Source organism: Pleurodeles waltl, chromosome 12, assembly GCF_031143425.1.
Source record: "Pleurodeles waltl isolate 20211129_DDA chromosome 12, aPleWal1.hap1.20221129, whole genome shotgun sequence".
NCBI lineage: Eukaryota > Metazoa > Chordata > Amphibia > Caudata > Salamandridae > Pleurodeles > Pleurodeles waltl.
In genome coordinates this window covers 670666767-670738855 of record NC_090451.1, presented here as the reverse complement: position 1 = coordinate 670738855, position 72089 = coordinate 670666767, and the positions used below count along the sequence as shown (strand labels likewise).

The 72089-nt window shown below is 45.0% G+C and overlaps 1 protein-coding gene across 1 annotated transcript; it reads left to right on the top strand.

Annotated features, from left to right (window-relative positions):
- Nucleotides 1-32510: 32510 nt before the first annotated feature.
- Nucleotides 32511-65289, top strand: ECM1 (extracellular matrix protein 1). The gene is made up of 7 exons (XM_069218551.1): nucleotides 32511-32965; nucleotides 48213-48401; nucleotides 51066-51403; nucleotides 52958-53458; nucleotides 55527-55747; nucleotides 61234-61321; nucleotides 64027-65289. Exons 1-7 carry the CDS (start codon nucleotides 32896-32898, stop codon nucleotides 64180-64182), a joined length of 1563 nt encoding a protein of 520 aa, XP_069074652.1. The 5' UTR covers nucleotides 32511-32895; the 3' UTR covers nucleotides 64183-65289.
- The last annotated feature ends 6800 nt before the right edge of the window (nucleotides 65290-72089 follow it).

The following is a 72089-nucleotide window of genomic DNA, read 5'->3' as shown; positions in this document are numbered from 1 at the left end:
GAGGTGGATGGAACCAGGGTTTGGCAGGCAGGGTTCTCCGTTGCGTTTGCTATGGAGTACCCGGTCCACAGAACTTTAAATCTGGCCCTTAGTTCATTGAGTCATCATCCATGCAGATCAACAAAGCTGGCACTTGCTCTTTGTCTTTCGGTGCCAGGCAACTCCTCTCCCCTACGAGGTGGCACTTAGGCACTCCGAGGTGGTTTTGTCATAGGCGTTATCAGCAAGTGGCAGAACAGGGTGAAAATGAGGCCCTGTCAGTCCCACAACAGTCGATGATGGTAATGGCACAACCACATGGAAAGGAAACCGGTGGTACCAGATTGTGTTCTAAAATGGAAGGCAGAAACTTAGTAGTACAAATGTTAGAATGCAGAGTAAAAGAACCCTAGCGAAGATGAGTTCGTCATACATGGATATGGAACGATTGACAGATCTGCTACAGTGCACAGCATATGACACAAATGCACCTTACTCTCTGACAACATACTCTCACTTTGTTTGTTCTGTGCAAGCGAGTTCTCAGGTCTCCTTTGGTACTTTCATAAAAATCATAACAGGTTGCAAAATACAGAGTAAAAAAAAATCAGGAAAAGATGACAATGGACGTGGATAATGATGTAGTGCCTCCAAAGTTTGGTAAAGGAGTAGTGGGAAGAGGCATTTAAGGAGCAAATAAAGAGTGCTGCCAAAGAGTAAGGTACATTTGTTATATGCTGTCCACTGTAGTACAACTGTCAGGTGCCCAGTGTTCATGTAGAGCAACTCATCTACCCCAGATTTATTAGTCTGAACTATGGCTCTTGAGGTCATGATTTTTATAATGTGATAAACATGACTTTAATTAAGGTCCTGAACTCAAAGCAACCACAAATGTATGGAATGAACTACTTGCGAACAGTCCTAGGGAGCTCCGCTGTGGGCACTATATCATTATCCATCTACGTGGTACATTGCATTGTCTAATGGCCTTTGTGTGGCATCTGTTGTGCTCGTGTTCCTGAACCATCTGCGATTTGACAGTAGGAAATCCTAGTTAAATGTTGTTTTCCTGCATGTTCCTACATTTAAGGACATTAAATGACAAAGATTTGTGAATAAACACGGCATGGCGTTGCATCTGCCTTGTTTGTTCAAGATGGCAGTCCTTACGTTAGAGTTAAGGTCTGGACGAGAGAAGCTACGACTTGTCCCATCAGAAGCCCTTGCTTAATGGTTGTTCAAGTCCTAATGTACAAAGCCCCTTTGGTGGTCATCATCGCTGTGATAACACAAACCTGAAGGGTTTGAGGGTGCAAAATTAGCCCCTTTTCGAGAGTCAGATCATTCTTTCTGACTTATGGAAGAGCTTTTGTGACCCTTTCTGAATTGCATGTAGGTGAGGGCGTGGAAGAGGTGTTCCCCTTTTATTAACAGGTTGAAACCATATGTATAATTGGTTTGTGACCACACTTGCGATCGCGACTATTGATCATTTAGAAAACACAGATGAGGATGGTAACTGATTCACAAAGGGGAAGGTATCCTTGGCCAGTGTGCAAACCAAACATCCAGATTTGCGAATGGAAGTCATACAAGGAGCCATCTTGGGGTCCCGTACAGTGTGTAGATGCCTCTGTGTCGGGAGGTGCATCTCAATTCCTGTACTGGCCTTTTTTAAATATAAATAGACAAGCTGTATGAATTGTAGTGTTCTTGCAGGTACATTAACAGGTCCTTTAAAACACATGAAAATTTGTATTTCTAAATCATTGGTCAGGACTAGAAATGTCGTGTCCCAGTAAAGGAGAGCATTTGAATAACCGTAAGTCTATGGAGTGTAATCGCAAACATGTTGGGCTCAAAAATCTAATTCTCCGAAGAAGAATCTCTTTATACCCTAACATGCTTAATGTATATGTGATCTGATCACAGCATTAATGCCATACAAAGGGCACTTAAAAGATATGAAAGGGAACATAACATGACTGCAGGACCTTGAGAGAAAGCGAAAGCGGGGATGAGGTTACAGAGCAAAGTAAATATTAAAAAGTAATTAAATGTGATGTTGGTTACTGGTATAACACTTTAACAGCTTCAAAGCACTATGTGAAATATCAGAAGAAAGAACAAAAAACAGAAAAGTAAATTGTAGGGAAGGGGAAAATTGATGACCAATTCTGTGTCATTTTCTTTCATGGCGCAAAGGACCTGATTTATGAAAAGTTAGCGTCACCTTACGTCATTTTTTCTTGAGCCGTTTTTGCTTGAAATAATGACATAAAGGAGGTGCTAACTTTTCATAAATCAGGGCCAAATTGCTTTAAACTTGGTTAGAGAAGACGTGAAAATGAGCAAAACAGCAGAGGAAAGGGAAGAGGGCACATTATGTCATGCTGTGTTGGTTGCCAGCCGAGTACTGTCGCTGTATTGAGGTCCCTTCACAGTGCTCAGCAAGAGCAGGAGGGTCACAAAAGGAAAGAGAAGGTCAAGAACCAGAGAAGGTGTGTACATGGTGGAGAGATGAGGGGAACATGGTGCTATCAAGTTATTCCTTTATCTCACCTAAGATGCTCTAAAGCCGCATTATAGCACCTGGGGACACAGAAAGGAACACAAGGGTCCCTGAATTGAGATTGAGGATACTGGAAGCACTGACTGCAACAAAGGTAAAGCTGCAGGGCTGCGAGACTATATAGAAAGATGAAGTTGAGAAAAGTAGTACAGAAGACACTTTTATGCTTACGAATGAGCTACTTGCCTTCGGTAACAATACTGCTGGTTGAGTATCTATTTATATAGAGTATCTAATTTCCTCCTGTTGCTAGACTGGATCTGAAAACTTTGAATTGTTTATTTTCACCAATAGGTTTAGCTTTCCTAGCTAACTGGCTCCAACTCGACTCCTATTCCCACTCTGGATATATCAGTGAGCAATATAAGGCGCAATCCCCATGCATTAACATCAGTTCCTAGTTAGTCTAACCTCAGAGTTGGTACACTGCAATTTCTGTCAGACTCGCTGACTTTGTTTCAAACACTAACATTGGACCTAATTAAAAGTCTCATGAACAGGGAGGCAGCCAGGATTGATGAGGAATCTGCAGGTTGATGACACACCAGAAAGACTGTTACTGAATGTAAGCAATTTGTTCCTCTTATGCCTTCTGACTTCTACCTCAAGATTCTTCACTTTTGAATCAATGCCTAAATAGTAAAGACCATGTGGTAGGTCTTAGAAGAGGATCAAACCAGGAAGTACTACAGGACAGATGCTGTAAAATGACCATCTCGTGGTTTTCCAAGCCAAAGTAAAAATGCATGGTAAAGGTATGAACTGAGGCCCATTGCCCAACCTGTCACATGTTCATGACTGGAACATCCCTGGAATATGCTGAAGAAGCAGCCTTCACCCTTGTGAAATGGGTCTTGATTCCCTTCTGTGTTTACTTCTTGGCAACAACTTAGCAGATTTAGAATAGCCAAGGAAAGACATCATCAATCCAGTACTCGTGTGTCCTGTCATCATAAAAACTGAATGTCCAGAGAGGATCCATGTGGTCGACCTTCTCTTCTGCCTTGGTGGATTGAATAGGTAGGTAGAATGTTGGTATAGTGATGAAATGACAAATTTAAATTTGGCTGAAAACATTTGGCTGGAGAAAAACCTTAGCCTGGAGGACCAGTTTTCCCATACAAAATTTGGTAAAAGAAGGACAGCCAGACAGAGCCAGCAGTTCCCTGATGTGACGAGCCAGGGCAATGGCAATCGAGTACTCAGTCTTTAAAATAAGCACCTGCAAAGGCAACTCTACATGGGACCGAAGAGTGAACTCTTCAAGAACCTAAGCGCCAAATAAGGTCCCATTGAGGTATAACAAAAGGAGAACAAATGGATCAACCCCTTCAGAAAACCTATAAAGCCAAGCGACAAACAACAATAGCTGTGGATGTTAAAAGTGCCATAGTTCAGAGAAGTGCACGTTGAGAGGTCTACTACAACCTTGGCAAACCAGGAGATGGAACAGGGCTAATGCCCAGAAAAAAAAATATTTGATAGAAGGGTGAAAAGCTGACAAAATCCTATCCAGCACATCAGCAAGCAATTAGATTTCCGGGCTAAATCTTTAGGAATGACAATAGAGATTCTGGTGATTTGGATGTAGAACCTGCCCTCTGCAAGAGGAGGTCCACCCTCTGCTGAAATGGAAGAAATAGCACAGTGACAGGCAAAGCAGTTCAAAGCACAACATCCTCAGAAGCAAGTCTAGGACATGGTCCAGACTCAGATCTTGATAAACTTGAGGGGGGAATGGTACAAAATGCACAGTGAAGATGGAAATTCTACCTCAGATGGAACACATCAACTTTGGAAAGTGTGTTCTCAATAGTGGTAAATAGATTTATCTGTAGGGTAGATCAGTGGGCAAAGAAGGGGGCGTGGCCAAGCCACTGAACATAGCGGACGCGAGCTAGGAGAGCTCTGCGTGCCGCCCGGCTTATCCGGCATGAAACGTGGGCCAGCGGTGCCCAATTGGTGGGGGCTCTACACTGCTGTCGCGCTCCGGATCGCAGCAATCCCGGGCGCCAGTTCCTGGAGGCAGCGGGGGCGGCAACGAGCTGGGCCCACGTGGGTCCACAGCCTGCCGGGTTCTGGTGACCGGCGGCAGCGTCCTCGTAGCGGCGTGCGATCGAAGCACTGGGGGGCCCGTCCGTCGGGGCCTGCTTGCGGGGGGTGCCTGGGGGGCCGGCGCCCCCGTAGAACAGAGGAGGAGCATGGGAGGCGAGTGGTGAAGGGACTCAACCTCCCAGGCAGCGTGCCATGGCGCCGGAGAGTGGTGCGGGGCCTCCGGGCCACGTGGCTTGACTCGTGCAGTCTGCCCCTGACAGGAGCACTTATCCGGAATACCCAAGGTCTGGAGCTGGCGGCTGGAATCTTTGTGAAAAGTGGATGGAGGTAGGACGCAAGTGAATTACTGGTGGGGCTGCTCGTGCTGCTGCGCTGTGCCATTCTGGGGGCGTAGGCAAGCGTGGCCGGCCTTTCGGCGGACTGGTGCAGCACCTGCCCTGTGAACGCCGGTGGCGAGTTGGCGACGGAGTTTGTTTCTGGTTGCGGAGCTGGCGACGGAGAGACGATCCTTCCAGTTTCATGGTTCTGGGCAAATTGCGCCATCGTTGTGGCTGATTGGGAGGGAGTAGGAGCTGGCTTGGAGGACCTGCACTATTGCACAGCTGTCACATTTACTCTATTGCTCTCCTGGCCTGGTCCCCCGGAGCTGGTTGAGCACGCTGGTGAGCACCGACGGCGCCATTGGTGGTGAGTTACACGGAGTGCGAAGTGGTGCTAGTTTGGAGTGCAGATAGACTTTGGCTATGGCTGGGACGGGACGCCTTCGTTCTGGCACTGAAACCGGGAGAGCGCAGGATGCTGCGGCGCAGGACAGCCAAAAGCTGGACGCTGTGTTGGCTGCGGTGGAGCGCATTGGCAACTCGCTGGAGCGAGCTCGCACTTCACTAGAAGCCAAGATTGACAAGGTGGCCAGTGACCTTCTAATGCTGCACGCTGACCACCGCAACCTGGCGGTCAAGACAGGTATGATAGAGACGAGAGTGGATGAGCTAGCGCCAGTGACATCTCGCTTGGAGGCCATTTTGGGGGATTCCCTGGCGCGAGTGGCGGAGTTGGAGGGCCGTGTGAAGGACACGGAGGGCCGCATCCGGCGCAATAACATACGAGTAGTGGGCTTGCCGGAGGGTGCAGAGGGCCGGAATGCGGTGACTTACTCGGAGAACTGGCTTAGGGGGTTAGTGCCGGAGGGTGCTTTGACTCCCTTTTTTTTAGTGGAACGGGCTCATCGAATCCCCACGCAGCCCAGGCCTCCGGGAAGTGTCCCTCACCCCTTCATAATACGCTTGCTCCATTATGTGGATCGAGACATTATTCTCAAATCTGTGAAATAATTCTGTTCCCGGACTATACTATGGCGGTGCAGCGGGACAGGGCCTCCTACATGCCCTTGAAGCGCAGGCTTAGAGAGCTGCGCCTGGAGTACTCGCTATTATTTCCAGCCAAGCTCTGCATCACAGATGATAACAAAACTCACTTCTTCACCACTCCAGAGGCCGCGTGGGACTGGCTGGAGTCAACAGGCCGCGCCTCGGGCCGTGAAGTGGAAAGGCCCCCGCCTGCGTCAAAGAGCAAGCGTGGCCGGGTGAGGCGTGGACGGAGAAGGGGCGCTCTAACTCCCAAGGCCGCAGCACATGCCCCTGAACTGGAGCAGCTGATACAGGAGCGGCGTGAGGCGCTGCAGTCGGCAGCGGCGATCAGGTTTTCCCCGAGGGTGTCAGAATCGGAAACTGAAATTTCGCAGCCTCCCAGTGACCGCCCTGCAACGCCGGACCGGCTTTCGGAGTTGGGTTTCTTGGATTGCCCAACTGTGACTCCTGCCACTGCGGACGACCTCTTCTAGGCCCTGCTGAGACATATCTGGATGGCCATGACATACTGTGGCTCCTTGCTTGTTGTAAATGGTGGGCCTGGCCCACGAAGATGACATATAACTTTGTACGTGCTGCCCGATGGCCCAACTGCCAGGCAAGAGTTGCTATGTTGACAGACTGTGCGCTGTGGTTGTCTCAGATCACAGCTTAAAAGCCCTCCCTCCCCCCTTCTGTTATCCACTATAGCCGGGCTGGCTGTTTTAGTACTCGCCTGATTCCCTGTGTGATCTGGCCTACCCCACTCTCCTACTATTGGAGGATTAACATGTGTGATTGTGTTGTTGAATGTTCAAGTTGCTGGGTTTGGGCGGGGACCGGTTGTTCATCTGCTCTGATGGTATTGGTTTTGTTTATGTTGGAGGCACTACACGGGCGGTCGGACTGGGCGCGGGGTATCTGCCATGTTGCGTGCTGCATTGTGCTTAGGGGTGGGACGTGTGGAATGCGCGCATGCTAAGCTAAGGCCGCCATGACTTCATACACTGCGCATACTTGGAACGTGCACAATATACACTCAGTCCACCTCGCCTTCTTGCAGGAGACCCATTTAGCGCTAGCAGAACTCCCTTGCTTGCAGCGGCGTTAGAGAGGGCAATTATATGCAACAGTCCACTCCTCTTATGCTAGGGGAGCCCTGATCTGGATTAAGCCGGGTGTCCCCTTTTTTGCGGAGGATCAGATCATACACCCGCAAGGGAGATTTGCCCTGGTGCGTGGGCGACTTGCGGGCAGGGGCATAGTGCTGGGCTCTATATATGCCCCAAATGTAGATCAAACTTCCTTTCTGTACGGTCTGTCCCATCGCTTATCGGGTTGGAGTGACTACCCCTGGTTGCTTGGTGGAGACTTAAATAGTGTGCTAGATATTGATTTGGATCGTTCCTTTCCCCCATTGCCTACATCACCTACTGTGGCGGCTGCGCACGGGTTGGTCAACTGGGCCCAACACTGGCACCTGATAGATATATGGCAGCAGCGTAATCCTGCTGATAGAGTTTACTCGTATTACTCTGCCCTGCAATCCCTGCATGTACGTCTCGATAGAATACCCCGGCACTGGCGTTGCTGGGCACTCCCCGTGGCTCTATAGTTATGTCGGGTCCGAGCTGCGTGCGTGGCATGCAGCTGAGCTGTATACACTGGGCGACCTGTATGATGATGGTAAACTTCTATCGTTTCCTGTGCTGGTACAGGAGTCGGGTCTTCCTGCGGGGCAGTTTCTGCTGTATAATTCATTGCTGAGGTCTCTTGCGTTTAAGTGGGGTGACTTGTCTGTTGCTCCTCCCACGCATTTGTTGGTACAGTATATACAGGTGATGGGACAGGGACGACACCTAATTCGATGGTTCACTGAGGCGCTGTGTTTACACACAGCTCTTGAATGCGATTCGCTGCGTGCGGGTTGGGATGGAGATACGACTACTCCATTCACAAACGCACAATGGAAATCAGCTTTCTCAGGCCATGTTAATTACCACGTAACTCCAGATTCCGCTTGATTCAATTCTATATCATCCATAGGGCATACCTCACTCCAGCCCAAATAAATAGATATTTTGCTCGCCGCGACACGGCCTATCCCCGTTGCTCTCACATTGACGTGGACATGATTCATATGCTCTGGTCCTGTCCATCCTTGTGCCGCTTTGGGGGGGACAGTGGTAGGTTGCTTATCGCAGTGCGCGTCGCGACTGGTCCCGTTTACCTGGGGGACTTGTATACTGGGCCTCTTTCCCAGGGACACGTGGAATAAAGCTGCAGCACGATTTCTGGACCTAGGCCTGATAACGGCCAAGAGATTGATAACCCACCGGTGGAAGTCGTCCGACCCACCAGTTGAGCAGGCCTGGAGATATTCGTTTGAGTGTGGGCTAGTGCGGAGGGAGTGGCGTTGGCAAGGGAGGATGCACTGGGGCTGCGCAAGTATCCGTTGTCAGTCAGCTGGGAGGTGATGTTGGCATGCTTGCGAGGTTTGGGGCAGGGCTCGGATGTGGAGGAAGCAGTCTGACTGCCGCAACGAGCGCATACCTACTCCTGGTGTGGGAACGTGAGGAATTGTGTGCTGGGGATTGAGCAGCAGGCCTGACCTCGGCTTTTGGGCTGTGAGTGTAGTTTATGAAGGAGGCAGGGGTCTGTGGTGTGTGCACGTTTCCGCCCTCTACTGATGCGAACGGACAAAACGGGGGGGTCCCTGTGCCCCTGAGGATACGCTTCAGCCCCAGCCTGCTGCTCGTAGAGACAGTCCTCCAAAGTTCGTCTATGTTTTTATTGTTAATTGTGATTTATCTGAAGATATGCGCTTGAATGCATACTGTTGTACGTACACGATGATCTTCCGGAGTGGTTTAAAGTGACACTGTGGTACCTGCAGCTTTTCAAATTATCTATGAGACTCATGATTCCAGTGTATGGTCTTCTCTGACAGTGCTCGTAAATTAATTAATCCTGTTTTATGCGAGTTCTACAATGTTTGGTTGAACCATCTGCTTTAAGTATTCGCTGGTAATCGTTCCACTGTCTACCTTTGACAGTTGTGCTCATTCAGTCTACTAATAATTGCACAAATTTGTTATCCTGCTCTTGATGTACGTCTAAATGCTACAATATGTTGAAAATACCAATAAACAGATTTTCAAAAATATATATATACCAGTGGGCAAAGAAGGACTAAACCTCCTGTTGAAAACACCAAACATGATTGGCAAGATGATGCTGACGGAGATGGTCTGTCCACATGTGCTGGAAAGCCTTCAGATGGTCAATGGCCACCCAGACATTGAGTCAAAGGCAAAGCTTACATCTTCAGCAATTCGAAATCCAGGGAGCAAATGGGATACTTTTAAAAATCCACATGGGACACACAGCACTCTTTTAGATGTACCACATTGTTATCATATTATCCACTAGAACTGACTGCAGATGGAAGGTAAAAGCTCCTTGAGAACCCAAAACTCGAGCAGACTGGTGTGAGATTTCTGCTTCCTGAGAGACCACATGCCTCTGAGCTCTGATACATCAAGATGACGACCGTACTTAAGGTAAGATGCGTTGGTTATTATTGCGCAAGTTGCCAGTGAAGTGCAGAAGAACTCCAGAATTTCCTGTGGTCCATCTCCTGCCACTGCCACAGTTCTTGTGCTTCTTCCACGAAAACCAAATGTTGTCTGGCAGTTTCACCAAGGGCAGGGCACACTGGAAGCCGAGGCACACTGAAGTGCTGGCAATTGTGCCTTTGAGCATGGGGAAACAGCAGGAATCATGAGGCTAGCAGGCCGAAAGGCACAGGCTTGTCAGGGGTGAAAGAAGGCCTTTAGATCGAATTTTCAGAATCATTGCGTGAATGGTCCAAACTCACTGTGAAGCAGCACGGTCTTGAGTAAGTTAGCAGGCAACTCTGTCTCAAAGAAGAAGAGACATTGGAAAGGCTCACGGTACGGCACAGGATGGTTGAGTGAAAACCCCAGATCGACAAGCAGGGAGCATGTGGGTGCAAGTGGTCCACAACCAGCAGTGGTCCACCCTCCATCAGGAGCCAGTAGTCAAGGTACAGAAATACTGTATTTCCAAGTCCGAAAAGACATTGAGCAACCACTGACATCACCTTTGTGAAGACTCTGGGGCCCGATATTAGCACAGACAGAAGGACCATGAATGATGATGGATGGAGAGCACCAATAAACATGGAGACTCGTATTCAATGAGTGTGTGTTCAATGAGCTTGAGTTTGATACTCCTGTGTTCAATTAACAGATATTTGATAGGCTTGAGTTCAAAGAGCTTCCGTTGGGTAAATGTTTCCGATAGGTGTATCTTCAGTGGGCTTGAGTTCAGTAAACTAAAGTTCAATGAACAAGTGTTCACTGTGCTTGTTCAATGGCTTTACATTCAGTGGGCTTGTGTTCAATGTGTGTTTGATGGGTGTGTGTTCAATGGGCTTGAGTTCAATCAACTTGTGTTGAATAAGCTTGTGGTCATTGAAGCTTTCCATTTCAAGGTGTATGTAGTTCTTTCAGCCCAGGTTTTTCTGTTTGCATTCTGGATTTGTAATCCTGATTTCATGAGGACTTTTAGAAACTAAAACTCCCAGAATTCAAAGGGGAAAAAAAAACTGGACAGGACGAACTACGTAAGCAAGGAACAGGAAAACATCAATAGCTCTTTGAGGTTAGTGGTCAAAACACTTACCTCTTTCAGTAAAAACGCATCACACTGCACAAAAACCATGACCGAATTATGCCAGCACAAGGTTGGTGATAACTATGCAGTTATAAATGTGTAAAATACATATTTTCTTTTACCCCTAACCAGAGATTGTAAAGTCCAAAAATTGTTTCTGCTAAATTAGCCCTTCATTTTACCCAAAAAAAAAAAAACCATCTAATTCATATTATACTATAGATATTTGATGGAAGTGTTCTGCGTAGATTAGCTGTAGTATAAAAAGAATGAGATCCTTTTTAGAGTTGAGCGCACAAGCGCTCTAGCCTGCTGTAATCTCTCTATGAGCTTTCAATCACACCCACTGCACGCTCATCAGTTTCGTTGGTTCGTGGGCTTGCCTTTTAAAAATCGCTTGATTTTATTTGTGAAAGGCATGGATACATCGTGCCTTTTCTGGTGTTTAGCCCTCCTCGAGCACACTGGCCAAGTACTGAAAACACAGGAGGATCCCATGTTTTCAGCATGGTTTCTGGACTTCTGTTTCATTTTATTTCCTATGCAGCGCGATCTCGCTGCACATTTGCCGGTACGCTTGACTGTGAGCAAACTTCTGTTTCATTTTGTGTGCTACTTCACACTCATAGCGTGGCGCTTTAATTCGGCTCGCTTATGTAAAACAGTGTTACTTTTCATTTTCACTTTATGTGGCAATAAAAGTCCGGCTAGGACTTTCCAACGCTAATAGCTCTAAGTGGAGCAAATGTGAGACCCACTGCATTGCAAATGCTTGTTTGTAGGAGGGGATTTCCTTTTAAAAGGAAAGGGATCACAGATCTCACAATCCAAGGCCTCGGATATCAAACATATCCATCGGTTTTCACAGATCTCACAGGCTCAGGCAATAAAGCTCTTTTAGGCTGATATGTCACTATTAGTATGTAGTGGCTACAAGTGTATAAAAGAGTTAGTAACGAGAATCATGTAATGCCTCTGCATGAGTTATGAAATAGACTTCATGCCCTTAAGTGCCCTCTCTTACAACAGGAAATAGTGTCATGACATCAGCAAATGCCCGTACGTCAGCACAAGTTATCCCTTAAACATCAGCATTAAACAGTTTGCCCATCCACACAAATTGTTTCTAAAATAAATTGCTCATTTCAATTTCAGGAAATAAACTCATTCTGAACTAGAATCTAACATCTACTTTTTTTTTTGCTGAAAAAGCCCTGCATGTCATAAATACCCAGTTCATTTAAGTAAATAAAAATGTGTTCACCAAAACTCAACTTGTACTTTTCTGAAACTACAACTAATTTGTTGTCTAATACCAGCATGTAATTTTCAATAAAAACACTAATTATGTCCACAAATACCATTTGTTAATGCTATTGAGGATGAAGATGCTAACTGTTACCATCATGTCCTCAGGTTTAGTTTAATGTACACCATTTATGGAGCAGAGTGACACTTAAAAATGTTTCCTGGATCTCAGTTAAGAGGGTAGACACAGCAGGCAGTGGTCAACCTGATCTGTAATCAGACATGTTTTAATTTTTCGGTTAACTCTGAAAAGTGTGTCTAATTTATGATGAAAATAAAAGAAATTACAGGATTTGTAGACTAAGTAACAAATACATCTACACCATTTTTTCAAGCCTTCAAGTCTTGCCACAGAACAGCTGTGTCACTCGCAGATCTAAGGAGCCAACCAGGGAATTACCTGAATATTTTTGCTTTGTAGAAAGCTAAGGCCAGAAGCATGCTTGCTGTGAAACACAAAGGAAGTAGCTTTATTCATTTAATGATCTGATAAAGGGTTAAGTTGTCATTTTACTATTACTTTGGGGTTCTGGAACAACTGCAATTAGCTAAAATCCAAATGGATGTGAGGTAGGCCCCTTTTTTATTTATTATTTTGGTCGAGCGCAGAAGCGCTCCAGACCTGTAGCCACGCCCATTGCTTTCCTTCGTTCGTGGGCTTGCCTTTAAAAATTCCCTTGATTTCATTTGTCCAAGGCATGCATACGTCATGCCTTTTCCGGGGAGTACCAGGCAACTACTGTTAATATACACAGCGTCCATGTTTTACACATGATTTCTGGACTACTTCAAAGGCAGGTTGTTTGCTTTTTGGAGATCGGCCGTCTCTTGTCTGGGACCGTGAACCGAGGAGTGCACACATCAGCTCAATATAGCTTGTAGGAAGTTGGCTCTGTATATACTATCTCAAGTGATAGTGTGCACAGAGTCCAAGGGTTCCCCTTAGAGGTTGATAGTGGCAAAATTAGATCATTCTAATGCTCTATTTTGTGGCAGTGTGGTCGAGCAGTAGGCTTATCAGAGGGTAGTGTTAAGTATTTGTTTTACACACACAGGCAATAAATGAGGAACACACACTCAAAGTCTTAACTCCAGGCCAATAGTGTTTACATAGAAAAAAACCTTTTCTTAATTTATGTTAGAACCACAAGATTCACGATTTGAAGTAAATACATAAACTGCAAGGAACTCTACACAGGTAAGTAAGGAACTTTGAATTGGAGCAGTAACATACACAGTTTTAGTTAAAATGGCAGTAAGTTACTTTAAAAGTGGACACAGTGCAAAAATCAACAGTTCCTGGGGGAGATAAGTATTGGTTAGTTTTTCAGGTAAGTAAGACACTTACAAGTTCAAGTTCCTGGGCATAGGCAGCCCACCGTTGGGGGTTCAAGGCAATCCCAAAGTCACTGCACCAGCAAAACAGGGCCGGGCATGTGCAGAGGTCAAAAGGAGGGCCCAAAGCACATAGGCGCCTATGGAGAACAGGGGTGCTCTGGTTCCAGTCTGCCAACAGGTAAGTACCTGCATCTTCGGAGGGCAGACCAGGGGGGTTTTGTAGAGCACTGGGGATGACACAAGTAGGCACACAAAACACACCCTCAGCGGCACAGGGGCAGCCAGGTGCAGTGTGCTTAGCAGGCGTCAGGTTTTCAATAGGAATCAATGGAGGGACCCGGGGGTCACTCTAGCGGTGCAGGCAGGGCGGCTTCTCGGGCCAGCCACCGACTGGGCTAGGCAGAGGGTCGCCTGATGGTCACTCCTGCACCGGAGTTCAGTTCCTTCTGGTCCTGGGAGCTGCAGGTACAGTGCTTGGTCCAGGCGTCGGGATCTTTGTTCCAGGCAGTCGCAGTCAGGGGGAGCCTATGGATCCTCTCTGCATGCGTCACTGTTGGGGTCCAGGGGGGTGGTCTCAGGTTACTCACGAGGTTGCAGTCGCCTGGGAGTCCTCCCTGCAGTGTTGGTTCTCTGGCGCTCGAGCCTGGGGCATCAGGTGCAGAGTGTGAAGTCTCACGCTTCCGACGGGAAGAGTGAAGTCTTTGAAAGTTGCAAAGCTGTTGCTGTTTTTGAACAGTGCCGCTGTTCTCTGGAGTTTCTTGGTCCTTCCGGTTCAGGGCAGTCCTCTGAGGCTTCAGAGGTTGCTGGCCCCTCTCGGATGCGTCGCTGTGCAGGTTCTTTGAGTCTGGAGTCAGGCCGGTAGGGCTGTGGCCAAGTCAGTTGTCGTCTCCGTCGTCTCTGCAGGGCTTTCAGGTCGGCAGTCCTTCTTCTTTGTGTAGGTTGCAGGAATATGATTTCCTGGGTTCTGGGTCGCCCCTAAATACTAAATTTAGGGGGGTGTTTAGGTCAGGAGAGCAGTAGCCAATGGCTACTGTCCTGGAGCGTGGCTACACCCTCTTTGTGCCTCCTCCCTGAGGGGAGGAGGGCACATCCCTAATCCTATTGAGGGAATCCTCCAATTTCAAGATGGAGGATTTCTAAAGGAAAGGGTCACCTCAGCTTAGGGCACCTTAGGGGCAGTCCTGACTGGTGGGTGACTCCTCCTTGTTTTTCTCATCATCTCCTCCAGCCTTGCCCCCAAAAGTGGGGGAAGTGGCCAGAGGGGCGGGCATCTCCACTAGCTGGGATGCCCTAGGGTGCTGTAACAAAAGGCATGAGCCTTTGAGGCTCAGCACCAGGTGTTACAGTTCCTGCAGGGGGAGGAGAGAAGCACCTCCACCCAGTGCAGGCTTTGTTTCTGTCCTCAGAGAGCACAAAGGCTCTCACCCCAGGGGGGCAGAAACTCATCTCAATGGCAGGCTGGCACAGACCAGTCAGTCCTGCAGTAAAGGATTGGTTAAATACAGGGGCATCTTCTAATAATAAATCCAACACTGGCATCAGTGTGGGTTTATTATTCTGAGAAGTTTGATACCAAACTTCCCAGTAGTCAGTGTAGCCATTACGGAGCTGTGGAGTTCGTTTTTGACAAACTCCCAGACCATATATTTAATTTGGCCACACTGCACTTACAGTGTCTAAGAATGGACTTAGACAATGTAGGGCCATATTGCTCATGCAACTATGCCCTCGCCTGTGGTATAGTGCACCCTGCCTTAGGGCTGTAAGGCCTGCTAGAGGGGTGACTTACCTATGCCACAGGAAATGTTTTTGTGTGCATGGCATCCTGAGGGGGATGCCATGTCAACCTTGCCTTTTTCTCCCCACCAACACACACAATCTGCAATGGCAGTGTGCCTGTGTTAGGTGAGAGGTCCCTTCGGGTGGCACAACATATGCTGCAGCCCTTAGGGACCTTCCCTGGTCACAAGGCCCTTGGTACCATTGGTACCTTTTACAAGGGACTTATCTGTGTGTCAGGGGTGTGCCAATTGTGGAAACAATGGTACATTTTTAGTGAAAGAACACTTGTGCTGGGGCCTGGTTAGCAGGGTCCCAGCACACTTCTCAGTCAAGTCAGCATCAATATCATGCAAAAAGTGGGGGGTAACTGCAATAGGGAGCCATTTTCCTACATAGCTGCTATGGGACGTCCAGTGTTCGCAGAGCGAGAAGGGCAAAGTGGAAGGCTCTCGGCGGCTGCTTTGCAGTGGACTCTCGAGTACAATGTGGAAAGCATGCAGCTACCGACATATGCCAACTGCAATGGCATGTGATGGCGCTTTCAAGATTTACATAGCGCAATGGGCAGTAGCGGACCAAAAAGTCCAATTATGCATTTACAACACCAATAGTTCCAACTCTCACAAACGCAAGACCTACTACATTACAATTGCTTCTTCTAATAAACTTTTATTGTTCTCTATCCAGTAAGCTAGTGTAATTTGGCCAGTTCTTTCGACATATGTGGCCAGGGCGTGCAAATCCAAGCAAAAAGCCAGGCTGCCCCTTTCTGAACAATCTGAAGCCTTTTGAAAAGGTATTTTGGAAGGCACAGATATGTTTAAGTTCTGTAATTAACCTAGATGAAATCATGGCTTCCCAGTTATTGCCTTCATGACACAAGGCACACCCATTTAATGCTGTCATTGCTTTTATTTACATAAGTCTCCAATTTCACATGCCAGTGAATGCAAAATTGTGCTGAGGCATCTTTTGTTTCAATTTCACCCTGTGCCCTCCATTCACAGAATGCCTTTCAGTGAAGTATCCTGCTACACACCATATGCCACTTAATGCCCTGAGGTACCACAGCTCCGTCAAAACATAATATGTTGGTTATTACGCATGCGTGTGTGCGCGCGCTCGCTAGTTGGGTGGCTTAAGCATCTCTTGAGAAGTTTTACCAATTGGGGGACCGGTGATGAGGCAAAAAGTATCTAGTATTTCAGGCTAGCAACATCGTTTTTAAGAAGAGATGGGACATGGGCAGCTTTAAAGACACCAGGGAATGATCCTTGATTGCGGGACGTCGCATGTTAATAACTCTTGCTAATGTTATTCCTGCTCCGCCCTCGAAAGGGGAAAAGCTTCTCGACGCTCCCAAACTTAAATAATGCTTCAGCTCTTTCCAGAGACTCCGCAGGCGGTTCCCGGCCCTGAGGCAGTTTATTTTGTGCGCACACACCTAGGGTTGCCACCAAGAATCCACGTCGGGCATCCATCCATGGCACCCCGGCCCTGGCACGCCCGGACAAGAGCATCTCTTTCCCTCCATCACCCTACTTCATTATTACATCTGGATACTTAAGTTACCAGGGCTCGGTGGGGGTTCCACATACCTTACGTAAGTGCGTTCATTGTCGTTTTAGTTACAGTAAAAAATATTGCGCAACTTGTTAAAAAAATCTTAGGCCTTCGGGGGAGCGTTTCTCGGAACGCATGCAGGCCTCGGCCAAATGTCCCACGGCTCTTCCACTGGCGCCTTACTGCCCCAGCTGCTGGTCCGGGCAAACCATCGGGCGGGTCCATCGTGAGCTCACGTGCGAAGCTCAGAAGGCTGGTGCGCCTGCGCACTCCACAGACTCCAAGTACCACCAGCCCAGTCCTAACCAGTGCTGCCCCACACAGACTCTCCCCCTCGCGAGCCTCGCACAACAGCAAGCCTGCCAACTTTAATAACATTCCCACCTGTGAGCAGTGGTAGTAGGGCCTTCGAGTGGGCAGGGCACGGACTTTTTCCAAATATTTCCTCTTTCGTTGGATTAGCAGTAATTTAGCAATGACAAGCCGTGTATTATTTAAATCTGCAGTGGTTGACACATGTGCTTACCTGTATGTTGAAACAATTATAGGTGCTTGACACATTTGGCAGAGCACAGTAGTGCCCATATTCTTGGAACTGTCAATTAAAAATCCTGTCAACACACGAATCTACGAATCTAACTGAACTGTGGTATGCAATCACTCCCCCTCAATTGGAGGGTGTGTGTTGGGGCGGGTGAGACAAGGGGGCGGGAGAGGATCGTCTGTGGTCACTGGTGAGGGGCCTTTGCCAATATGGACCTAAATTTGGTCATCATTTTCGGCTGGGCTGCAGCCAGTAGTACAGAACGTCCTAGCAGAGGGAAGGAAGTGGGCCTGTGTTTTGTATCCCTAGCATTGATGGGCAAGGCATGGATAGAGGTGAGGCCTGGACCTGTTTGCTGCCTGACGTTGCATCGATGGACATCAGAGGGGCCACAGCCTCCCTGAGCTCCTAAAACAAAAAACATTGGTTACTGTTGCTGATGTCTTGGTGAGTTTGCTAAACAACCCCCTAGGACATAAGTTGTGTAGATAAATCAGAAAGGAGCACTTTCTGTAGGGGTTTCCAGCTCATGTTGTCTTATGCCATGTAATAGCTCCTCACCGGGTGAGTGAAGGGAGCCGATATTGTGCGACCCAGGGTGCTGCCTTGTGAGTTGGCAGGTGTGCATCAAGCCACCGGTGGCCTCGAGGGACGCGCCTCATGAAGCCACTCTTTCTCCACATACGTACCACATGCCTCGGTTGTAACCATGTAGTCTGACCTTCCCCTGTTCATGCATATCAACAGAATCGCTAAGAACACCTTCTACACTATGAAGACACCGAGACGCACCTTCCCTTACCTTGGGTACCAACAAAAGCGTTACGCTGTCCTCAGCTTAGCGATCGCAGAGATCAACTATGACAATAGCGTAAACCTCAGGTTCTACTGATTCCTGATCCGTAGACTCCTCTTAATCCAGAATGCCTCAGTCTGGAACCCCTGCACCCCAGAGAACGCTTGAGACCGGCCTTCCCGGCTCTTCACTGGCTACCTATAGCAAGCAATAAACGTTTAAGTCCCTTGCATCAGTCACTGATCCTCCCGGGAAAAAGACCCAATTTTTCTTACAGTTGAAGTTCAAACAATATTCACAAAATGGGTCACTCCGTTCCAGATTAACACTTAGGATCTCCATTTTCATTCGAAGAAGTAAAATTCTGGAGCTCCTCACGAAGCAAAATATAAATCATCCTGGAGCACCTGAAATTCAGTTGGGAGTGAAAACCTGGCTGCTTTGGACTTAACCTCTAGACTTCTGTTCCTAGTAATCAGCCTGAAATTGTATCTCACTCTTACCTACACTTAGCTAACACCACCCACCATGTTAACCTAGTTATGCCCAACTTTTGAGTAGTTACAGCAAGTAACCACTTCTAACCATGCAATCTTGATGTCCATGTTTTTGTAATAACCAGCCAGACCTCAGTAGCTATGCATGTGGTACTAACTTGCCAGGCATACTATATCTAAAGGAATCTGGTGCATTCTGCCAGCCAATGGAGACCAATATTGTCCACATCTGCAAATGCAAACCACTTATATATTCCGGTGATTAGTTATTTTTTTATAGCCATGAATCTATATCAAGCATAACAAGTCTGACTGGATCCTTGTTCTTTATGGGAGATCTCTGGCTCCAATCACTCATTGCACCGGCTGCTTCACCCGGAGAGGTACGATCCAAGCATGAACAACTTCATGCAGTCTCCATATGAATTTGTTATTCATAACTTTGAATTCAGAATATAAACTAATCAGAAACATAACAATGGTATCTGCAAAGTCAATCACAATGCCACCACTCTAGAAACTTTACACAGTGTACATATCTGTTAGAATTGGGGTCCTGGGTTGGCTAGGGTAGGCACCTAAGCAAGGCAGTAACCACCACTCTGGTCAGGGCACGTCAGTTACACACCAAAGATAACCTGTGCTCACCCCCGGTAGCTTGGCACAGAGCAGTCAGGCATATCCCTAATAGTCATGTGTAAAGAGTTTGTGCAACACACTCACACCAGTGCCACAATAAATACACCACAAGAAGAGACTCTACAACAGGTTATATAAAAATAAACCGTACTGCATAAAAATCAAAAGACCAAAGCCGACCTGAATCAGTAATATGGTGCCACGCAGGCACTTGTCCAACCACCATCATCATGAGTGCAACTATAAGGAAAAGCATTTCCATATCGCATATGTCCCATAAAACATTACCCACCCCCCCACTATATAGCAGGCAAATCCTACAAATATGCATGTCACCTCAATATGGTAGCGTGACATACCACGTCCAACGCCCTTTCCACAAAGGCCATTGTGCACCTGCGCTGCTCTCATGAGATGTACGGTATGGACAGTTCTCTCTTGGTCAGTGTAGGAGACCCTGTGCTCCTATTATGGTAAATGTGGTATGAACTGGTTCTGCAGGAACGCAAACTCTGCCCAGGATCCCCTTCCGGTCCTGCGAGCTGTGCTGAGACTGTGGCGGAAAGGAGGGCAACCTCACTGAGCCACTCCACGCATAATAAGCAAGTCTCCCCAGCAAAGGTAGGCCCCACAGGAGATGGGGGCACACACACACGACTCCCACTGTGGCAGGGAGACCTCTCTGTGTCCCTGCACGTAGGGCAGAACAATAGGCAGCTGCCTGCGTCCATGCGGGGCTGCTGCTGGTCTCTGCGGCTTCCTCTTCTGCCTCTCTTGCACTCATAGCACGTCCGGAGCCCTCCAGGTCCTATTGGACTGCTACCTTGGTCCCTGTGAGGCTGCTGCCCGCAGGCAGTGCATCGGTTCTGGCGAGGATGGCTGGTCTCCCCCTCAGGTAGGCGAGGCCACCCACGAACTGTAGTGCAACGGCCTCAAGGGATCCCCGGGCCCAACTCACCACTGGCTCTCCCCTGATGTAAAGGGAGGGGGCAGGCGGCTGCACGCTCTCCTACCCCCACATCGGAGAGAGAGCAGGTTCACGCTCCCACAGAAGCTGGGCTGCGGCGGTGATCCTTTGACACCAAAGTAGCCTGCTTGTGCCCCGGGGGCACCCGGGCAGTGGGTGCCTCGACTGCACATCCGGGACATGACCAGCAGGTGCTCTCCTCACTTCTACCAAACATGCGACGGCTGTGACAGGGAGAAGAGCAAGCACATGCTGTTCGCACTCAGGGGGGGAGCGAGCAACCTACACTCCCCTAAGAACTGTCAAAGCGCCTCATGGACAACACAATGCAGTGCTCACCACACGCTCCAGCACAAAGTATAGTGCTCCACAGGCGCTATGGTTGCAGGACCAGGGGCAGTACTGGCGAGAGGGGAATCCTCTGCTAACCCCTGGGACAGCACTGGAGCACACAGGCTAAGAAGCAGGCGGCAGACGGCAGGCCAGCACAGTAGGGTCCTGACAATAAGGTGGCAGTCCTTTTGCGTGACCTAGCAGGCCACAGGTCAGCACAGTACCAGGGCAGTCCCAATGGCAGTTCCTGGCCAGTCCTTTCAGCAGCTTCTGATGCCCAGTCCTCACAGTGTCTAGGGGAACCAAAGTCAGGGAGCAGCTGGCAGCAGGACAAAAAGCAGAAAAGCAATCCAGATGAGCCCTGTGTGCCAGCCAGCAGGGCAAATAATAGAAGAACAGTCCAGATGAGTCCCTTTGTGCAGTCCAGCAGTCCTTCTGGTAGAGAATCATTCCTAGCTCTAAAAGTGCTCTCAAATAAGGGGGCAGAACCCCTCTACTTATACTCAAAAATGCCTTTGTTCAGGGGGTAACTTCAAATGGACCCTTTCAAGTGATGCACAACACCCTTTCAACACAGCCCTGTCTCCAAACATCAGTAGGGGGTAATCAGTCCTTTGTGTGAGGGCAGGACACAGCCTAGTCACATTTAGGGTGTAAACGACCCCCCTCTCCCAAGCCCAGGATGACTATCAGTATGCAGATGCCTCTTCTGTAACACCCAGCCCTTCCTGTGTTATGGCTGTCTGGTAAGTATGCACCAAGTGGAGTTGTCGCTCTGCCCCAGATGTGTATTGGAGTCAGGCTGCAAAGCGCTATGGTTATAGGCATAGAGAAAGGATCAGTAGGTACCACTTAAACATATGTCACAGGAATTTCTAATGCAATCCTATGAGAGTAGCAGCATTCACAGTAGTGAGAAACTAAATAGACTGTTTGTCACTACTAGGACATAGAACACACAAAGACATATGTCCTACCTTTTACATACATAGCATCCTACTCACAGGGCAATATAGGGCCTACCTTAGGGGTGATGTAGATGTAGTAAAAAGGGAGTTTAGGCCTTGCAAGTGGTTTGACCAGCCAAGTCAGTAAACTGCATGCAGGCAGGCCTGAGACGCGTTTAAAAAGCTACTTCTGTGGGTGGTGCAAGCTGCAGGCCCACTAGTAGCATTTAATTTACAGACCATGGGTACATGGTATACCACTTTACAAGGGACTTACAGGTACATTAAATAAGCGAAACAGGTATAAACCAATGATACCAAGTTGTAGGGGAGAGAGCACATGCACTTCAGCACTGATTGGCAGTAGTAAAGTGCCCAGAGTCCTAAAGCCAACAAAAAGAGGATCGGAAAAATAGGAGGAAAAAGGCAAAAAGTTTGGGGATAACCCTGCAGAAGGCCATTTCCAACAGATTCTCACATTTCTTGTTTATCACACTACTAAGCGCTGTTTCCCAAGATAAGGGCAACTCTCTGGTCACTCATGTATGACACAAAAACACTTTCGATAGTGCCTCAAAACTAAGAAAACACTCTTCCAACCACACATCACTCAAACGTGTAGCATGCTACTTGTGTGGGTATGTGTGTATGCACTACACAGTTAAGGTGCTTGCTCCTTCCTTCACAAACACGCACTTCAATAAGTGACTGTTAGGGTCACTTCTACCCACAAGGTTTCCCTGTTTTCATGTTGCACTGTGAGGGCATTTAAATATTCACTATTTTGTTCTCAGTCCTATCTCTAAAATTTGGAGTCATGGCTACAAGTTTTTAGCCCCTATTCAGCATCTCTTACCACTTCTGCACACCACTGCATTTCATTAATACTGCGCTTAATACCAGGGAGCTTCAGGAATTGCTCACAGTGTGGGTAGATAAGGTAGCTGAGGGGCTTTAAGGTAAATTATATGCTCAAGATCACACAGTGAGGTCAGAGTGTCAACTGAGATTAGATCTCAGGCCAGGAGAATCACCAACCTAATCATTAGAGCTTACATCCTCTGAAACAGAGGTTTGCTTGCATGGGTGGAAATGAGGAATTCTCAGCAGGCTGAGGTTTACAAAATTGTAAGGTGGAGGAAGAGTTTACGTGAAGTGATTGCATGTTATGTTTTGCTACTATCAAGGCCAGACCTACCAGCCATATTCCCATTTAATCTGGCCAGCCTCCCTGTCAGGAAGTGACAGCCAGGAACAGTTTTACGTGGGTTTTTGCGTTACATAAGCTTTACTTAGAGCTAGGCAGAACACACCCAAAATGGAGCATTATTAAACTCATTTGGTTTGAATATACACACCCATGTAGACAACAACACACAAAGAAGCCGATTCACAAAAGCATCTCTCCATACTATAGGAGTAGTTTTTACATGCTCTTGGCAACCTTTGTGAATCAACTCCGAAAAATAAAACTCTCTGTTCGTAAAAGTGCAGAGCAGGCACACCTCTCTATTTGTACCAGTAATATAAGAATATTCTGGAAATAACGATTTTAGATGTTTAGGGGCCCATTCACAAAAGCCTTTCTGAAGACAGGAGGTATTACTACAGGAGTATTCTTTTACATACTCCAAGGTGCCTTTGTAAAAAGTGCAACCGCCCCTTTAGTGCAAAACAGGCACAGTCCTTTGTATTTTCTGCTAACAGTATAAGAAACTATTTCCTGAATGTTCACATGTTATTCCCATTTTAGAAGTGTTGGGGCCAACTCACATAGGCATGCACGAGAATGTACAAGAGTTCTACAGGACTACTCTTATGTACTCATACATGCCATAGTGATTAGACCCCACAAAGTAATAAAGAGGTACATGTCTCTACTACATGAAATGTGCCGTAGAATAACAAGGAATGAGAGAAGATAGTAGCTGGGCTGCAAGTGTTAACTTTTAGATGTCACCGTCAGATGTTTCTATGATTTTATGGTGTGGGTAATTCCATGCCTAAAAACCTGTTGCCTGAATCTCCCCTTTAATGATGGGGGGTATGGGGCAGTGATTATGGTCTCGCTGGACAGCGCAGGTGTCGCCAGACAATTATGTGAGCATCACTAGAGAGGGCTATCGGCTCCACCCACATGATGGGAGGCAGGAGTACATGTTTTGATTGGGAAGAATTTGTGTGCTTCCACAAAAAAATGCTCATCCTCCAAACAGCTTTGATCATTCTGCTTATTTATCCAGCTGCTTGAGCTTCAAGTCCTAAGGGCACTCACATGGTTTTGAAATGCTGTAAAAGCATCTATGATAAATAGACAGTTTATGATGTTTCCTCCAGCAGTGCCGAGAGAAAAGAGGAGTCATTAACCTACATGGATTTTTAGGTCTGACCTGGTTTTGACCCTTAACCTACACCAACATTCTTCTGCAATACACATCCATTCTAATGCTATCACAACGTGTAGTGCTTCACAATACTATACAATATTCCTTTAAAGCCCAATGATGGTCATTTCCAGCGGTAGTTTTTATCTGACAGTTGTGCTTCAATCTCAAGGTGGTGCCAAACACTGCGGTACTCTCACTTACATGGCTCCTGAAGCCAGAGAATAACATTTTATTTCCAGGCGTTGTAATATCACCTGTTATGGTATATATGCTTTTAGGGAAGATTCCTAATCATTACTAATGATTTTACAGGGAGGCCCAGCTGAGATTCAAGTATGTGACCGGAGGCATAAACAATTCCAGCTTGCTGTGGCGAGTGCATTTACCAACCACCTGAGCAAACTTCCTGAGAAAGCAAGCAGTGTCCCACAGGTTGTACACAGAAACCTGCAGTAGAAGTCTTACTCTACCAGCTAATGACATCCACAGAACCCCCAAGGTGTTCTTGGATAGTGCTCAAAGATAAATGTTAAGTATGTACGTTTAAATAATTATTCTCAGCAGGTATGATGTGGAGTAGGTCCTGTGTGTTGCTCATGTTGTCATGAGACACATTCCCATGCGACCAAGTCGAGGCATCAGCCACGCTCTGCGCCCAGGTCCAGTTCTGGTGAATTTTGAAGTTTTCTCTCTTCCTCCTCAGTCCGATCCAGTAGGGTAGCAAGGTGCTATGGGCCCTGCTGCAAGCTAGAAAGCGAACACCCATTTCTGGTTTTGGCCTCGGTGCCACCTCACTCACTGCATGTTTGATAGCTCCGTTTCTAGTCCCATGCCCAGACTCATGCCTGGTTTGTCTACTTGTGTCAGGAAAAATGATAGATTCCGGTCTCAGTATTAAAAAACAAGCATTTGCAATACAGTAGATCTTGCATTTGCTCGAGTTACAGCTATTAGCGTTGTAAACTCTTAACCGGACTTTTCTTGCCACATGAACTGAAAATGAAAAGTAAAACAGTTTCACATAAGCGAGCCGACGGACGCCATGAGCGTGAAGAGACAAACACAAGGAAACAGAAGTTCGCTTGCAGTCAAACATATCTGTAAACGTGCAATTATCCATGTAACAGGGTCGATGTCATGCAAAGCTCGCAAGTATTCCCCAGCAATATCGCGTTGCGTAGGAAAGAAAAAGAAAAAGTAGTCCAGAAGCCATGCGGAAAACTTGGAGCCTCATATGTTTTCAGTAGTTTACCGGTGCTCTCAAGGAGGGCTAAATACCAAAAAAGGCATGTCGTATGCATACTTTTCACTAATGAAATCAAGCAAATTTTAAAAGGCAAACCCACGAACCAACCAAACTGATGGGCGTGACATGGGCTTTGTAAAAAGTCCACAGAGCGATTACAACAGGGGCGAGAGCACTTGCGCGCTCGACCCTAAAAATTAGATATTTTGAATAAATTAGACACTTTCTGAAAGGAAAAGAACTGACCTTTGAAGAAGGGTGCATTAAGCACCCACCCCGCCAAATCCACCCCCCATTTTGACAAAGTCTTCATGCACTCTGGTGGCCAGCAGTAATACCAATATGATTCACCTTAGATCCCCTTGTGTTTATGTCTTTGCACTCTACTAAGAGGGGTATGTTTCTGCTTAGCCCTAAAACCTTGACTAGATCACCGTTTCCCAACATGTGGTCCGGGGACCCCTGGGGGTCCGCAAAGCCTCTTCAAGGTCTGCAACTGCTTAGAAAATTGAATAACATTAACAGGTTCGGTCACCAGCTTTCAGTTAAGAATCAGTGGTGGGTTCCCCGGATTCCAATAATGATTCAGTGGGGGACCCTGGGTTCCAATAATGATAAAGTGGGGTTCCACAGAAGTCAAAGGGTTGGTAACCACTGGACTAGATTACTTATTTTCACGTGCTCTGTGTTTATTTAAAACCTTTAAGTCTTTTGGGCTTTTAGAAAACCAAACTCCCTTTTAATTTATTTCTTCGTTTTAGGTTGAGCTTCTTATTTTGCTGATTTTAAATAGACGTTGCTTTAAAGTAACTGACGCGGGTGGGGAAAGGGTTACACAGGGATTCAGGCTGGTGCGCAAAAGTCCATATCCATCATATTCTCAGTCCATCCTGGAGCCAAATCAGTGATTCAATCAGCTTTCTACAAAGACAGCTGTAGAATGCCTTCAAGCACAAAAGTCCCCCAACCTGTGAGCCAAGCATGAACATTACTTTTGTAAAGAAAACCTGATGCTAAGTGGCATGTTGGGATTCACTATCCAATATAATACAGGAGTTACGTTGGATAGTTACACAAAGTAAAACAAAGTTGCGCAATGCATTTCTTTGTGTTACACTGCTTCAAAGGGGCATTCCAGGGGTGGTGGCTGTCTAGTCTAGTCTCCAGGATCTATAAAGCGCATGGCTACCCACCAGGGATTCCCAGCACTAAATAACGATCAGGTACATGGACTGGTTTACTACCATTACTCAAAGATGAATGTTTTAACATTTTTCTGCATTTGAGTTCTGATTCAGTCTTTCTATACTGCAACTGGAGAGCATTCAAGAGCTTAGGAACAATATAGGCAATGGATCGGCCGCCCGCTCTGTTTATCCTTGCCACCGTTAATAGTTGCAGATTGGCTGAACACAGAGGTCTTGACGGAAGATGGGGTGTCAATAGTCCCTGGATAAGTTTTGATCCTTTGTTGTGTACTGCCCTACATGGCAGGCAAACCACTTTGAAGTGTAGCCTTTGGGCATTCCTATGCAACAAATCCTTTTCTACAAACAATCGTACACAGGGATGTGAACCAAAACCATAAGCATTCTTCAGGCCCCCACCTTTGCACGGTGGCGCAAGGGAATGTGCAATGGTGTATGGCAGATTAAAGTAAGCTACCTCCGGGAGAGAAGAAAAAGCTCCAAATCATCACAGATATGGCACTCTTATGCTCTCTCCCTTTCATGCAGTGCTTCATTACCTTACTTTTTAGTAAATACGGGCCTCTGAGTCTCATTGCATCCAAGTTGCCCTTTCAGAGGTGTGTGGTTGGAAGGCTGTTGGATGTAGCATAACTTAAGGGAGAGAATAGTCAAGACTTTCATGCTTTACTGCCTTCCGGATCGGGGATGTTCTCTATATTCTTTGTCGAGGAGGCATTGAATTCCAGAATTTGGACATCTGTACAGAGAACGTTGTTTTGCTACTTTGAGACCTTCTTCAAGGAGTTTAGACATTGGAGTGGAGTTTTGTTGAAGGAAGAGAGAGGCATTCCGATAGATTGCTCTGGAAGTATACACATTGCTTTCACAGTGAGTTTTGCTAGCACCTTAATGCTATCGCAGGGATCAAATGTGTGGACTAATGTCAATGGAGGCTTCTTCTTGTCCTCCTCCTCAACATCAATTGCTTCTCCTCTCTTTGGTTATGGGAAGTAGATTCTACCCAGATCGGAGCTGCTAGAGTGTTGCTATGCGATGATTGATGGAAAACGGTGCCATGAGCATGTTCTGTCTTACTCTTGAGACAACTAAACCCAAACCTAAAAGTCAGAGGAATCTGATTTCTCTTTTTTGGTGAAATTATATTTCTTATGAGTAATAATGTGAAATAATGTATATGTCTGTGCTTTCTAGCCTGCAGGCACATCGCTACAATGTTTCCAATGCTTGTTTGTATCACGATAGTTTATAGCCAAATTAATTCCAAGATGCCCATTCTCGCATACACTTTGGGGACATTTTGGATTGTTTTTCAAAGTATAACAGAAATAATTTCAGTGCACTGCCCATGTGTGGGTATTTGTGTTCACACACGGCGGCCATCTTCCAATGATTTTCTCTACTTTGCTTCAAAGATGAGGGATACAATATATGAAAGGTATAGCAAGAAAATACAATATAGACGTAAGCAACTCAAAAAGACAGAAACAAGAGGCTCACTGGCAGTTTGCAATTGTCAGTCCATCAAAAAAATAATTTACAAAAATTAAAAATGGGCTTGGAAGGGATGGTGTGCGAGAGCAACAGATGAGCGGAAGGAGATCTTGTGCAGCAGTGTTCATGTGACAGGCTCTCACAGAAGCAGTGTGAAATCAGAAAATAATGTAGCGGGAATAAACAAGGAGGGACGGGAGAGAAACAGAGGAGGGGGCTATGTAGTAGCATGAAGTGAGCAGGCAGGTAGAGAGAGTGAGGAAAGCCATGTGCAGTCAAGGAGTACTCAGACAGAAATGAAACAAGCATTTGCAATGCAACGGGTCTCGCGTTTGCTCATGTTAGAGCTGATAGCGTTGTAAACTCCTAACCCGACTTTTCACCTATCGGCAAAAGTGAATTTATGTACGTAACCCGAAAAAGTGCAATTAACTATGTAAAGCGCTCGACTTCTGCCAAGCGAAATTGCGCTAGTAAATTAGAGAAAAAGTAGTCCACGAGCCTGACAGAAAACAGCGAGCCTCGCATGTTTTCTGTACTTGGTCGCTGCGCTCGAGGAGGGCTAGCCACCGGAAAAGGCATGACATATGCATGCCTTCGACTAATGAAAGCAAGCAGATTTTAATAGGCAAGCCCACGAACCAATGAAAAACACTGACGTGACGTCGACAGGGCTCCGAGCCCTTTTCTAAACACTAAAGCGTCTTGCTGCGATACGCATGCGCGAGCGCTTGCAAGGCAGGCTCGACCCTAAAAAAAATAGTTCCCTGATGTCAGCCATGGAAGGATATAATTCATTAAACTAAAACAATGGTGAAAAAGTTATGCTCCAGGAGGGAGACAAAAAAAATAAGAATAAAGAATAAACACGCTGAATGATGAGTAAGGAAATGAGCTAGACAAAAAAGCCTGCCAATCATAAACAAGGGGCTGATGCAACTACCACTCTAGATATTGTTTTATAGACAGTAAGTCTTGGATAACAGACAGCTTTAAGGCAAAACGTTAAAAGCGCTTCTGCGTCAATAATGCATCAGCACACGTTAAACCTGTTAAAGAATTGAATTGTTGCATAACTTAGTAGTTAATAGGAAACAGATGCATTAGATCACCACTCACAATTAATTGATTTGCTTTACAAGGAACAAGATACTGTAATTTATGCCACATATTGTAATCCACGTGCTGATACTGGCTGTCAGGAAATGCGACTTGCAGCCACGTGCCAATGCTGGTTTGTAGTTTCCAAATACTATCAGAATTAGAGGTGCCTAAATAAAATAAACGGATGCACGTGCATGTTAAAAACAAGTGATCTTGTCCGCTATGCCTGTTAAGGGTGCTTGGGTCCTCAACCTCGCCAGAAGAAGATAAGGTGGATAATTTAATTTTCCTAATAAGATGTTCTGTCAATGTTATTTTAACAGTTTAACTCTGCATTGGATGCAACAAGTGCAACAGCTATGTGGAAAGCTAACATATCTCATCATGTATTCTGACAAGCATTGAATAAAGCTGCGAAAACCCACTCTTTCATTGCTGATAAGTAAGAGCCTGCGTCTCGCACCTACGCCTGGATGGTCCTCCACAAACACAGCAACCTGCAGGCGGCCGCATAGTTAAGAATGACCTTTTCGTTACATCTGAAAAGGAAATTGATGGCCATTCGGTTTGGATCTTACCATCTTTGGCTGACCAACCCTTGTGGAAACACACTGGCTCAAAACCATGCAGGCTCTGTGGTGTGGCTAAGGAATACATTGTACATCTAGTTTGCATCTGTCCATTTTTAAAACACTTGAGGATTGTATGGTTGAAAGAAGCCTTTAACAGCTGACGCATCAGAACCTGCAGGTCTGCTATAATCAATGCTATCCATCCATCAGGTCCTCAGATTAACTGCAGACTGACGAAGTACTTAACTGCATGCAACAGTATTCTGAGTAAAGTGGTGGTTGGTAGTTGACATTAAAACTTCACTCAGTATGGATTTCATTGCAGCGGCAGGTATTCCTTGTTCATATTAATTTGTAAAATGCACGTCAATATCTGGGCCACTGGAATAATATCTTGTGACTATTTGGATGTTCTATGTCTGACAACGTAGTCGTTTTAGGAGTCTTTTTTTTTTTTTAGAAGATCGTAGTCGTTTAAGAGTCTTTTTTTTAGAAGATCATATTTAATTTTTTATGTTTTAATTACTTTCGTAATCTTGTATATACATATTTGTATTTGAAAGGTGTAAAAACTGTGATGTTTTAATTAACTGAAACAATAAAATTTGACTTATATAAAAGTTTAGGACCAATGTATAAGTAAAATGGGTTCAACCAACTTTCATTGCAGTTTTTTTTATTCCTACAATTTCACGCCTAAGGGGTCAGTGCAGTAGACAACAGACATTGCCTCCAGGTACACAATAATAAGTGACATCATCAAGTCTTGCATCACATGCCCCCTAAGAAACAGTGTGTTTTTTCTTCCGTCCAGGCCTTCAAACATGTGGATTGGCTATTTCTCAGCTAACAAGGCACCTGCTGCAGGGTGATGTGGTTTTCGGGAAACAAAAATCTCGGACGATTATAGCAGGAAAACAAAAACAATGGTGTTAAAAAAAACAAAAAACCTGGAAATAGACAAGTAAGTTAAACGGTTAAGTCAAAGGTTTGAGTTGATGATTGGGATTGGCGTAAGTGGAGGGTAAAATAAAATAACTGGTAAGAATGAGGGCCGTGGAAGGGAAGAATTGATAATAACGCTCCACATGTGATTAAAAAGTTATTACAAAAAAATACTTGATTAATGAAAAATTATCACAAAAAAAGAAAAAAGTGGTGAACAAATAAAAAAACGAGATGCACAGTTCCAAAAAATGAGGCCCCATGCTACCTACTACTGCAGGAGTCTCATGGTACCTGCAAGCATTTAGTTACTAGGAACAATAGCCCTCCCTCACCATCAGGTGACACACTTCATCATTGGGTCATGCTCCTTGTCAGGCCGGCGCTGTAATACCCAATGGGTCGCGCTAGAGGGCTCTTTGCCGAAGATCTTTTTGACAAATTTGCCAGAAGTGAGTGCAAGAGAGACGGATTGGACAAAAAAGTGTGCTAAAATTGACTAAGGATGCCAAAAAAAGAATCTTTATTCTAACCTGACACCCCTGACACGGTTAAAAAAAATAACGAAAGGGGAAGCATGGTTAATAATCTGGTTCCCTCAGATCTGTACCTAATGTGTGCCTATCACCTCAACTATTGGTGTCTGCATGTAGGTCCATCTGACCTACCCAGTCTCCATGCTCCCCAGGTTTCTTAGCACCTGCACATCATTCTTATTGGAGCTGCTTTTGCATTTCATGTGGCTCAGAATATCGCTCTTCATTCTTTCCTCCTTCCACTACCAACCAAGCAGGAGGAGCCACTTTAGAGACTGGATCCTGGTCATGTGGTGTTGAGCTACATAAACCCTTTTATCTGGACAGTATGAATGGGCAGGTGTTTCTGCACTTTGTTAAATCTAAGAAGGGCAAGGTGGAGACAAAACGCACCATTTCCTGGTGGGTCATCCTCTGATTTGCTCTGTCTTGCCCTTGTCCAATAAAAACCCTTAGGAGGGTTTTTTGAGGCTTCAGTAGAGCTGCCAAAGTCTGTTTCATGGTCTTCTCCCCGGCGGTCCTAGTTACCCACATCTGCCTTGCAGCTACATGGTCATCTTTGCAATGTGTTATTGAGCACCAGAACCTCAGATGTCATGCATGCAGCAGTGGCTTCCTTGCTTTAGTCGTCTGTGTTGCAAGAATTCCTTGGCAAACTGGCTCTAAGTTTTGCTGCTTCTCATTGACCTGTAACCCACTCTTCCACCGTTGCTTCCCCCGCTTTTGTTTTTTGGGAAGGATCCGCAGTTATATATTGCTGCCAGATCACTTGTCTCCCCTTGCTAGGCATCCCTCAATTGAATCTTAATTTACAGTTCCAAAATGGCTAACTGGCATCTTGGAACAGGAAATTAATAGCAAACTATAACTAACAATACTTCCAGGATAGCCTCCGTGCATGAACACTTATGCGCATAGATGCCAATACATTGGCAACCATCTTGCAATGAGTTTTGTTATGGGTCAGCCCAAACGATTCAAAGCTGGAAGTATGAGAGGGTGAACATGTGTGCACGCACGAGGACATATGGGGTGGTCATATTGGGACTGTTTTTATCAAACTCTAAAATAAAAATAAATTAAAAAAAAACGTCTGATCCATGTGTATGCATGCCTGAAACCTGCATCTTGTTAGTGTGAAAAGAAATTCCAGGATGTCCACCCATGCGTCTACAAGCATAGGGGCACACAGACAGCATCTTGGAATACTCTTGGCCATGCATCATGCCAAAGCAAACAATTCTTGGCAAAACCAATAGGTCTACTCAACACATTTTAAAATCGAGACCTATGAGCTTTGCCAATGCTTGTGTCCATTAATATGTTGTGCTTTTCCAGCAGGCAAAGGATTGTGCTGCTGGATAAAAAAAAAAACTGGACTGCCTTGAGGCATCCCACTTGGCATGTGCAACACACAACCATGTTTTGTGTAATTTCCCGCACAGAAATGTGGATTGGAAACTTGTGGATTCCAGGGAATTGAGCAAGAGATCTGAAACTTATTGTGTTAAACCACCACTCCGACGTAATAAGAAAGGAGAGGATGTTCTTCTGGCAGCTGCTTGTGCCCTGTCTTAAGTTAAGGTTGTGTAATTCAACAGGGATGTGAAGTGGCAACGCACTTATGTGGTTTTCCTGGTCGAGGCTGGAGGGGAAGCTGTGAGGGGGCTCCGGTATGTCATTGTCTGCCTGGATGTCAGTAGGGGTTGGAAGACAGACCGACGTTGTAATGTAAAGCCGACTGCAGGCATGGACTAATCGCCGCCACTTGCAGTCGTGGAAGAGAATTACAGAGAAGTTGTTGGTTGAGAGATGAGCTCAGCCGTGAGTCACCGAGGGGCGTGCCCAGCCGCTGGCAGAGGAGCCCTGGGCCGCTGGTATTAAAAGCACCCTCAGGAGGGGGCAGAGAGGGCTGGGAGAGAGAGTCTCGCTGAGGGACAGCACGGGGAGAAGGCGGGACACAACAGAGCGCAAGAGACACGAGGAGGGAGGCGCAGGGAACAGAGAAGACTGCTCGGCCCTTGAACCTCGCCATGAAGTGCGTCCTGGGGCGCGTCCTGGCCTTCCAGCTGGCCCTCTGCGTGTGCCTGGCTCAACAACAGCGTGAGTGTATCTCCTCTGCGCACTCACTCAGTGGGTAGTCATTCAGTGGGGTTCCTAGGGTGCCTTGGGCCCGAAAGCAAGTAAGGGAAATGGGGTCCAAAGCCTATGGTTTGGTAGTTTAAAAAAAAACACTTTAATGGGGGTAAAGTGGGTCCCTCCCACGGCACTTGGTGTCACTGCACCTGCTGCACCATTGATATCTACGCCTCTGTCTGATCAATCCGGGTGGCTGTCGCCCTTCTACTCGGTCAGTGTAGGTGCTGCTGTCAGTCACCACCTCATTCCATGTTGTGCAGCCCCGTGCTTCTGTCATACCCTAATGCATTCTGGGTTTTGCAGTCCATATTTTGCTTCAATTGAAGACATTAGATGTGAACACTTGATAGCTGTGATTAGTTGGTGAAAAGTTCCTAACTGGAAACAGTGTCCGTGATTGTCACCCTGGCTGTCATATCACGCTCGGGGTTCACCACTGTGTCACTCAGTGCTGTCACTGCCTGGGCCACCGTCAGTCTCTGCTCCCACTAAGGGTTGTTATATATTTTTTAATATCTGTGCTGAGAGTCGTGGCGCTGTGTGCTCACAGTCGAGGACTGTATCTGCTGTCCCTCCACATGTTCACACGCAGGTGCCGTCACTACTAGGTGCTGTCTCACCTCTATCAAGGATGTCTACTCTGGATTACCTCTCACCACTGCCACTGTTCTGTCCACAAAATAGAAACGTGCTTTGTCCACTTGCACGCCTGTTTTTAGTGTCTCCTCAAACTCACCGTTGTTAGTGTTGTTGGTTTACCCCCAAAGCTGCTTGTGTTTTCGGCTGACACTCTCTAAGTTCGGTCACTGCGTCCTGCCCACTGCGGGCCCTGCCCGTCTTCTCAGTTGTGTTATTCCAGAGTTGTCACTACTGCCAGTTAAGACTCGGGCAGTCGCTGCTCTTTTTCACACTCAGGTGGTTGAATTGCATCACAGCATTTATATAGCGCCTACAGTGTTTCCACGTTACGCGTGGTGACCACCGAGGTGCTGGGACCGTGTTATGGGGTGTAGCGCCTAGCAGCGTGTTTGATGGGGTGTGAGACACCAGGGCGAATTTTATGGCTAGCGCTGTCTTCTCGGAGCCGCGTGATGAGCGCTGTCTCCTCTCACAGCGTTTGTACCCGGGCCAGCTTCCGTGATTCACTCAGGCATAACAGCGCAGAGGAATGACATGCTTCCGTTAGTTTCAGGCGCCGTTAATTACTGAGGGCTGCATTCCAGTCCATGACATTTTTGCTCACATTGCCACTGACAGTGACGACTGACATCTAAATGAGTGTTGTCCCCTCCCTGATGGGACAGTCAGAGGTCAGCAGCGAGGCCGCGTCCTCTCTGTGTGGATGGAAACGCCAGAGATCCCGGTCATGCTTCGGTCAGGTTGGGCCGTGCCGCGGCGGTGCTGACTGACTTCTGTTACTGACGCATCATTGCAACTTACTCGATTCAGGGCCCGTCCTTGCAGTCTGTCCACGGGTGTCACTTCTGTCTGTCCGCGGGTGTCACTTCTGTCTGTCCGCAGGTGTCACTTCTGTCAGTCCACAGGTGCCACGGCCTCCTGCAGTCACAGCTGTCTCTCCACAGATGCCACAGCTGTCAGTCCACAGGTGTCACTTCTGTCAGGCCACAGGTGTCACTTCTGTCAGGCCACAGGTGTCACTTCTGTCAGGCCACAGGTGTCGCGGCTGCCTGCAGACAGAGGCAGTCACTTCTGTCAGCTCACATTTGTGTTTATCCTGGCTTTACCTTTGCCCGAACACTTGTAGGTGGTCTCTCTCTCTGTCCCCCTTTCACCGTCTACCACCGTCCTTTCCCTCTTCTTCCTCTCTCCCTCTCCTCCCCTATTTCTTCCCCGCCTCCTTCTGTCTCCTTACACGGATTCGCACTGCCTCCACCTTGTCACCATGGGGGGTGTCGCTGCCAAAGAAACAATGTGCCACCTGCTCCTCATTATCTCATTCTGACCAACTCTACATGTTTTCCTTACAAGCCACTCCTCTTATGAACCCTCTAACATTTCAATCAATCAGATATTTGTATAGCGCGGCTTATCACCTGGGGGGTGCGTTTCAAGGCACTTGTGGGGGGACGCGGATCATTCGAAGAGCTAGGTCGCGAGGCCCTTCCTGAACGGAGCCAGCGAGGGGGACTGCCGGGGGTGAAGCGGCAGCGTGTTCCAGCTCCGCGCGGCGAGGCCGGAGAAGAATCTTCCTCCAACCGTGTTCTTCCAGAACCTAGGGGTGGTGGCGAGGGCCAGTTGAGCATAACTGAGTTGTTGGTGGGGGGGGGGTTGCGTAGGAGGTGAGGTCAGTGGTTGAGGTAACATTTGCTCTACATCAGTGGTTCCCAATCTCTTGTCCGGGGACCACTGGGGGTCCACGAGGCCTCCTCAGGGGGTCCGTGACTGCTTACAAAATTTTATAATATTAACAGATAAGATCCCCAGCTTTCAGTAATGACTCATTGGCGGGGTCCCCGGGTTCCAAAAATGATTCAGTGGGGTGTCCCCTGGTTCCAGTACTGATAAAATGGGGGTCAACAGAGGTCCAAGGTTAGGATCCGCTGCTCTACAGGTTTTGCACGCTGCCCACCAATAGAGTGCTACCCTCATGGAGAAAGGGTTAGCCAAATTGCTAAGATTCTAGGGTTTATCAGAGGGTTTAGTGATAGCCAGGGATGTGACCCCCAACCTCCCTCCACCATATGCAGCCTCTAAGGTTAATTGGCTCCTCTTGTATGATAGTAGTAGTCAGAGGTATCTCATGCCCGGAATGTCTCCTCCTCAGCTGTCCTGCCCATGTAGAAACCACTTTAAAGCCCTGATTTTGGGGATTATTCACCAAGGGACATAAGAGAGCATCATTGTGAAGTGCCTCAAAACGTCTAAAATGAGAATACTAGGCTACTATTCATATTGGTACAAATAGGATTGTGCCCTCTTCTGCACTAACTAACAGGGAGTTGTACTTCTCGGCCGATTCACGAACCCATTCCAGAGTATGTAAGTGTACTCCTGTAATACTACTTCGGGTACTCTTAGATTCTTTTGCAAATTGGACCCTGTCTCGGTTGGATTCGTTGAAAGAAGCCAAGGCGTCTTTGTATTCACCTTTCCTGCATGAAGACGGTTGCATTAGATCAGCCAGAGAAGGGCAACACCTTAACAATAGACTGGTCAAGAGATGGCCACTGTTGTACGCCTTCTCAAAGGAGATGGTTTGTCTGCCCATTCCCCACATCCTGTGCACTAAGCTGCTGGCGAAGAGGTGATTGGCCGGAGGTTGTTTGGCATCGCTCTACATAATGTAGCTGATATTGTGGAATGACTGCCATTTCCAAGGAAATCAGAGTGACTGTGCACCTTCAGGAGCCAGTAGCCATGACACTGACTGTACAAGGAAGATGCCTTTTGCAGTAACTGGTTTCATCTAAAAGAATGTGGACATCCTTAATCTGAGTGGTCAGTTGACTTGAACCCTCGTTTCTTAATATAAGCTCGCCTTTTTGGCCAAATCAGCATTCATCTTTTGATTTGAATTGGTTCTTCACACTGCTGCAAAGACAGGAAGGACCAAACATAGTAGTAGACCAAGGCTGCCTCTCAGGAGCGAGTAGGAAATGTACCCCTAGACTGAGAAAAAAAATACCTATTGTTGTTGCAAACTGAAAGCAGAGAGGAGAGATGCCTGGCGTGTAGAGACCCAAGTGCTGTCACGCGGAGCTGGTTCGACAAGTGCTGCCATGATAAGAAACCCAACACCACTACCCAGCCCAACTCAAGATTGGTTATGGGCTCTGTGGAGAGTTACGAGGCGCAGTTGGAACAAACTGCCATTGACTGTATTTTCGCCACAGTCGTTTCAGTGTCACCAGTAGAACCGAGATCCATGTGTAGTTTATAGTGTGTGCCCGATGGCATCAGGGCTCAGCAGGTTTGTGATTGCTTTCCCAAACCTTCCATGCATTGAGTTGTAGAGATCTCAACCGTTGTGATTGCTGACACACTCTGATGTCCAGTGCTTTCCCTCTAGCACCTCATCATGCTGAGTTCAGGGTGTTTGAGTGCCGCAATCCTGGTGAGTCCCCCAAGTCCTGCAGCCAGCACGTAAGCATCTCCAAGGTCTGAGGATGTTTTACCACTGGGGTAGAGCCAAGAACCTTAAGTCTTGCCCAACTGCAGACTTATCCCTGTAGATCGGGGACTATGCATCCTCCGAGATGAGTGCCTAATGACCATGGTCCTTGACTGTGTGTCTCTATTCCTGCTTCGGTTGGATGCCCTTCCACCCTAGATACTGGATTTTATTTTTGCGATTTCCACTTCCCATCACATCCTCTGTAGCCTCCAATCCCTCTGCTTTGGGCGTGGGATAATCCAACTATGGTCTATTTCCTCATCAGACAGGATACCGCATGTTCTGGATACAGGATCCTGTGGTCATGACCCTCTACTGCTCTAGGTGCAGGCACCAGATTGTAGTGATCCAGCCTTAACCCAGACTTCGAAAAATCATAAAAATGTTACTAGACTTGCAGGTCGAGTAGCTCAAATAAACCACTCAACCTAACTGTAATATACTTGACCCAGAAATGGGTCTCAAATCGTGTGATCTTGGGGAGATAATGTATTTTAAGTCATCTTTTTCTTCATTCTCAAATATGAGTGCACTTTCAAATCTGTGAGTTCGGCATTTCTGCTGTAAAAAAAAAAATCCTCTTTTGTTTGGATAAATAGACTAAACGTTTGCTCCATGTATAATAAATCTAGCCAACATATAGGGTACACATGATGCATGCATGACTTGCCTCTTAGTTTACTAATAGCTTTACCATCATGGCAGGAGTGTTTCTCAGTTTATCCTTAAACACTCACTTTTAATAAATATATTACTAAAGTATGATGTGGTAGCGTACTGTCATTTACAGACAGTAAATTTCCAAGAAATGTCCAAAAACCTTCCCACTAACTTGCAGCTTAACTGATAAAACTATATAGTGTATTAACAATAATATAAATATGTGAACATTGGGTTTCAGAAAACATTTATCATTTGCATATCACCAAGTAAAGTGTTCTAACTTTTTTTCATTCTATTAAAATATTTTTTTCATCACACAGAATTAGAAAAAATGGTATTTCACAGCTACTGAAATATATTTTGAAATGTTTGTAAAGTTGAATTAGTTATATATAAATGTTGTGTGTTGGGAAAAACCTGATACAAAAAGCCTTTCATTTCACATAGGGTCAGACAGTTCACCTTACAAAATCACAGAACTCTGCAGTCACAAGGAAAGGTATTTGCATTGCAAGAAGACAAGCTGACTTTTGACCTCTGTCTCTGAACACAGAGCAAATGTGACAAGAATAAGATTTAAAGGCATCTTAATTGCTAATTCAGTTTCTGACTGAACAGATCACCTGTTCTTTGTCCACTTGCAAGAAGGGTCAAGTGGAATCTAAAAATAGCTGGACCTCATAAAATAAAACTTGCCATAGCCAGCCCTGCTTAACCCCTAGGGTGGGTCTCCTACCCATTGCCTTTGGTACACATTCAATCACATAAATTGCTCCTTAGAAAAGCACGTTGCTTTTAGTAAACCTATCTTTGCCTGTGGTCATTTCCAAACATTCAAATATCACAGTCGTTCTGTAATTGTAATAATCAAAAGATTTATTTAATGTCATTTGACAAATTTTATTTGTTCTGTCTAGAGTTTTCTTGTTTACATTTTTAGGTCTAACGTGCAAGCGCTTTGACCTGTTGTAATCTATCTGTGGGCTTTTAACCACGCCCACCACTATCATTCGTTCATGGGCTTGCCTTTCAAAAATCCTTTGTTATCATTGATAAATGCTTTATGTTTGTCCCTTTTTGGGGTGGTTTTGTTACCACCTTGGACACCAACCCTGTTACATGAATAATTGCACAATTGATGATACTTTTGATTGCAAGCAAACATATTTTTCCTTTTGTGTCTCTCCTTCGGCTCATGCTCAGGCAGCCATGGCGCTTTGAATTGGCTCGCTTATGTCAACTGTTTTACTTTTCATTTTCAATTTATGTGGAAAGAGAGGTCCAGTTAGGAATTACCAACGCTAATAGCTCTAAGTCGAGCAAACTCGAGACCCATTGTATTGCAAATGCTTGTTATATATGCAAGTGGTAACTCAAACTTTTATTCACATACATTAATGTGAAAGTAAATAAATCCTTGAATATGAGCAAATAAGTGCTGTGGTAATTTGAATGTTTATAAACTACCAAGAATAGTTCTCAGCTAGATTGTTTGCTAAAAAGCAATGTGCTTATTTTTCATTGATAGCGTACCACGGAGCAGGCAGGAAATACGCAACCATGTCACAACTCTCCTCAAATAGGAGTTTAACTACTTCAGTAAATCTAACACACTTACTACGTTGTTCCTTTCTCCTCACTACTTTGCCAGGAGAACACAATTATTTTCCCCAAAACTCCCTTCCACCCGAGCCCGGGTTGATCCCTCCTGATTCCCTAGGTTTCAGATATAGATGGCCATGATTCTGTCTTCTCATGAGAGTCTAGATAGAAACTCTACTGCCCGAGTGCAGGATCCTGTGACTACCCTTAATACTGCCTCCAGTGGTCACAATGCTCGCATCCCATTTGAGATCTCATTGGACTCTCTTTCTATCTCCTTATAACAAGTTCTGGTGATTTGATTGCCCGCTTCCATCAAACCCATGATAGGGTCTCTGACCTTGAGTATAGGCTTCAGTGGTGCCCATCAGAACCAGAGTATGGCCCTCCGGACCTAGGAGCAGGTTCCTCCACTAATGTAGCTCATAGAAATGAAAACCTAACTCCATAATGCACATATATATCCTCTATGTTCTAACATAATCCATTCTGCAACTCGATTACAACCTATATTTCTGAAAAATGTACACTCCATGGAAGGTTCATGGTTTCCAGCCTACTCTCTGATAGTCAACCGCACACCCTCACGCTTCGACAACACAAATACAGGACTATCAGCTGGCCAACAGCGACATGAAGTCACCAACCCCAAACGAGAAGTAAAATACTCCTCGACTTGCAGGTTGGACAATGCAAAAGTGATGGGTTCCAAACAATTTGTCTCCCTATAGATAATCCATCATGGGCCTTCTCCACACACAGCCCTGATGCGTAGAGCTTGGAGGATCAACCCTGTCAAGATGCTGAAAAGCCATTTCATGTTAAAAGCTGTTTTGCTCAATTGCTTTAATTATTATTTTGGACAAGAAATACTATTTACTCTCTGGCGGTGAACCAAATACCATGACCAATGAGAGGATGAAAAGTTAATTTGCACAGATCAACTTTTGAAACAGCTTATCTTGAACTTCAGCGGAGGTTGCTCTTGAGATTTGGAGGGGCGTGTGTGGGCTGGAAAAGTAGGGTTACCAGGAAGACATTTAGTACAATCTAAGCCCACCTTGAGGAAAAGGTTTGTATCTCCTTACCATTCGTATCCTGATTTATAAATATTGTGCGCCAAATATTTTTCTTGGTGAGCGAAGGTTATGCATAACACTCTGCGAGCATATCTAGTTTGGAAGCCTTTGGCCTGGTGTGTACAACTATATTCTTTGTAGGTCAAGAAAGTGTCCTATTACAGTCTTTGAGCCTGTAGCTGTGTGCAGGTCAGTCTGTGTTCCTTGTCTTGAGGCCTTCTGTTACAAATCATACCCATCAGCCATAGTCCAACAGCTTCAACAGAACCACTCCAAGCATGCAACTTCCAGAACTCATTATTTCGTCAAATGAAAACCCAGGACTAGAAACACGGGCCCTAATTAGAAGCTGGGGTCGAATTCTGATCCCCGGGCAAACTCCAGACAGTTTAGAGCAGATCAAACCTGTGGAAATTATTGTAATAAAAGCCAACAATTTTTGTGCCTTAAAAAAACAATTCTGCCTGTTATCTCGGATTTGCAAGTAAAAAAACCTGTAATACAAGCTATTTACTGTACCAGCTGATCTCTGTACCTTTACAGAAACATTCAACACGTGGGTTCCCCCAAAGGTGCGAAAAGCTTGGTAAACGGGTGTCATCACTTTTAATGGTTGTCCACCAAACTTTTAGTTTTTTTTTTTTTAACTCCCAATGTGGGAGTTACATTGCCTTAGACAAAACAGAGAGCAAAGTGGCACCATTGCAAGAAAAGTTTGCATACTGGCCTATTGACCCACAATGACCAATCCAGATGACTATGTTGTCACACACCACAGTTAAATATTAGGACCCTTTCTTACTCTAGTTTACTTAACAAGTTTATAGTAAACCATATATTAAAATATCTCAGCACGCCATTTAATTCACAGCTTGCCGCACATACTCAGCGTGATCTTGGGCAACAACATATCCCCTCATGATTCAAGCATCTCACAGGCAGCCTTGGGCATAGAAGATGTTTAAAATGCAGCACAATTTGGATTTCAAAGAGGCCATGTTAAGAAAATAGTTTATCCTCATCTCACATGATGTATGTTATGGTCACACGGAAGGAAGAGGGTGACACTGGCGGACCACAGGGCTTTAAATACAGTTCTAGGGAAGCTGGAAGAAGTCTCTGGAAGAAGCTGATAAGCATCATCACTGAGCTCTTTGGAGTGATGCAACAAAGCTGAATTTGGCATGCGTACAAATGCATAAGAAAAGTGTTGTTCAAAAGCTCGTAAGTTGTATACTTACTACTAACAAAATGGAGGCGCTAATACTGATCAAAATGGCCGCAGTGTTCCTTTAACAGGCTCGTGTAAGACACTTCCAGGAGGACTAGTGAATAGATATTTGAAATCTGGGGAAATGGAAAATTTACTGTGACTTTCATTTACAATTTATCTGATACTTTCACTGACATTAACATTACATTAGCCAAGGCATCTGTAAACGTGCACTCCTTGGGAAGTTTGTTTTCCGCCAAACTCACACAACACAACACATCTCCTCGCCAACACAAAATACATGACCACCAACTTGCTAAGTGGCCAAAAGCTACTGGAGACATCAGCCTCTAACAAGAAGGAAATACTCCTCGAGATGCACGTTGGATAGTGAAAGAATAAAGGATATAAAACAATGACTTTCCCTGTAGATCAACCTTCCTAAGACCTCTGCGAGGGCCTTGATGCGTAGAGCTCGGAGGAACAAGCTGAAAGACATTTTTTTGATTGTAAGATTTGGAGAGGCATCCTTGGGGCTGGAAACGTGGAGGAATCGCCAAGAAGACATTTAGTACAATCTAAGTCCCATCAAGCAATGGGTTTGTATCTCCTTCCAAGTTTTGCAGGGACTGTCTCTTGTATCCTGGTTTATAAATTTGTATAAACATTGTGCGCTAAAGATTTTTCATAGTGAGCAGAGATAATGCACAACCTTCCGTGAACCTATCTAATTTTCCAATGGTTTGGTTGGGGTGTGTGCTATCTCCGTGATAGGTCAAGAAATTGACCCACAATAGTAATATGAATTTGTATATAGCGCGCCACTGGAAGTCGGAGGCTCCACTTTCACTCAAGTAGTGATAAAAGGGAGTGGACTGGTGAAAGATCAGGGAACAACTGGTCCACGAAGCCAGAGGTTGTCCCCAGAAACACAAAAATATGGGAAACTCGGGCACACTATAGAGGCATCAACATCGCAAAGAAACACTCTAACAATACAAATATAGACACCGAAATCCAAACATACATGAGATTGAGGCTGCAATCTAGAAACAACGCACAAATAATATGTAAAGCCATGTGGGGTCGGACTGGAAGTAGATCGCTTATATTGGGTGGTTGATATGTTGTACCACTTTAATATATCACTCAAAACTCCATATAATAATATCTTATAAAAAAGAAATGGACCCATTCCAGACTGGAGGCAGCAGCTGTCACTGTCCTGGTCTGATCTGTTACAAATCAGAGCTGTATAGTCCAACCACGTCCATAGAACCACATGAAGCATGCAACTCTGAGAACACATTATTGTATCAACTAAACCCCCAGGACCAGAAACTCGTACCATATGGTTTGCCCACCTTAATAGTCATTTAGATAGTATTTATACAGCTATTTAATACTTGAGTGATTTCTTCACGTGTGTGATGCTTTAGGTTTAGTTTTCAATAGGTTTTCACATATTTTTTTTACTCTATTTTGTTTTGCTTTTTACCTGCGAGCACATAAAAATCAGGTCAAGCTGGTTAAAAAAAAAAAAAAGCCAGGGCCAACTGTGCCTGCCTGTAAATTAGCCTGGTCCATCTCAGATAGGTCTGCTCACTGTGGATTGTCGTTCCATCTCCCCTTGTCTGCTTTCCGCTTACACGACTCTCTGTGGCTTCGTATCTTCTATAATCTCTTACCAGCTCAACGTGCAATAGAGTTTGGGCCTCATTTAGTGAATAGTGGTATTTACTGTGTCCGTCAGGATGGTGGGGACATTATGCCTGTCACCTTGAGAGACTGAGGACCAACATATTTGGAGATCACTGCGGAGCACAGTCATCTCTATACCTTTAAAGGAACGGCTGTCACTGTGGTTCCTCTGGAAACACCAAAGGTTTGGTGGATGACTCATCAGTTTGACAGATATCCACCAACTTTTTAGTTTTTCAGAAACAAATAATTAATGATCCCTGAACACAGGGTTTTTTCTCCACTGGGTGTGGTGGTCATTATTTCAATTTTTACCTGGGTCTCCGACAGGTTTTCTCCGGCTCGGATGGACACAACAAAATCACATCGGATTGTCACCCTGAATAGGGTGGGTGGTGTGATGCCTTTACGCCGATGGCTAGCACTCCTACAGGCTGTCGGAGTAGTCATTGGGGCATTGCAGTTAGAAAGCTGGTGGTTTGCACTACTTACAATAGGCAGGTGGACCAAGAGGTTTGACAGACAAGGAAGTCTCTTTTGTATATGTTCTGCATGGACATGAAGTGATCAACATCACACTAGAGCTAATACCAAGAACTGAGCTCATGTACCAAAGACATGTAGCCCCCTCTTCCCAGGCCTATGGATAAACCTGGATCACTGACAGGACCGATTCTCAAGGGAAGCGAGAAAGGTGAGATTCTTTAAACATTATCCTTGGACCACACAGAGACGAGATGGATTCGCTTTCCACGCCAAAGTGACACCATTGTGCGCAAACGCTGCATACTTGCCAGTGACGCACAACTACAAATCCACGCACCGCGGTGACTATGTTGTCGCATTTTCTAATAGACAGCGAATAAATAACATGAGCTTTTCTTGTTCAAGTTTAGTTCACAAGCTTTCTTCACCCACTAAGGACAACCTATATTATCTCAACACAACATTTAATTTGCGGCTTGCCTTTCACGCGCCGGGTGGTCAGTGGCTTCAACCAGTCTTCCCCCGACTCAATCATTTTTAAAGCTGCGTTGGGAATAGAAGGGGTTTAAGATACAGCTCAAATTAGGAGGCCACACAAGAAAATAGTTCCTCGTAATCTCACATGGAGGTCTGTTATGATGACAAGGAAGTGAAACTGTGGGGTTTAAAAAGGATGACACTGACAGACCACAGGGTTACAGATGCTGTTCTAAGCAACTTGCTATTAAAGCCACATGTTACCAAAGAGGAAGTCACCGTCTCTGGAAGCAGCTGATAAGTATACTGACTGAGCTCGCGCAACTGGAGTCCTTTAAGTTATGCAACTCAGCTGAATTTGGCGTGTGTCCAAGACCAAAAAATAACTTGTTGTTCGAAAGATGGCTGTCTTACACTTATCACTTACAAAATGGATGAGCTTATGCTAAGCAAAATGGCCGCTGTGTTCTGCTTACACTTTTAAGTATGAAAGCTTTTGGACTAGTTCATGGATAATTGCTATCCTAGCAAATTGAAAATTTAACATCATGTCTACTGACAGTGAGAATATGTCTAATACATTTTGGGGCAATGTGCTGGTGGCACCAAAGGTGTGAACTTAGCATGTCAGTGTACGAGCACTGACCGCAACATTTCAGTGACCAAACCTTGTGGTCATTTCATTATCAGGTTTAACACTTCCTAGCAGGAAGTCTCATTCCAAAATAAATCAGTATCTCTCTGACTTCATCCAAGCCCTGTTTCGCTCTAGAACCCTACCAGTCATTCTCTTCTCATTTTTCAACGTCTGCATGGTGTCTGTCAAGGGTCTGCTTCAGGGACATAACAGCCAACTCCTTACAGTCTGCAAAATGCTGTTGCAGGTGTATTTCTGTGTGAGGTTATTTTAATGATGCGAAGTCAGGATGAAGAGCTGGAGACTGGCCGCTTCAAGAGCCAAAAGCTGCCCCGTCCGAGAGGAACATGGTTTTCTCGAAGGCATAAACATGGCTTGCTGCTTTGGAGAATTATTGCTCCTGTAGATTACCACCGACCGTTTAAGGTTTTAATCATTACTAGGAGCCTCTCAAACAGGGACAGACTGGGAACCAACAAGCAGCCCTGGCAAAAGTGGTCTCGCTCCTCTTCCCTCTCTCTCCTGAAGCATCCCCATGGCTGTTGCAATTAACCTCTGAGATTTTGGGAAAGTGATAGAGGTTCCCAGAGAACCCTTGCCTTTCAAAACGGTCTCCAAGATCACCGGCCGACCGAGGAAGTGCCTGGTTGAACGAAAGGTCTGTCCGTCCCTGTGAGCCGCTCTGTGGACATTTCTATAGCATTGGTAACAACAGGTCCTTTGACAGCAGCTTCGTCAAACAGACCTAAAAATCTAGGTGTGAGATCACCACAGCACCCAGAAAGAGTCGAATCTGCTCTTCAATTTTTATCAGCTGTAATGACTTCTAATGCGGCGTTCAACTCCAAGCAATGCTCGACTCCCGTCTGTCCTCAGCCCTACTCACAGGTCATATTTGGTGGAAACTGTGGTCGGGCTGTGGAACTCACTTTGACGTTTGCCTTGTGAGGTAGGGAAACAAAAGGCTAGGTTTACATGGCTCTTGCGCCCCTTACCGCCACATTTGTGGCAACATTTCTACTGCGAACGTGACACTTACGGGCTACTACCATAGCGACATATTTACAAGGTATCGCAAACTAGGTTTGCGCCACATCATGCATAATATATGCATGATGTATGCACAGGTGGTCTTCCCTCATTAGAGGGCGGCTAAAAATTGGCGCAATGGAATTTACAAGATTCCATTGCACCATTTCTAGGGTCATTTTGAATGCCTGCTTAAAGCAGGCGTTAAAACGAGGTTCCCATTGATTTCAATGGGCCTTTTAATACTATACTGGATTAGTGTTTTTTTTTTTTGGTATACTAATCCAGTATAGCGTTACAAAAGCTCCAAAAAAATGACACTATTGCCCCTAACATGCGCCATATTGTAAATACGGCGCTACCATGGTGGAGTTAGGGGACGCAAGGTGGTCGCAAGAAAAGTGTCGCATCACGAGTGATGCGCCACTTTCTTGTAAATATGGCCCAACGTTTGTTGCGCCATGCCAGATGACTGCTGAAAATTACACAGAGACTTGTATACATTCAGGAATAACCTAAGATATGTTTTGATCCGCGTTTCCTGGCATAAGTATTGTGAACTTACACCTGCCAGCTAGATGTACACTGCTGGGTTCACCGTTAGGTGTACACCGTCTCTTTACATGAGCCCTGTTTGTTTTGTTAAAAGCTTGTCTTGTGGCGGTGACTCACCCCGCCTGGTAGTGTCTGAACTTGTCCATGGGAAATATGCATATGCTGGGCTCATCCCTGTGTGTGCAGGAGGAAGACATTCTGCACACAAGAAGGGGTCATAGAAACCCATCGGTGCCCCTGTCCTGCAGACTTGCACTGCATGCCCTACACAGCACTGCAGCTTCCCACTGTATGTTTCCATGTGCTGCACGGTGCAGTGGAGAGAATTCACTGCACTGCAGGCTTTAGCCTTACATACACTGCACTCTTTGCATCCATATGCAGTGCACACTGCACGCCAGTGTTTGATTGCAGCCCCTAAATTCACTGCACTACTTTCTTCGACTTTTCTGCAGAGCAGTCCCCCGCACTGCAGACTCCGTGGTTTGGGCTACTGCATGGGACGGCTGCATGGTCCGGTGTACCACAAACTCTAATTGCAGCCTTTTGCTGCACAGCCACTTTCTGCAGGATGGACCACTGCCGGTTTTGACCGCGCGGCCCAGTGAAGTGGACACAGCGGGATTCATCTCGCTGGTTCTCTGCTGCATTAGTCAGTATGGGTTTTCCCAACTGCTAAGCAGTTTTTGAATGTATTGGCTACTGCAGTGAACTGTCACTAAGCCAGTTTGCAGTGTACCAGTGGACACTGCACTAGGGGCCAGATGTACGAAAGGATTTTGCTGTCACCAAAGCTCTGATTCGCAAAAGTGACTGCAAAATGACCTTTTGATGTGTACAAAACCAAAATCGTGATTAGATAACATGTTAACAAATCTCAGTTTTGGGGAGCGAGTACATACCTAATTGCTATATGATGCCCCTTCTCAATAGTTTTTCTCAAAGGCATTTGATAATCTTTTGTGACCGAAATCCGGTCGCTAAAAATTCACATTTTATCAACAACTCAAAGGAGGTGGTAACCCATTCACAAACAGTAAGGGGTCCAAGGGACACGTTCCCCATTGTAAATGTTGACAAAACCATTTTTTTTTTTTTTTTAAAGAGTTTATTAAGTTGAAGGGTGTTGTCATAAGCCAGAACTTTTATGTTTGATCAGTTGTCAGATCAAGGAACTGATCAAAGGGGCATGTCTGCTGGGGAGGCAGATGGGCCCTAGGCACTCATTTACAAGTTGCTTGTCTTAACATGCATCGCTGGTCGTACACGAGTGATCAGTTCTTTGGTTGTAAAGTTCTTTTTTTGTTTTTTACTCAGAATGTAGTGTCACCCTACCCTGATTCACTGACTGCGCCCCAATCACAGGTGCCCAAACTGCCCCATAAGGGCTCTCTGCTGGGACATCCATAGTAGATATCTCTTGACCGTGCCAGTGCCCACCTGCATAATGATAGCTTTGTCACCCCTGTAACTAGGATGCCACCTAATTCATTCTTGTGTGGGGCGGGGCATCATGATTCCAGTCTTGCACTTTTCAGTTAGAAATAATTAACTACCAATACTTCACCTTTTTTTTCCCCAAATGTAATTCTTTATGCCAAACCCCCTCTCCCCCACTCATTTCTTCATTCTAGATATCCGGTACCCTGACATCGATGGATTTCAGTTTAGAGGTGCACGACCACAGCAGGAGATGGTATACCAGCAGGAGATAGTGCACCACGAGGATACTGCGCATGAACAGACGTTCGTGGCTCAGGAGGAGATCATGCACCAGAAGGAGGAGCTTCCAGAACCTCCGCACGACATTCTTCAGAAAGAAGGTATGCAGGGCTTCTCCTTGGTTCATGGGACCAGTGCATAATAAGGTGCTGACTACTACTTCCTTTTCCGAGATACTCGCTAGGGCCATAGACGTAAAGGCTAGCTGTGTGTAGCTTCTACCACTCCCCTAAAACTTTGGTACTTTTGGTACAACTTTTTCTACCCATGTTCTACTGGTCATGACGAGAATGGCAGCTACGGAAAGAAGTAGGGTTCTAAATTCAAAACGATGGAGGTCAGCACCTCCTTCATCCAGCATCATATCGCCAATATTACTCTGGTAGGATGCGGAGGGTGGCACATGAGGTCAACCCTGTGATGTCACTGATGCTTCAAAGATGCTTCATGAGACTTCTGGTACCCCAGGGCCTTTAGGTAAACTGAACTCTATGCCTGGTGGATCCTCTCTGCTTATCAAACACGCAGACAGGCTCTACAAACGAGCAGGGTTAAGAAGAGACTCTGATCAGTATCTTGCAGGTCATATTTTAGAATTAAGAACGGAGGGTACTAGTTGTTTTCAGAGAAAAACATTTACATTAGGTTGCATATCACAATATTGATAACAAAAACACCAGCTAACATAAAAAATGCCACTTGAATATTGTCTACAAAAATATCTCTTTATTGAGTGTATGGTTTCTATTAAATGCAATGGGGACATATTTTTGTGAAATTATATTAAGGACTTTGGGCAATATTTAGGCCAAGATATTCTGAAACCATACCTTGAGATGAAAATGATTTCTGCTAGTTATCTTAGGGTTAATGAGTTATGGTCAATCAATCTATCAGTGCTTGTAAAGCACAGCTACTCACCCGTTAGGGTCTCAGGGCACGGGGGGAGTGTAGCGTATACCAGTGAGGTGGTTTAAAAAACCCATGTCTTCAGTTCCTTTGTGAAGCTGAGGAGGGAGGTGGTTTGTCAGATGTGGATTGGTACGGTGTTCCAGGCGGAGGCGGCGAGGTAGGAGAAGGAGCGTCCTCTTGTTCTGGTTTTCCTGATGGGGGTACTTCTGCGAGAGAGATCTGGGCTGAGCGTAGGGCCCTGTGGGGTACATGGAAGTTGAGTCGCTGGTCTGGTGTTGTGGAGGGCTTTGTGTGCATGGGTGAGGATCTTGAAAGTGATTCTTTTCTCTTTGGGAAGCCAGTGCATTGTACGTAGGTGTTGCGAGATGTGGCAGTGTTGGGTCGAGGATCAGTCTGGCGGCGCCGTTCTAGATGTTTTGCAATTTACAGGTGAGTTTTTTTGTTGATTCCGGCGTAGAGTGCGTTGCCGTAGTCCAGTCTGCTGGTGATGAGGGCCTGTGTGACAGTCTTTCTATGGTTTAAAATAAAGTTTATTTATTTGTGTTGCAGGGGCTTGTGACAGACAGACACTTCTTGGTGCAGGTGCCTCTGCTGAAGGCAGTTCATGACTAAACCAATCTCTTCCTGAGGCTTGGGGACTGAAGCCTCGTGGCATCATGGATCCCAGGCCAAGTTTGACCAGTTGTGTTGGAATTGCATTTGAAGGGTCGTTGTCTCTTTTTGAGAGGTTGAAGTTGCAATCTCAAAAGAAGGTTTAGGCATGGGGTGTGAAAGCCTCTTCAAGAGATTTATATTCAGCTTTTCAATAAATAATTGCCATCATCTGCCATATTTGATTGAGCAATAGGTCTTCCAGAACTGGGTCCCTAGCATATGGATCATATGCCATGGTTCAATCTAGCTTGGTTAATCAAATTTGTGTTTCTAAACCTTGAGGTGTGTTTTGGAGTATCTTGGGAACTTGGAGGATTTTACTCATTAATAACTGGGTAAACAGTTTGTGTTAGATTAAGGATTAGGAAGAGCTGTCACTAGCTCTTAAGCTACATGTTGACATTAAGAAAGTAGCATTTCTACCCATCCATGAGCTATTAGAGCCATTGATTTCAAGTTAATGGATTAAGGTTAGAATTAAGAATAAAGTTTACAGTGTGTTATGCTACATAAGTATCTAGTGTCGTGCACAATTTCCCCCACAATTGTGACTTCGTGGCCCGGAAAACTAGAACTGAACGTTAACACTGGGCTAACCTTGTCAAAGATCATTACTTTTAAAAAGGGGAATATTTTAAGTCTTAACGGTAGTAAGTCGTTCATTTTATTTTAATGAAATCAAAGTGTCCAGTCCACGCAAGAATAATAGGGGACATTCATGCCCAGATTCCTGGCCATGTGGGTGTGTCACTGACTCAGATTAGATCTATAATTTAGGTTTGCGTAGAGCAGTAGAGTTCAACTTAATGGTAATGATCAGGACTAGTGTAAAGGATATAGCTACACTTATGATTAGTATTGTGCATTTAGGTATGGTTTGTTTTATGTTTAGGATTAAAGCGAGGTTTGGAGTTGGGTGAATCTATAGCACTTGTTGACCATGGCCCGTTGACTTTTCTGCCTCACGGTAGCGAGAGAGTCATTACCACATCTGCCGTACATGATGCTTCAGGAGACAAGGTTTTAGATTACAACTTTATTTCAGTCTATGGCATTAGTGATTCTGATTATTTAACATTGACGAACTGTGTGGTTAGCTCTTTCTACAAAAATTGCCCAATGTACTGTTCACTGTGATCTGGTCATATATTATTTCTTTTACAAACCTACATTATTACCTGTCCTTTCTGCCCATTTAGTCGAACGGCCTCCACTGTTTCTGGTGGGTGAGCAGATGTTTTCTCCGAGAGGCCATAAACCCAGACCGAGATGTGAGGATCAAGACTCCTGCCAGACAGCTGACTTTTCTCACCCGATGAGAGGCAACCTTCCAGATTTCCCTCCGGGCAAGCCCAGCAGGGACAACATTGAGATCATTTGCCTGGAAGAGAGGGTGCGAGCCAGCTACGGTCCTCACAACTTGCCCCAGACGGGGTTCAGCCATCTTAGCCGTCAAGGCGATGCTATCACCAGAATTGAGGAGGGCTTCAGCCAATGCTGCTACGAGAAGGATAAGCTCAGCTGTGCTCAGAAAGTGGTGAGTGGCTGTTAACCATATTCAGGAAGTGGAGAAAGCGTGTTAGCTTTGTCTAGGAAGTTGCGGGTGTTTACGTCCTCAGGTTCTGTTGTAGGGAGGAAGTGATGAGTAGACATGTCCTACTCTGGTGATCCAATTCATCTGCTAAGTGGTGGGTGCTTGTCACTATATACAGTGGGGGGTGAGTGTTTAGGCAGCCAGACTCAGACATATAGTTGGTTATTGGTGTTTGCTCACCACGAACCGTAATGGGGCACAATGGGCATTTGCGCTCGCTTTGTATGCCCCTGAGACACTTTGGCATAATGGGGGAGGGTGGGTTACAAATGCTTGTTCACATTTTTGACCATGTACTCACAAGAGAGTCTTCCCTCATTTAAAGAGGGGCATGGCCCCTTGCAAATGAGTGAACAGATCACCTATGCACAGTGCTGAAATACAGATGGGCGCAGAGTCTAAGTTGCTGTCAAAGGTGCACTGTTGCTGTGCCATCTCTATGTGGCTCTCAACCAGTGCATCCCAGATGGACCCAAGGATGACGATCAGTTGAAAGATCAAAATTTTTGCGAAGGAAGTAGTGTTAAGGCATTTTTTTTGCACCCCAAAGCAGTCAGAACTTTCTAAAAAAAAACAATCCTTTTTAGGTACTATTGTTTACCTATGAGGAAACCCTGGATAACTAATAATATTGTAAATTTGGTAACCAAGTTACTCCCTTGGGGCACTTGACTCTGCCTGAGAGGCGGAGTCAACTAAGGGAGGCGTATTCAAGAACATGATACAGAAGAGGTCTCTGATCATGTACCCTGCACCATCACATACAAGGAGTCTGTGTGGTCAATGTTTGTGGGCTGCCAAGACAACCCTGGTGTATTTTGGGAAAAATCTGCAGTACCCTCCTGATTTTATTGTGGTGTCTTTGTTTATGGAATGACCTGGTCATGAAGCTGCTGGTGTCAGGTTTTTCCAACATGCACGTTACAATTGAATCCATAATAGACCCACTTTTATCTTCTTCCCACAGGGTACACCACAGACTACCTGCCCATCGAGGTTAAGAGCAGTGAATCTGTTCTATTACTGATATTCCCAAATGATTTTTAGGGAACACGCAAAATCTGAAAGACATAGATACAGCCTTATTGTAGCTACAATGTACCTTTAATTGCTTTACATTTTAAAAACATGATTTTGGGAGACGGTGGGTTTGGTGGGGCTTATTAAGGGTTGGCAAGTGAAAGCCTACAGGACTTGCCACACGTCTCCTGAAGAGGATGAGATGCTATTTGCTTTGCCCAGCAAGTGGCAGATTCTCAAAGGCTCCCTGTGAGATTGAGCTGTCACCAGTCATGACTGAGTTGGACAATGCACAAGTGAACAATCTGTTCATGGAATAGATTCATCCAATCTGTGGAGCCCCATCTGTCTTTTATAAGCACTTTCCTTTTGATTCCGATCTCTCCTAAAGCTGTTCCATCTCTTGCCGCTGTTCATCGTTCGGCTCACATTTTTTTACATGTCTTTATCTCCATCTCTCCCTCTTGTGATTGGTAGTGGAAGAATGGCCTGGACCAATACTGTGAAGATGAGTTCTCCGTGAAGACCAGGCACCACCAGTGCTGTAAACGGACAGGCTCCGAGAGAGAGGCCTGCTTCCAGAAGGAGGCACCCGACTCTGGCTACGACTCTATGATTGCCCAGCCCGCGGAACCTTTAGAAGTGGAGAGTGACGATGTGCCAGTTCTTGCCAACTCCCGATCTCTCAGCCCATGCTCTGAAGACCAGGCCTCTGCATCCGGCAGGTGCCGTAATACAAAACCTGGAAGCCGCCGTAAGGTGAAGGTGCCCAAGCTGTCCTTCCCCCCAGGAGAGCCCACAGATGGCTGCATCCAGAACATCTGCCGGCTCAGGAAGTTCCGACCCCAGTACACAACCAAGGACTACCCTCAGACAGGGTACGGATGGCTGCATCGCCAAATTAAAGCCATCAACCGCATGGAAAATGAGTTCAAGAAGTGTTGCAAAAACGAGAACGTCACCTGTGCCCATGAAGTAGTAAGTATGGGTGTGGTGGTTGCAGTGCTTACTCTAACATTATCCTGAGCAGTGGACACCAGTTAAAATTAAAAAACAAGCAGGAGGTAAATTATCACCCTTAAAATCACAGCATTTCAAACAACACACACATTTTTACTTCAGTGGTACTGAAAACATGATGTTTATTTACAGCTTTTTTTTTATTTTGTCTGTCTCTCTCTTTCTCTCTCTCCCTCTCCCCCTCAGAAAACTTTGGTCAAGGATTAGTTAATGTTGATATTTAATAATAGTATGTACAAATAAAAAACGAAAGAGATCTATGAGTGGAGGACGCTCTTCGGCGTATTTGGCCCAGAATCTTTGGAATTCCCTTCTTTTACTATTAAGAAAAATACAGTCAGAACTACACAAACTACTAAAAATTGCCTTATTTAAATAAATTGGCAGACAGGAAGGTTATCTCTAAGCCAATTCAGCGCCGGGAGGCCGGGATGGGCAGCCATGCAACTCTACAAATAACCGTGAATAGATTAAATACAAAATAAATTAACACATTATGGCAGCAACTTATCCTTAGCTCCTACCACCGCCATGCACTATGTATATTGTCACAAGTTATTTCATACATACCGTATCACTGCACTTCATGTATATCACATCACTAATATTGACATATTGATGGTATCATGCATTAAAATGGAAAATAAGTGGAACACAGCTACACAATACTAACAATACAATCATAATAAGTAATGTAAGTGACCTACTTTTGGGGATGCCCTAGACCACTTAGGGCATAACATCAAACCACTGCTAATGTTTCTAAAACAATATGTGACAGGGCTAAAGGTACCACCCGCTGCCCCGGCCAATGCTGTAAAATTCCAGTGCCTATGCTATTATTATATTTTAGTGCATACTGAATGATTAAACTAATATGCTCTGCTGAAGATGGACAGCTACACTATGTGGTGGACAACCGTAGAACGGTCTGGTGTCAAGAATTACGTGCCAGTGCTGAGCACCGGCAGACACTAGCAAAATTAAAGCACTACATCAATCACAAAAAGTAAAGGGGGGAATTCTTGTAAATAGTGAATACCACTGGCCATCGATGTAGATAACATTCACACCCATACGGGATTAATGCCAGCTATGCCACCTAATATTTCCAAGGGCTGCAAGGCATGCTATCCAACATTCCCATCTAGGTTAAATTGTTAGGTCCCACTTTGAAAGATAAATTTGCTATTGAATTACATCTATTATTGTATGCTCAATCTCTAATAAGCTTACAGGATAGTTTGGGGAGCACAAATTTTAATGGGGCAGAGTGAGCAGAAACATCCTCTTGATTGCCCGCACTCAACTGGAAAGTGCATGCCTTTCTTGTAATGTGCCACCCTATGCACAATTATGAATTGCACATAGGATGGAGTTAAACATCTGAAATCATTGTTACTCTTAGCACAATGTGTTTTTAGTGAAGGCAAGAATAATAGACACCAATCAGATATTAATTAGTGAAACTTTCACTGACAGTACAGAGATCTCTAACAGAAAGAACAGAAGATTACTTTTTAAGAAAGAGGGCATAACAGTTACTCCCTAAAGGAAGAGGGTGTTGTCAGCCTTCAAATAATGCTACATAAATCCCCCTCCCGGATACTGATTTGGCTGTCCAGGTATGACTGGCAGCCATCACTCCTTCCCTAATGTATAGCCTTATTTGGACACTAACATAGGTAACTACCACCCTATAAATATCCATTGGTGGCCTTTGGTAACAAGCTGGTATCACTTAACTTTTCTAGTTCTTACAAAACACTGCTCCAAGCTGGATAGTATTCTAGGGGATGAAACTGTGTTTGACAAGCTGCTGATAACTCCAGAATAAGACCGGCTGCCAGGTGCTTATGTACTGCATGGGAAAGACAACATGTAGCATACAACACGTGACTTCTGCATCCTGCTGCTCAAGACGTCATCTTGGAATGGCTACCAGGCAGCCAACAGCGACAGCCAAGCACAAGCACCATCTCCGTTCTCTTAACTTACATGTTTTTTTACTCTCTCTCCTTCCTAGTGGGAAGATGCGCTTTTAGACTTCTGTCAACAAGAAATGCAAGTGAAAACAAGGCACTACGAATGCTGTGATGAGGTGGAGCACACTGCCCAACTGGCCTGCTTTGCCAACAGAGCCACTCATCCTAACTACGACAAGGAACTCAAGACTATTGACCTGGGGTTTATCAACGCTACAGCTCTGACCATGATCTGTGGAAACGCAAAACTTCAGACTAAACAGTGAGTGACTGGGCTCCGTTTCTAGGAACTAAAATAATAATGGTTGTGTTAAAAATGCAATTAGAAGTAAGCTTTTCTAAAGATGAGAGGAGTAGAGCTTGTGTTTAAGGAGTGGATGAGAAGGATGCTTGTGTAAGAATGGACGCAGTTGGGAGATGGTTTAAGGAACGGATGAGAAGGAAGCTTGTATAGCTGTAGGAAGATAGTTCAAGGAAGGGACAAGAGGAAAGGCTATATAATAATGAAAGCAGTAGAGAGATGGTTTAAGGAAAGGATGAGAAGGAATCTTGTGTAGGAATGACTGCTGTAGATGGTTTAGAGAAGGGGAGACAAGAAGCTTGTGTGGGGGTAAGGGTATATACAAGAATATGATTAGATAAACCTGTTCTGCTTATCAGCTCAGTAGGCTGTGTGTTTACGGATGGAGTGAGAAACAAGATGGCCGAGAATAAGAGGAGAAAAGAGCATATTTAAGTATGAGATTATAAGAAAGATTGTCTACAATTAAGTAGAGAGCTTGTGCAAGGATAGGATCAGAAGCAAGCTTTCTTATAATGAGAGGAATAGGAGAGTGTGCAAGGAAAGGAAGAGAGGAGGTGTGTTTAGGGATAGGATGAGAAGGAAGCTTGTCTAGGAATGAGTGAGGAGTATGTTTAAGGATTGGCTAAGAAGGTTTCTCTAAAAATGAACTGAGTAAGTGCTGAGTTCAGCCATGAAATGATAAGGAAGCTTGTCTACGGATGGGAGGAAGGAGCATGGGTTTAAGAATGGGATGAGACGGAAGCTTGTGTGGGAATGAAGAGAGGAGGGAGCGTGTATTTGGATAGGCTGACTAGGAAGCTTGAGGTGGAAAGGAAAAAAAGGAGTACTCTAACATGGGATAAGAAGGGATATTGTCTAGGAAACTGAAGAGTACGGAGAAGGGACGGAAGCTTGTCCAAGAATGGGAAGAGATGTGCCTTGTCCAAGGGGAGAGGGTGGTGGAAACTTGTTCAGGAACAACATATGGGAGCTTTTCAAAGAATGGTAAGAGTGAGGTCGTTTGTATGAACAGTATAGCAAGGACCCTGTCTAGGAACTGGAAAAAAGAGCTTCTTGAGGAATGGGATGAAAGAAGCTTGCTGTAAAAGAAAGCCAAGATAGTTTTTAGCTAGGAATGGGAGGAGAAGAGATAACAACATGCCTATAAATGGGGCATGGTGGAGGTTTGTCTGAGAGTGGAAGGACGATGGGTTTGCCTGTAAAAAATAAGTAAGAATAAAAACTGGTTTTCGAGAAAGATGTAAAGTAATATAATCAAGTATCAAACTAGACAGGACTGTTAGTAAGGGCAAAAGAATAGAAAGTGTAGGAGTCTGTTCAGAAATTAGAATACAATATACTGCCAGGGGAACAGGAGGGAAAGGGAACTCATGAAGGAAGTGGGAGAGGACCACATCTAGGAAAGAGCAAAAGGGAGCATATCAGGGAACAGGAAGAGGAGGTACCTTGTGGAGGAGCAGGCGCTGGCTAGAACCAGTCTACGAACAACAAACAAGCATTTACAATGCAATGGGTCTCACGTTTGCTCAAGTTAGAGCTACTAGGGTTGTAAATTCCTAACTGAAAACTTCTTGCCACATAAATTGAAAATTAAAAGTAAAACAGTTGACATAAGAAGTCGATTCAAAGTGCCACAGCTGCCATGAGCATGAGCGCGAAGGAGAGACACAAAAGGACAAAGAAGTTTGCATGCAGTAATAAGTATTGGCAAACATTAAATTATCCACGTAACAGGGTCGATGGCCAAGGCAGTAAACAAAACTGTCCCAAGGAGGGACATATGTAAAGCATTTACTAATGTTAATAAAAGATTTTTGAAAGGCAAGTCCATGAACGAGTGATAGTGATGGGCGTGCGGTGGACTTGTTAGAAGCCCACAGATAGATTACCACATGTCAGAGCGCTTGCGCGCTCGACCTAAAAATAGCTTGTCTTTAAACAGGCAGCGTTAGCTTGTCTTTGGAGTGGAAGAGAAGCGGTCTTGTGGAGCCCACCATGGTTACAATGTTGTGCATGGATGTAGCTGTATTTAGGGGGATATGTATATTTGAGATTCATCCCAAAATACTAGAAGTTATCAGGCATTTCAATTCATCACTAAAAAGTCATGAATGTGTTACCATAGCGATGGTTTCTGCTGTGCTGCTGGGGTGGGACACTACAGTCCAGGGGCTCAACAACATTAGTGTACAGTCCCTACACTGCAACATGTATTAGTCACGGTGATTACTGTAGTCTAGAATTAAACCCTATATTACACTACTCTGTCAAACTCAATGATACCTTAAATTGATATCATTCTTGCACTCATTTTATGATGGGGTAGGCTTTCATGTCATCTTTTGCGCTCATTTTTTAAGGGTTTAAGAGGACCAAGGCCCTCTCTCCACTGGGCATCAACACCAATGATGGAAGGGGTCCCCAACTAACCCAAGTCTCCATACATTTGAGGAGACGCTGGGAGGATGCTATTAGCTTGCTCTATGGACCATGACATTCCCGTAGAAGTTCCTAAAACGTAATGTACATGAAATCACAGTTCTTCACAGAGCATTAGTAAACTACAAACAAGCATTTGCAATGCAATGGGTCTCTCGTTTGCTCAAGTTAGAGCTATTAGTGTTGTAAATTCCTAACTGGACTTTCTTGCCACATACATTGAAGATGAAAAGTAAAACAGTTGACATAAGCAAGTCAATTCAAAAAGCCGCGGCCGCCATGAGCGTCAGAGTTATTGGCTCCCTGCATCAATGTCTAAAAAGGATCACGGCTGGGATGAAAGGCAAACCGTAACCGGAGGAGAGGCCATCACACGCTGTAACAGGAGGAAGCGTGATGTAGTGTGATGGCCAACAAAAATGTCCGCTTAGTGAAATCGCCTAGGAGGGAACTCAGCACACAAAGGAGGGACATTTCACAAAATGCACCAATAAAAATGAAGCATTTAAAACAAGCACAACAAAGAATGGAGAGCAAGAGTGGACATGGTTAAAAGCCCACAGAGAGATTACAACAGGCCAGAGCGCTTGGCGCTTGACCCAAAAAAGGCACAAACAAAGCTCGGTATTTTAATCTCACCCGTGTTATCCAGTAACTTTAGAGGTTAAAAAAGATGCCTTTAGGCAAACTCTTAACTTCACCAATTTTGTAATTGTAGTGTTGTTCATAATATTTTTCTTTTGCTTTCTTGTTGTGAGATAACAGCAAGAGAGATATAAAACACATATTTCTCCTTATGTTATCAAATACTGATACTCTGTGTGGAGCCCACAGAGCAATGCTTTAACGCAGGCTGTCCTTCGAAAAACTTCTATGGGGACGTCATGTCCTGGTAGAACAATGCTAAGGGGGCCCATTAATGTTCATTAATGCATAGCGCCATCAAGGCTCATCAAAGGCTCAGTGACGAGTCTTTACTGCCTAGAGCAGTGGTTGCCAAGCTGCGGCCTGAGGACCCCTGGGGGTCCGTGAAGTCTCCTCAGGGGGTCCGCGACTGCTTAGAAAATTAAATAATATTAACAGATTAGGTCCCCAGCTTTCAGTAATGACTCTGTGGGGGGGGGGGTCCCCAGATTCCAATAATGATATAGTGGGGGTCCCTGGGTTCCAGTAATGATAAAGTGGGGGGTCCACATAAGTCAAATGGTTGGGAACCACTGCCCTAGAGAGTTTTAGGTTCAGTAATTACTGGGCAGTGACGTCTCAGTCCTAACATAGGACACAGACCACATTCAGGCCTGGGTGCATTCTCACTATGCCACTGTATTTTAAAGCACACAAAAAAACTAAATTCAAAGAAAACACTTTAGTGAAAGTGATGTGGGTGAATAATTGGTTAGAAGGCAAAACAATAGGCAATAAACCAGAAAAGGTACCAACTTAACCATAAAGCCCACAGCCCATTTTGCGTCAAAGTTGGATAGCAATGAGAAACTGATGGAGTGTGTCAGACTTTAAATGTTTAGAATAGTAAGTTGGTGGAGTGGAAAGGAAAAAAACTTACTGGCGATTGTTTTTTTTTTATCTTGGTAGGTACTGTTCTTTATTTAAAGTTTGTGATGAAGTGATGCATAGTTCTTGGCACGCTTATGATGCGACATCCTTTGTTATTCATTTCTCCTTATATAACACCATACATTTACAGTGAATGTATTGTGTGCTTGAGTTAGTTCCTTCTTTTATCAGTTTCTAGTTGGCACTGAATGCATTTCTAAAAGTTAGTCACACCTTCTTACTGGTATTATATATTATATAATGTAGCATTGTATGTGTGAAAGAACATGTGGGGCTATGAAGAAGCAGGAGTGGGAGTTAAAGTTAGGTTTCAACATTAACTGGTCCATTTCCTGGTTTATGAGATTTTATTTCCTAGCCATTATTGATCAACCAACCTAAGCCCTTCGTAAAGTTTTTGTAGCTATATATTATTATTAACTTATATTGATAGGGCCTCGACTGGTGTGATCAAAAAGAGACTAAGGGGTGATGCCGACTTGTGGTAGGAGACGGTAGTTCATGCGGTTACTTGGAAATTAAATACATCATTTTGTGTCCCTGTTGTATAAGAAAGTGTTAAGGTTGCTCACAGCTCCATTCTCCTCAAGGGCAGAATTGGTACTGTGTCTCCCTTTCTATTCCGTCAAACTTCCTTTGCCCCAAAGCAATGCAATGTGTGGAATAGCCGTCTACAGAGCTTATCACCTTCTGAACTTTTCTGGGTAAAATATGTTGTGGACAAAACATTGATTGTAGCAGTGGCAGCGTGTTCCACCTAAAGGCCATAGGAGGGCAGTAGTTTATACTTAGTCCACTTCTGTTTTTCACACCAAAGAGCCAGATCTTTGAGATCCCAGGTATTTTTCATATTCTGAGTTTAGAAACCCTCACTTTCTGGTTTACCACCCAACCCCATTTTTATTGGTTGCATGTGATTAATTTTCAGATCCATTAATTATTTTTAAATTAACCATGAAGACTGATGTCAGAATCTCCTTATATTAATTTCTCTAGTTTGTTACACTGTTTTTACATCATTTGCAGATTAAAATAAAAATAATTTAGTTTTTCCAGCATATGGCAGTACAGCACCACCTACTGAATTGTTTTTTTTTTGTACATACGTGTAATATATGGAGAAGAACTTGTGCCCCCTCTTTTTTAACATTTCCCTTCCCAATAAGTATATTTATTTTAACTGTACCCCTCCATTACTTACTTGTTCTTGTCTGCTGTTTTGGCCTATTTTTTAAATTTGGCTCCCCCCCCCTAATTTGTTTTGGGCGTAAAAAGAATAATTTCGCCCTTCCCGCATGTGTAAATCGCCATAAATGACTATTCAGAATGGCTGATATCCATGTACAGAATGATTTGTGGCATATGAATCATAGTAAAATAGCACCATTTTTATAGGAGTGACAAAGTGTTTGTTTTGGTGTCCTTCTTAGGAAACAAATTCCTTTGCTAGTCAAAACCCTGACTGACGAGTGCTGCCAGCTGCCGACGGAGGAGGGCGTACAATGTGCCGAAGAAAAGGTAGGTGGCGGCTCTGGATACTGGGTTGGCGCATACAGTATTTATGTGGCTATTCTAACAAAGAACAGGGACAATTATGGAAGGGGCTATTAAAGCAGAATATTGAAGGCTCACAATATGTTGACCAGAATATTGAGAGACAAAACATCGAAGAGGTAAGTGCACAGTGGGCATTATGGATTTACGTCTTTAAAGTCCACGTCTACATATCTAGAAGATATATATTTATCACCAAGGTACATACTTTCAGAGTTAGGTAGGGAAAATCTATACAAACTTGCCTTTCAATATTCGGCCCCTCCATATTCTTCAATATTCCGGACACGCACCAATAAAAATTAACCTTGGGTTGCCTGTTTGTGTGCCATGGGACGCAAACTTCTACTCTGAGGGAAAAAACTGCTTGAATTAAAAAAATCCCGGAGTGGTACCAGAGTAACTATGTTTTCACTGGTGAGATCAAATGCATTGTAGCAGCTGGAAACAACTTTTTACATGCTCACTCCCCATGGTTCCAGGACATTTTGGTTATCAGGGTCCACCAGTGCTTAATTTGTGAGTAAAAAGGTTTTGGTGCCCAAAGCTCTCCTCTGAAACACGCAGCTGCTGTATTTAAATGTGCGAGCAAAGAATACTGAGGCAGCATAATCCTGAAGCCATCTCGGGCCTCTTTAATCCATTTGCAGACACTTCCTGCCCCTTCACCTCACTCTTGCAGCTTTCCACTTTCTCCGTTTGTGACGCTTTTTCATTTTTCTCTTCCTCCATCTTTCCTATATGTGTCCTTTGCTCGCAGTAAATGCTCTTATTTATTTCTCCATCACATCTGGCTATCCATGAGACCCGTGACCTGTCTAGATGTGACTATAGCACTAGACCTCATAGCTCCTGCTCTTACCTTGCGTCTTCGTTGGGCCTAAACGAGGGAACATGGTTGTTTCTTTGGGGAAAAAAAAAAACCTTCAGCAGACAAATCCAAAGCTTCTCAACTTCAGGCCTACTTTTTTGTAACTCTTTCCCTTTAAACATTCTTCTTAACAAAGAAGTCAACTGACAGATGTCCTTTTAATGGAAGCAGTGCACTCCCCGACTACATCCCAACTGGTTTTTGGCATCTTTATGTAATCTTCTTGCTCTTTCTTAGAATCTGTGTCTGATTGTTAATCATGGGGCCTGAGCAGCCCTGGTGTAGTTTACTCTCAGAGCTGCATTTGACCCTCTTTCTGGTTCTTACTGACTCCTTGAGCAACTCTGGATTCAAGGTTCGACCCTGCATGGCTTACTTTATTTCTAGGTGAGAGGACTCATGAGTTCACACTGGCCCATGCCAGTCATCCTTCAAATTTCTAGCCTGTGCAGTTCATCTGAGCTTTTATCTGAGCCAAACATTATTCAATGTTTATTTTAGCCTGTTAGCATCACTCACACGGCTTTTAGTTTCTCAATGGTGTCCTTCTTTTTGGAATGATCCGGCCTTGCATAAGAGAAACATTGGTCATGCCTGATCATTAATGCCTCTTGGATGAAGGCAAACTGTTTAAAACTAAATGGTGACAAAGTAGGGAACCTTGGAGGTCCCCCCTTACTGCATGGGCTTTCTTAGTGGCTGGGGGATATGTGCCTTTGACCATTGTGGTGGACTCGCAAGAAAATCTTGGATTTATCTTGGACCACCGCCTCTCCTTCTCCCAACAGATCAGTCGTCTGCATGTTTTTAATACTTCTGTGTACACTGTAAAATCAGTCCTCTTCATCCTCCTCACTGCAGTAAGGCTGTTCAGTAAATTATAATCTCCCAGGAGACAACTAACATGCTCTACCAGATTACACACTGCCTTGAGTTCATTTAAAAAACTGCTGTGTGTCTTACCCTAGGGTGCCTCACTGCTCTGCCATCCTCGAACACCTTTCTTTTCACTATAGACTCCCAGGCGCCAAGTGAACTGTCTTTAAGGCAATGCGTGTCTCTCTTAGTGCGTTCCACAGAACATGTCTTCAGCATCTGATCGCTTCTTGTGTTCCTTCTGGAACCTACGTTCTATCACCGCGGATCTCCTGTGCATCACTAAAATTATGAGGACATGTATGGGAGATGCCCATTGTCTTATGTGGTTTCAAAACCTTGGGACTCTTCCCTTCCCACACCGCAGACCTCCAGGGCAATTCTAACCTCATGTTGTTTCTGAAAAAACATAAATCTGGCTTTTCCCTTGTTAGCACGTTTCCGCATCCTCTAGTTTTCCCTTATCACCTGGACGCCTTATTTCGACAGGAGTGCGCTCATCCAAAAATCTTATTCAATCTGGACTGAAGAGCTGGAAAGCAAAGGAATGTAAGTAAGAAATCATTCACGCTCAAGCATCTGCTACAGCATTATCTAGCATAGCCCATGGCCCTTGCACTGCTGGTTGTGATATATTCTGATTTGATAACGGGTGTCATAGAGTAGTTTGAGCAGTGATAGTCATAACATGTGACCTAGATAGCCATTAATGTGAAAAAATTGAGAGCAACGGTAGCCAATGTGCTTTTTGTTAAATTTTTATCAATTCGTGCATAATGCCTTATAGCGGTTTCCATCCTGATTTCCTGCTTGCATTTGAGAATACTGTGATTTGCGCCGAACTGCTCAGTCCACTACAAATAGCTCTGCTCTGCCCTGTACAATTGACTCTGACATGTCCACTTTTTCTTGTTTCCTGCAGAAGGCCTCCTTTATTGAGGTGCTCTGTTCCACCAAGAAAGACTCTTGGAAGGACACCGAAAAATGTTGCAGTAAGCTGGAGCCTGAAAGAGCCAAGTGCTTCAATCTCAACTACCTGCAGAACATCGTGGTGGCCAACTCAGGAAGCGAGTATTAAGGGCTGGATCACCAACGTTTCTTCTCTCTATAGACTTCCAAGCTTTATATTCAAGCATTTGTTGTAAAGAGAGCTCTGCCGGGTGGCTGGAAACCAGGTAGACTCATACATTGACCTAGGAGTATATTACTTAAATGACACGACTGGAGGTGTCGTCCCAAAGCCACTGCAATGAAAGGAAAAGTGGAAAAACAGCAGAGGATGGTCAGGCGGCTGGTCTTCCCTGTAGTCAGTATTTTGTTTCTCTGCTTAACCTCTGTTTTTAGAAAATATTGTTTCAGCACTAGGACCTTTTGTGTAGAGAAATTGGCAGACTGGAGGACCAAGGCACTTATCAAACATCAATATGTTTATATATGGTCCCTCTGCGATGGCCAGTGTCTCCATATGCCCACTCGGTTTTCTGCACCCCGGAAATGCACATGTAGCACTTACCAGGGAGCCCCACTAAGAGTTTTATAAGTGTGACGAATGGTGTTATGCATAGCTTTGGACTTAATGCTTCCACTGGCAAGCTCCCTGTGCAGAATAAGTCACAGACCACACTGGGTGCTTTCTACACACCCATGGCACACTATAGTATGTATTTTGAGAAGTTATTTTATGATGTATGTAGTGCATTTCACAATATATTGTATCAACCACCATGGCAAGCCTCAGTGTGTATACTTGGGATTTACATTGTGGTTTATATAGGGACACTGCATTCTCTGTTGTAACACCAGCGTGGCGTGCCACTGTGTATGTGTGCGTATAGCGGCAAGGCATGCAGTGGTGTCTATGGTCTGCTTATCAAACTGTCGGACCATGCTCCTAGGGACCGCATTAGTATTACCTGTGCGTGTGCATGGTCGTGCACCACTCATGACGGGGTAGTAGCCTCAACCCTTGCGGTGGTGAACGTCTACTCGACTCCAGTATAGTCTTGTCCACAGCGTACAGTTTTTATATAGTTGGCTGCACCCCACGCCCAGATGGATCTTGCCAACGTACATGTCACATGCTGTTTGCACTGCTTTCACTCATTTGAAACATACTGTTTTATTTTGTAAAAACTACATAAGAGATTAATAAAATCTTCTTAATAAAATGAATGAAAAAAAAACATGTTATAGTCGCGTCTGGTTCTTGGAGTGCTTTACTGTGCCTCGCTTAGGCCTGACTGGGGTAGACAAGAACACGTTGATGACTCTTCCATAAACATTTCATGTAATGCTAAAAGTAAACAAAAGATCCTAGCTCTAAACACGACATTACCAAGCACACCTCAAGACCGGATAGGTCCATCCAGTGATACAAAGTGACCCATGAAGACTGTTCCCATTAGTACATAAATTAACACTTGATTTAATGCACCCAATTTGTAACCGATCCTATTATGCTTCAAGGCACTATGGTCTACTGGGCATCTGCCCTCATGAGGAACTACATTCAAGTGCTATAAAGCTGTATCACACTTTCTCCCTTTTCTTCAACTGAATTTCACCTTTTCTCCTAATTATAGCTCCCTCCTGTCCAAGACTGTTATGACCAGGTCAAGCATTTATAAGGGTCCTTTCTTAAATTGAGTGTACCTTCATGCCGCTGCGTAACACTTTTTTACCCGGTACAGCACCATGCAGTAGTATTAAGGGTGTAAGTCACTGTAGAAAGAGCCTCATTCGAGTTGTTCTTGAAGGTGTGAAGACTCCGCTTGGGCTTAAATAAAGTTGCATGCATTCCAGGGCCATGGGCATAGGTCTTGAGGATGTGATCGTATGCTTTTTTCTGTTCAATTGTGTCCTGGCAGAGGATTCGGCAATTGCTGGATGTCAAGGTCTTGGCAATTTATCCTCCACTCAACTGAGAGCCAATAGAGGGCTTTCAATGCTGGTGTTAAACGGTCTGATGATCTCAGGAGAGGACAGACTATGGCAGTCGAGCTTGGATTATCTGAGTTGTCACATATCCTTTTTTTTTTTTTTTTTTTTTTAGAACTCCCATGTGGGCGATCTATGAGGGATCGAGCCCATGCACTCAAGTCCCACCAAGAATGGTCAGCCTGGAGGATTATGGGAACTCTGCAGATCCTCATAAGGAAGGCGTTCCTTTTCTTGACATCATTCATCGGGATGGAAATAGTGAGGTTAGACTCGTGCATAATGTCTGGGTTCATGGGTGACCGACCACCTGTGGAACTGACATTGAGAGGACTTTAAGCTATTTGAAGGATAAAGTGTTTATGATCGAATCTGCCATGTCTCCGCCTTGGCCTCAGAAACCATAGGTAGCTCTCCTCTGCTCCTAAGTAAATGTGTCCCAGTAATTCTCTTATTCAGGATCTCCCTGAGATGTCCCACAGCAGGGGTGTTGCCAGCACATATTTGAAAATGGACCATGCATAGTGCATTCTCATGGGTGAACGTCCTCATGAAAACCTTTAAGTGAAGCAGTGATAGCGAGGAACTCTGGGGGAACCCAGACATACCTTTTATTTAGGGGTTGATGGTACCAATCCTCTTCTGTTGACTCTGGTTGACAAGAAATGGACAGACCCATCCCTAGGCAGCTGCAGATGTCTGCCAGCCTTACTAACCACCCTGAATAAACCACCTGAAGAGCAAATGGAGGAGCCAGTGGAAATATCTCACTAGAAAGCACTCTGCTTTAGTCTGAGCGATACAGATGTCCTAAGAATGAATTCGCATATTTCTCCAATAGTCATATGGGTAGCAATTTCCTACAACTATTGCTCCTCTCCGGTGTTCTGTCACCCACCCACTCTGCAGCGGCAGCCATCTTGTAAGCTTCAAATGCCACCCCTGACACAGGATGGATGCTGTTGCCTAGGCCACCAGAATAATAACAATAGAATCCTAGAGTGACCAGACCACAGGTGAATTGTCCCTACATCACCCTCTAATTTCCACACAATTTGGTCTCCCTCACGGCTTGGCTCAGAAGAGGCACTTTTAATGCACGGACTTGCACACACAAGGAAACATGCATCCTAGCTCCCCTCCCAATTGGCACCTCTCCAACCTCCAAGTAGAAAGGTGTACATTTTTTACTTCTTGCTTGTGAAGCACAGTGGTTCACCCAACTTTTCTTGATGTAAGAGAGCTCAAGTGTGCGCCGACCTCCCCTTCTCACCCAATGCTCATCATAATTCCGAGCAGGTATCTAACAGTGAACACCCTTGCACTCAGAATTATTTGCAACATCTCATACCACATTCACTCTTTAACCTGTTATAGGATCCTTTCGTAAAGCAATCTATATTGGTCCTAACTTGCACTTGTTGCTGAGATATTACTCGCCATTTAACACCTCACCTGTGATGATGTGTACATTGCTGAGCTTGTGTTGGCAACCACTGGAAAACTGCCCAGCCGAAGCCAAATGATAAGGAAGAAAACTAAATGTCAAATAAATATTTTCAAAAAAATCATGATCTGTCTTTGTTCCGCAAACTTTACTTCGAGTTGGAGATTTATTTTTCCTGGGGTGCTGATCCTCATACAACTCAACCCAAAATTAACAAGTATCCATTCATCACTTCCTGTAGGGGATCCAAGAAGTCTGTGTCCTGCACTGATGTACCCTGAGGTCACTGAAATATCCCTGGGAATGGCCAAGTGACTCATGCATGGAAAAGAGCATTAAAAGGCCACACAAAAACTGATTCAGCAGCAGCATGCTGTTAACCCCCCCTGTATGTTATTGCCATGACACCTCACCATTCATATAAATAGCAAATCAAGGTGTGATACATGAGATTAAGGGAAGAAAAGGGCATCACAGAAAGGAGAGGACGTGGAGGGCACACAAGCCTGAGAAAGGCAGCAAACAAGGAGGCCACAGAAAGAAGAGAGCAAAGGAAGCACGAAGGTTGCACAAAAGCAATGGTTTCAGTAACTAGCAGAGGTCACTATGGAAAATGGAGGCCTTAGAAGGTAGATGTGGAGCACAAGCAGAAGAAGGCCTAGAAATGGGGACATCAACAAAAAAAAAAAAGGAGCAAAGATGGAAAGGAACTCCAATCAATAAATAACTTCTGTCTTTCATGTTTTTGATTATAATTTTACACGTCAGACTCCTTTTACGTATCCGGCCTGGGACAGTGTGCCCAGGGAAGTGGTGTTGTGAACTTCCAAAGGGCGCTTGACCTTGAAGGTGTGTTGATCTTGCATGGGGTGCTAACCTTATTGGTGTCGGGCAGCTCATGGTCTTCGAGACATCGTCTAGCGTTAGAGGGCGGAGTCTCACCTTTGGCAGACATCTGGCCTAGATGCAGTGCTGAACCAAGAAAAGAGGATTTAGGCATGGTCAAGGCTGGACCAAGGATTGAGATGGGCTTTGACCTGGGGATATCACTTGGGCATTTGAAGGTTATTAGTACTGATGCTTTTCTGATGGAGAGGGAGTCAGTGCTTTGAGAGATGGCCTGACCTGGCCTTGTAGGAGGGCTGGGCTTCCACCGGGTCTCTGGTGTTGATTTGGGGTGACTGGCCTTGCCTGGGAGACATAGATCATGCTTTTTTATATATATATATATATATATATATATATATATATATATATATATATATATATATATATATATATATATATATATATTGGTAATGTCAGGTAAGGTAAGAGACAGGCCTTGCTGAAAACGAACAAATTCCCGTTTTGTGCACTAGAGTGGAAGAGTTGTAATTTTCAAGTTTGTACTAACGCAACCTTGTCAACATGAAGACTTACAAAGTCAAATGGGTTTGTTTTTTTCTGTGCTCCCATTAGCAACCCAGAAAATTATTTTTCCACCTTCTACTGTACTTAGCTCACATGGTAGTAAGATATTTTTTTCAAGAAAATGAGCTTGTTGGTTCCTCTGATATGTAACCAAAGAAGATGCAATAGGGTGTAGGATCCGTGTGTTTCCAGAAACTAAAACAGAGGCGTTGTTTATATCTCCTGTGTAACAAGTACAACTACTGAACTTGGGTCACCTCCTAGCTGTACAGATCACCATATAATTAAAAAGTATAAAACAGCAGTGTTTGGGTGTGAGTAGAGGCAGCTGGACTAGTTGAAAGAGGGATGCTTCAGCATATTCTGTGACTTGAAGTCAAAGGTTTGCAGCTGAACTTTACAAGACTCACCACATAAATGCTTAAGACTTACAGTCACTGGTTAGTAACTTAGGGAGGGTTTTAGACTAATTGTGTAGGGATGTGTGATGGAGTATCATAAACCCTTATTATTGCAGTATTGTACTGTTGACCCAACAGCTCGGATCCCTTATTCCCTCCTTGCGCTAGGGTAAACGACAAACTTGCTACATCAATGTCTCTATGATGCCTCAAACAGCTATACAAAGGAGCAGAACTCATTGGGAGGGACAAGAGGTGCCTGCCAGGTTTCCTTTTTCTGCAAAACATCACAATTTCATTTTGGACCTTAGTAAATATACCTAGTATTTCTTAGAACGCGGTTGGGAGTCTTGTATGGGAGTGGTTTGCTGTCCATGCTTGTGGAGAGCGTCTGGGGTTAGGGATGGTTTTTGGCTTGCTCAGTTGGTGCATCCAGTGATGCTTGTGTCTTAGTGGAAAGAGCGCTTATCTTAGAATGGATGTGTGTACTTTGTGGGCGTGTCTGACACTGACATTGCGCAAGGGTTGGGCATGCGTTTGGCCATAAAATGTTGACCAGTCTTGGTGCAAGGGTGAGTGGGCAATTTGGCTGAAGTGGACCCGACCTTGAATTCAGATCTGTTAAGTAAAAACAATTCACCATCTGAAGATGGGACGGGGCTTTGGAGGGGCAGGCCTCGTGCTGAAAAGTACCTGAGATGCACGTTTGCTCCCCCCCACCCCAGCAGAACCTCTCCTCCAAATCCAAGCCTAGTGGGGCTTGTACTGGTGTCCTTATCTGTTTTCAAACCCCTTAATGGACATCAGTTATTCACAGCCTCGAAAGACACACTGAAAATCCTCTCTGCAGTGGTTTCCAGCTCGTTCCCTTTGCCTCAGTTCATATCGACTTTTCACCAGGTTACTATATGGAAGGAGCTGATACTCTGTGACAAACTGTGGCAAAGTGTGAGTTGGCAGGCATACGAATTGGAAGTCTGACCGCACAGGACCCTTAATCACACGTCTCTCTGCTGGGAGCCTGTTCCCTGTGCTATTTAATTCAGAGGAACCTGCACTTTGTTAGTGACTCCACCAGGGGTCAGTGCCGACCCACTGTCCTTCCATGCAACGCATTCCTCATAGACTTTGCTGAGCAGTGGAGAGATTTGCCTTCTCCATTCATTCCCTGTTCATTGTAAACACCGAATAGAGCAGCGAGTTGAAAGATCTTTAATATAAATTGTATTAAATGCCGAGAAAGATGCATCAGTTTGTGTTTGTATGCGTGCGTTTGTATATACATGTGGGTGGTCTTAGCGGTGCTTGTGAATGTAGTCCTGCTATGTGCGTCTGTGTTCCCGGGCGTGGCCACTGACAGAGTCCACAGGACCACAAGACCCCAGCAAGACCACACACACAAATACATACAAAGCCCCACACATAAAAACACAAGCTGCTACCTCTCTTGTGACCTACAGGTCAGGGGCTAGCTTGGTCAGTGTGACTGTTTTTTTTTAGCTTCATATCCCAATATCACGCTGGCACAGGATATTAAAATACATTATACACAAGCAAGGCGCAGGAGAGGGGCTTAAGAGGCAGTGGAAAGAGAGAGGAATGCGGATTGGTGGGCGTACTAAGTGAGAGAAACCGCATCATTTTGTGAAATAACTAACATTTTTGAAGTCTTTCCAAACAGAGATGGAGAGAGAGTGTGTGTGTTTTTTTTTTCTGCGTGTGTAAAAATTCCTGGTGAAATCTGACAGACCCCTAACCCAATTATTAATCACAAAATACATTTATTTGGGGGTGAGGGGAGGGAGTGTAACCCCCCCCCCCACCTCCCCGAAGCTACGCCTCTGCTACAGGTGTCTGGTGAGTCCGAGATTTGTAGCCTATCATGTCCTATGCATGGTGTAAACCAGTTGTCCAATTATCCTGTGACCAAGAGCGTACATTGGTAGTTCCGTGGTACTTTTCTGTGAAGCACAAATGTGGGCTGGTAGTTCTTCAGTGTGTTTCTGTGATTTAGTGATGAGTGTGTTTGATTTTTAAGTCAATGTGTCAGTGTCTTATGTCGGGGACCAGCAACATATAATTTATGTGTGTGCGCGTGTGTTAACTGGCCATGGTACTGCGGTGTGTTTCTGATCAAGCGCTTGGTGTTTGTGATTCTGTAGAGTGTCCCTCTTTGGTTTTGAGGTGTATGCTAACCCCTTTGCTGCTAGGCCTTTTCCACCCCCCACCCATTCTAAGCCTTTTTTGGGGGCTATTTGGGGTAGTTTGTGCTCTTTGTGCTCAGGTCCCCATAACTTTTTTGTCCACATAATCTATCCACAAAAAATGTGCATCCTTCCCCCCCCCTCCCCTCCCCCCCCCCCCCCAACATCCTGAGGATTCTAAAGGTACCCAAGGCTTGTGGATTCCCCTGGAGGGGACCGAGTAGTTAGCCAAAATACAGCCTAATTCTGTGTTTTTGGGGAAAAATGGGGAAAAGTTCTTCTGAAGAAAGCGACTGTTCCCCCCCCCCCATGAAAATGGCATCAATGAAGGGTTTGCGGTGCTAAAATCAACCTCTTCCCAGCTTTCAGGAACAGGCAGACCATAATAAAAAAAAACACATTTTCAACAAAGTTTTGGCATTTTACTGGGACATTACCCATTTTTCCTATTTTTTTGTGCTTTCAACCTCCTTCCAGTCAGTGACAGAAATGGGTGTGAAACCAATGGTGGATCCCTGACAGCTATACATTTCTGAAAAGTAGACAGAGTTCTGAAAAAACTCTGAATTCAGCAAGGGGTCAT

Bases quoted from the DNA above. Each gene is read 5' to 3' on its own strand.
- ECM1 (XM_069218551.1), top strand. From the start codon at position 32,896: ATGAAGTGCGTCCTGGGGCGCGTCCTGGCCTTCCAGCTGGCCCTCTGC. The intron at 51,404-52,957 runs GTGAGTGGCTGT...TGTGATTGGTAG, and splicing joins TCAGCTGTGCTCAGAAAGTG to TGGAAGAATGGCCTGGACCA. The intron at 61,322-64,026 runs GTAGGTGGCGGC...TGTTTCCTGCAG, and splicing joins TACAATGTGCCGAAGAAAAG to AAGGCCTCCTTTATTGAGGT.